The following is a 72089-nucleotide window of genomic DNA, read 5'->3' as shown; positions in this document are numbered from 1 at the left end:
GCTCAATCTGCTCAAAGGTCTGGACTAGAAGCTAACATTTCAGCTTCTCGGCTCAAAGTATTGGTGTTTTATGCCTGAATTGATAGCAAAAATCGTCAAATTTCACATGAAAAGTTGACCTGTGACCCCTGTGAAGGTCAGATGGGTCTGTAATTGCTAACACTAGATGACCCTAGGCCCTGCCCTGATAAACCTCTGAACGTAACCCAACGAATGTGGAAGTTATTAAAGAATAGCTGTGTCTCCTGAAAATGGAGCCTTAATCAGTTTGTCCAATGTAAAACCAGAAATAAAGGAGCTGGCTAAAGTGGTGCAGTTGTGCATAAACATTACTACAGTGGACGGGTTCATTCTACACTATATTATAAACTAAGGTTCCTGGGTGGGAGGAGGGAGAAGGGGGGAGAAATGTTGTTTTCTGGAATTTAAAAAAAAAAAGGCCTATATGACTTGAGTTACTTGAATTATTTGGACTTTGTTGAAAAAGAGCTGTCTAACTGTTCTGATTCCTCACTGTTTATTCACATGTTGTTGAATTAAATCAACATGGCTTAATTTCCACACTGTTAAGGTGTTGTAGTTCCGTCCAGACGCCGTAGATGGCAGTGTCGCAGGCTATGGTCGCGACCGGTGGAGCTGCATGTCCGCCTGTCGGCTGGAGAAATAGGTCTGCGGGCCGTTGTTATGGCAACATGACACCCAAAGCGGCTCGACAGTCACAAGCACAAGCTGTGATATCGTTACAGGACAAATAAAACACAATCTGCTTTCATTCAACATATATTTAGAGAGTAAAACATACATTTCTCGCTAGAAATGTCCTCAAACAATGCCAGATATATCCCGAAATGTTGTTTTTATGGCCAGAAAGCTGAATGAACATATTGTACACATTTTAACAGATTCAATTTGCCAAACAAAATATAATTTGAATTCGTTCAACATAGATTTTGAAAGTAAAACACACATTTCTCGTTAGAAATGTCATAAAAATATGTTGAAATGTTATTTTTGCGGCCAAATTGCTGTATAAATATACGAATTCAGCTGCAAATGGTACGAGGATCAGTTATCCAATGGGAGGGGAGCTCACGGCGTCTTTCAGCACCGCGGCCGGATCGGAATAGGAGTGAATGGATGGCTGGAGCACTTGCTCTGAGCGTCACATATCGCCGCGGAGGGGATTGCATTAAAATCAATTGAAATCCCTGTGCGTTCAGGTCCCACGCTGAGGGGTACCTTGAGTGTCTGGAAACAACGCGAACGGTCCCGCCCCCCTTCGTCAAAATCCGAGGATGAGGGATTCGCATTCAAGTCTATGAGTGGCCTTTTGCGTTCTGGAGCAACGTCGAGGGAGAAACGGTCCCGCCCCCCTGCGTCAAAATCCGAGGATGAGGGATTTGCATTCAAGTCTATGAGTGGCCCTATTCGTCGAGAAACGACCTCGAGGGTACCCCCTCCACGTCAGTATATTGACGTAAGGGGCCTTGACCAAGCGTCAACCGTTTGACGCAAAGGGGTGAGACTGTGTTGTTGAAACAGTTTTCAAACTCTTCAAATCTTCTTACATCTTTGAACTTCAGCATACTTTCTCCCACAGACTTCATTTGACTTTTAAACTGTAGACAAACGTTTAATTTATTCCTGTATGACTCATCTTATTGATATCTTCAACAGTGTCATATTTTTGGCCGTTTTAAAATCATTAAAAATTGACAAAATCCAACTTTATAATGGGTGTGTATTGCAGCAAACGAGCAGAGCTTAGAGAGTGAACTCAAATCTCACTGCTCTGCTCTGTGTTGTGCAGTTGTCCAGCTGTAGGGGCCAGCTCGTTATCAACGTCTATAAATAGAACAGGTACAGGTGGAGCCTGGCGCTCGTTAGGATGTTTATAAACACAGCCCCACACACACACACACACACATGAAAAATCAGACTGACAGAGGATGTCGCATTGGAAATGAATTGAACTGTGATGTGTGTGTATCAAGTCAGTCACGCACACACACAGGCATGCACGCTCACAGACAGACAGACAAACACACAAACGCAACCATGTGCCACACAGTAAAATCATGTAAGCAGTTACTAAAGTCAACATGGCAACCTCTGAGGGCAGGCTGCAACAGGTGTATTCAATCAGATCATTAGGGAGGGAGGTGGTTTATCAACTATTTTACTCTGAGTCCAATGCACATATACACACAGACAGTCAGACTCACACACGCGCACACACTCACACAGGTTTTCAGCTCACATTCATCAGCCTCTCAATGATTTCAGACTTTTGAGGGCAATTTGTACCTAAACATCTCCAACAATTTTTTTCTTTTTTTCTCATCAATTTCAGTTTGCTCTCCTAATGGAGATGTCAGGATTTTAAGCTTCTTCATGACCTGACGTTTAGCCTTTCCACCTCTAGAAATAGTACAGTTACAGATGGAGTCTGGCGCTCGTTAAGATATCTATGAACACAGCCCCACACACGCTAAATTAGACTGACATAGGACACAGCTTATAACATGGGTCAAGTGTCTGTATCTGTCTGTCTGTACAATCCCCCTCTTTTTTTTCTTTCTTTCTCACTCATGCTGAAAAGGACAAAACCCAACAAAGCTCCAGGACCTGATCAGATCTCTGGTCAGTGGCTGAAGTCCTGCTGCAGCCAACTGGTAAGTATGCACACTGATCCTCTTCAGTTTGCATACAAAGAGCACAGAGGCGTGGACGATGCCGTTCTGACCCTGTTGCACACCACCCACACACACCTGGAGAAGCCCAAGTCACTCGTCAGACTGGTCTTTGTAGACTTTTCGAGTGCATTCAACACCGTACCGCCTCACCTGATGGGACAGAAACTGCTACAGATGAACATCAACCCACACCTAATCATCTGGATCCTCTCATTCCTGTCAGACCGATGCCAGAGTCAATGGTCACCTCAGTACATCCAGGTCACTCTCTCTCAGGTTATGTAATATCTGCAGTCCTGTACACACTCTACACCAACGAATGTAGGAGCAACAACTCCGGCATAACTTACATCAAATATGACGACACTGTGATCATAGACACCACCAACTCACCAGGACAACTACAGACTGAGATGGACACTTTGCCAGGGTGGTGTAGGCAGAACTGCCTTGACCTCAACACATCCAATCAACTTCCGTAAAGTCCCCTCCACCATCCCCCCTCTGTCAGTCAACAACCAGCCGATTGAAAGGATCAACTCATGCCATCTTTTCCAAGTGTCAGCAGCGTCTATTTTTTCTCAGGGAACTTCATAGACGTCAGGTTCATCAGTCAGTTCTTGTTGCTTTTCAGTCATAACCTTCAACATAACAGTCTGGTTTGGTTCATTGTCCAACATAAACAAAATCATAACCATGAGTAGTAAAATAATCGGACTTGTACAGGAACCACTTCACAGCATTTACAGCAGAAGGACTAAACAAAAGGGTTTCCAAATAGCTTCAGACACTGCACACACAGTATAGTCACTACAGTCCCCTACCCTCAGGCCTGAGATACAGATCCCTTACTTTTACTTACAACTAAGAGAGCCATGACAACTTTCATACCCTCATCGCTCAGATTACTGAACAGCTGACCTGGTCTGGCTTGGTGTGTGTCGGCTCAGGGAGAAAGTTTTCGAGGTTGCATGCCTTCCTGCTTAGTGACTACTGTTTTGATTATGTAGACTTTTTTTTTCTTTCACAGAAAGTCAAGTCACTCACTCAGAGATTGATTTACTAATGTAAAAAATTATCGCAAGGATTTATGCTAATTAATATTTACAACAGTTACGATTTTCCGGAGGCTGCATCTGTCTTGACATTGTATCTATTCCTGCCCAAGAAGATGGACAAGCCAACTAGTGCTCAGGAATTCTTTGCCACAAAGAAGTACAAAGACAACTCCCCAGAGCAACATACCAAAGAGGAGGGGATAGCACAGTGGATAGGGCGCACAGGACTCCCAGCGCAAATTGTAGAATATGAGGAGTTCATCCCCATGATGGCAAAAATGGACAAAAAGTTGAGTGTCAAAAAGACAAAATGTACAAAGAAGAGAAAGAAAAGATCAAACAAAAGCTGACCACAGCACGCAGGATTACTACAGGGTTAGATATTTGGACTAAAAAGGGGTTAATAGCATCCTTCCTGGGAGTCAGCGCCTGTTACTTCAACCCTGAGGACAACAAGACTGAACACAAACTGCTGAACTTGAAGGAGATGGTTCACCTTCACACCGCAGAGTCCATTAGTACACTTGTGGAGGAGTCAATGGAAGAATGGGGGATTCCCAAAGTGAAGGTCCTCACAACGATTACGGACAATGGCAGCAATATGGTTGCTTTTTTCCAAACACATCCTGTGCGAATGCATCGCAAGAAACACAGACGTGGGGGGTCATTTACAAATCACCAGCGGCCCCCAGGTAATACTAATCCTGTGCGAATAGGGCTTTAAACGTCACTCTAAATCAGACATCGGAAGTGAAAAAAAACAAAAAAAAACGCTGGACCGCGCTGGAACCACTGGAGCCGCTGAATTTCGGTTCAGATTTGTAATATGTTTGGCAGTCATCATGAAAAGAAAACAGGGAAACCTACTCGCGAATTTCGGGTTTACAGGTGACCCTGAGGAGCAGCCACACACGAGTTCTTCAGCAGATGCTAAGACAGACACCACCGCTGCACCTACGGGGACTGATGTCGGCGAAAGCCCGCCAACAGCCGGGCCCGGGGTGACCACCCAGGACAAGCCTACAGAGGCTAGCTCAGAGGCCACTGATGACCGTGACTCCACCTGCCTCTCTCTGCCGGCTGACTGGACCAGCCAGCAGTGGAGAGAGTGGAAATCCCGCAACACCTGGCTGTTTCTGAAGGATGGAAATTAGGGATGCACAATTTGCAGAGACACAAAAACTCTCCTCCTCTCTGAAAAGGTAATTGGCACGCACTTATCAGAAGAGTGGATTAATGGAGATGTAAACTGCCACACACAAAAAGGGTTGCGTAAAAAAATCTCTAAACATCGAGACAGCATTGCACACAGAAGGGCCGTTGAAGTCGCGGAAACCAAGCAAAAGGAGATTCTGCCAAATAGAGTGCAGAGCTGGCTTATAAAAAGCTCCCTCCTTTAATGAAGCTACAGGAGCTCAATGGCACAAAAGTAGGCACTGTGCATAAATCAGATAAATCATGTGCTGAAATTATAGGCCATATTGCACAGCATATGCGGATGAAGTTAGTCTCAAACATAAAAGAAATGAATTCAAAAATCAGCATAACTATTGATGAGAGCATGGTGCATGGACGGCCGCGCATACCTTATTATATATGTGCGGTGTGATGTTAAGTGGGAAAGGAGATGTGGACAATGTCTTTTTAGATATTATAGAATTGACACAAGGCACAGATGCTGAATCCATCTACAACAGCTTGAGACAGAGTTTGCGCCAAGCAGGATTAGATGATGAGTTTTTTGGGAAAAACCTCATCAGCATCGCCACCGATGGTGCAGCAGTTCTCACCGGCAAAACCACTGGACTGATTGCGAGGCTTAAACGTGACTTCCCAAACATACACTCCATTCATTGCCCGGCCCACCGCCTTGAATTGGCTGTCCATGACTCTCTCAAAGAGGTTGCTGGATGTAACCACTTTGAGTTTCCTCCTAAGCCTTTGGCTTCTTACCTATCCGTTTCGTATGTACATATGTATGTATGTCATTCATACGAAATAAAACAATCAATCAAAGTTTTTCATCTCCAAGCTGTACGTTCTGTATCACCAGTCTGCAAAGAATGCGCGATTGCTCAAGGAAGCGGCTGCAGATCTCATTATGCAACTTTGAGAATTGGGCAGATATTCACGATCAGGTGGGTGGCGAGTAGTTTTAATATTGTAAACTGTGCAGTCTGGAATAACTACCCTGCATTAGCTCGCCACTTCAAGACAGCGAGCGAGGATACATCCCGCAACGACACAGAGAGGAAGAAGTTTCTGGGGCTATACAAACATCTCACACACTCCGGGTTTATAATGGATCTGGCTTGCATGAAAGACATACTCTGTGAAACTTCAGCGGAGAGACATATCACTAGTGGATGCCACTCGCCAGATTCAGCAGACTACTGATGTACTGATAAGCATGAAAGAGAGTGGTGGTAAATCCACATTGAAGGCTGAATAGTGCACATCCCTGGGCCTGTTTAAGGATGTTCAACTTGTTGAGGGCAGGGGGAAAATCAACCAGCGTCAGTTTTATCAGTCTGTGATTGACAGCCTTAAAATGCGAATGCCGGAATCGGACCTTGTCCACATGTTAAAACCCCTGCATAAGCACTTCTGGCCACAGGACCGCAATGCATTGATCCTGTATGGAGAACATGAAGTAAGAACACTAGCTAAAAAACTCGGCGAGTCTGCTAGAGAGGCAGTGGATGAGTTCCGTGACTGGAAGTTACAAGATAAAACACCTTTGGAAAAGCTTTGTACTGCAAGCAGGACATATCTCCCCACCTCATCAGAGTGTGAGAGGGGTTTTTCTGCCGTAAATAACACTGACAGCAAGACCCGCAATAGACTGTGTGAGAACAGCCTCTCATCGCTCCTTTTTGTGGATCTTAATGGACCCCCTCTAGATAATACGGACTTGATTATTTGTTGCAGGACTGGCATGTTTTGATTTAGATTTGATGCGTGTGTGGAAGTTGGGGGTGATATTTGCTTACAACAGTGTCTCTGGTGTGAGCAGCAGCAGAGCGGTCACGCCGTGACTGCGCTCCCTTTGATGTGTAACCGCGGCCGGACCTGCTCCGACTGCCTGGTGTCTCCGTTGTGAAAGTTTAGCATTATTTACAATAGGGTACTGTATCAGAGTTGTGCTTACATGGCAATACAGGCTTGTGTTTTGAGTAAGTCCTTGCTCCGAGGCACGCGAGTCGCAAATTTAACGACTTGCGACTTGACTCGACTTGGAAGGCAAAGACTTGAGACTCAACTCGGACTTGGGGACAATGACTCCAGACTTGACTCGACTTGAGACAAGATGACTCAGACGACTTGTAGGCCTGTTCTTTCATTGTATGTTTTTTTTCCCACGTGGATATCATTCAAGTATGACCAGAGCAGTCCGTTTGTGTGCACGACGCGCGCTCTAGCAGGTTCAGACGGGCTCTGTTTTTTTTTTTTTCCGAAGCGGGAGCACGCACTTTTGCACTTGATTGCATGGGTTTACCGATCCATTGTTTCCCCTACAGTGTATTTTAAATGTTTACTTTAAAAGAAAGGAGCTATAATATGTCTAATGCGTTGTTATCGTTTCATTACATTCATTATGATGCATTTATCCTCTCTCCTCTGTGACGGGTGGTGCTCCCCCTCGCTCCTCTCTCACTCACATGCCCTCAGTGAGGCGACTCTCCCGGTTCAGCCCATAATACTGTAGCCTAATACATCCATGGTACAGCCCTGTCCACTGCGCTTCCTGAGGTGCTTCCCCAGCTGACGTTACGAGTGGACACTCTTGGTGGTCCGAGTGGACTTGTTGGTGTATCAGGCGGTGTCAAACGTGTGGCCCGCAGGCCAAAAGCAGCCCGCCAGAGGGTCCAATCCGGCCCATAGGATGAATTTGCCAAGTGGGAAAATTACATAGAAGACAGAAGAGGCTTAGTGATGTTGAAAATGCACATATTTTTTCAAGAAATGTCAGGTTGTTCATAATGTTCTGTAAAAGTAAAGTTAAGTAAGGGATAATGTATAGTTCGGAGGTTGTTATGGAGAAATAAACCCCGACAGGTTGTATGGAACCTTCCATACAACCTGAAGGGGTTCATTTCTCCATTAACAACCGACCAACTATACATTATCCCGCTTAGAACACGGCCTACAACTAAATCATTCAATAATGTAACACAAAATAATGATTAAAAGATATTTTATTCATGTAAAATTAGACCGTTGCTAGGGACGTCCGCCGCTCTGATCAGCGCAGCACAGAAAAGAGAAACTATGCAGGATATTTACCTTATGTTTCATTTTTACCGTCATCAAATAGCTTCAGACTAATTGTGATGTTAGATAAACGACTTGTAACCTGTTACAGGGAGAGTGGAGGCTCCTTATTTCCACATCGTGGCTGAAAAGCAAACTTGCATCAAAGCCTCCCGTGTCACAGCTCCTCTCCTCTCCTGTCCTCTCCTCTGCGACACAAACACACCCCGCACCCTGTAATCTCTTGTTTATGACAGATTCGACTACACAAAATACATCGTAACGTGCATGGTAATCCATCGATCCACTGATTGATTATCAAAAAGGCTTCAAATGCACGAACGGGAGGAGGCTCAGCAAAACAGCGGCCGTGACCGGACATGCAGAGTCGGCCGTTGCTCAGTCAGTCCCTAGCAACGGTCCGCTCATCTGTGGTCTATCGAGAAATAAACACCGCAGAATATTGGTGATTGACCAATCAGAATCGAGTATTCAAGAGAGCCGTGTTCTAATTAACTGTAAACATCTTAATAATGTAGCTACTTGTAGCCTACTTCTTTGCACTAAAACAAAGGGAAGAATTTAGAGTTCTCGTTATTCATAGGCTGTTATGCTGTTATTTTACTGGTCCGGCCCACTTGAGATTAAAAAAAAGCCATGCACACTAGTCTGCATGCTCTTTTTTGACATTGACATTAGGAAGATAAGGTTTTTCTCTTCAAGATATAAACCGGGGTGCTTTGTGGGTTGGCTGGGGGACACTGGTGCGGGACTTATGATTCGACCTATGATTCGACTCTACTTGACTTGACATAACCTTGTGACTCGACTTGACTTGACTTGCCCACAAAAGAAAAGACTTGGGACTTGCTTGAGACTTGAACCAAATGACTTGAGACTCGCTTGGGACTCGGATCTGAGAGACTTGGACAATTGTCTGCCAACCGTCCATCGAGGCCCAAGACAGCCAAGACAACAAACATTAGGCAGGAGATTTTAAAGTACAAAGAGGGGCTGTCTGAGCCCCACCAGGCTGCTGCTACTAGTGCTGAGGTTAAGGAATCCAGCATTGAGTATTGGTTAACTCAGTGTTGTTCCACTGTCTTTGCAACACTGAAACCAGTGGCCCTGGACCTCCTGGCAATGCCAGCCTCTCAGGCATTTACAGAGAGGGTCTTCAGTGTACCTGGTTACCTCTCTTGTGGCCGCAGGAACAGGGCTAGGACAATCACACGCACGCACACACGCGCAAACACACACACACACACACACACACACGTATGTAATTGCAGCTCCTGCATATCAGTGCTCAGTGAAAGATGATCATGTGTCTGTCTGATTAGCTCTGTCTTGACCTTAAGGTCATGGGTTTGATTCCCATGTTGACAGAGATGGTATGCCCGGCAGTAGTCCCCCGTGGTCCTATCAAAATTTCCAAGAGGAAATGTTCTAGTTTTAGTTACTGTAATGTTTCTGTATTTCATTAAATCTAATGTATCTGCATGATGCGCTTTTGACTCTGCACAGTTTAACTCTGGGATTTATTCCCGGGGTTACAGCCCAATTCAAAACCAACTGTTAGATTCATTGTCATAGTACTGAGAGAGATCTCGATTCAGTGTTATGTTATGTTCTTTTTATTTGATATGGACATCACAAATAAATTGAGACTGTCCTAGAGGACAGACCAGATGCTTTGCAGTGCAGATTAATAGATTGTTCTCGATGTCACTATGGGAAAATAATTAAGTGATATCAATTTTTCCCATCAAGTTCATCTTATGAATCCACAGCTGCTTTTTCACTGTCCTTGTGGTTGAATCTTCCTTCTGATGCTATACTTCAGTGGGCTCAGTGACACAAATAGCTACTGAAAGCTCCGTTACAAGTTCAGAAAGCCCATCACACACTCTCAAGTGAGATGATTAAAAGTTCTCTCCAAAATTTGCCACCTGTCCAATGGTATACTGTGTCCACCCAGGGATAGTTGTAACTGGGCATCACACCACTTGCTTTGCTGAATAATTAAGTACCTGATGTGAGATGACATTTTTTAGATAAGAACAAATGGGGTCCTGCCCCCTTTTCGTTTGTCCATGGCCTTCTCACTAAACAGTTTAAAGAGTTAAGGGTTATTTCCAATGAGTGCAGTGCACTTTCAATGGGAGTGGTGAAAAGGTTAATGAATTCAACACTGTATGTCACGGCTTGCCTTACAGTGAGCACAGTGAAAAGTGCGCTCACAGGGCTTTGACAGCATACTGATGAAGCCAAAACAGTAAAGGAGAGTGTCACTGCCCCCTAAAGGTGGACATCAGCAAATGCAATGGGGAGTTGGTAGCAGCTGGTGCAGTTAAAATATGTCTTGTAATAGATGATTACTCTTTTATTTCCTTTGATGCAAAATAGATTAGAGAATCATCTTTGAAAATTTTCAGTAGGAAATTATTTATGAATTGCATCCCATCTATTTTTAATTGTAGGTGTACTTGGTTTTCCTTTTCTCATTGTATTATTACCAAGCAATCATATTCATATTTACATTAGTCTATATTATTTTTTAAATAATAGAATACACTTTGCTTCACTTTAAAATGTCTGATAGTTTTTATAATTGATGTTTTGAATTATTTTTTATCAACAAGTAAATGCAGCCTTATTCACAATTGCAGTGCAGTATAGCATCCAATAGAGTGAGTGAGGATTTGTGTATTGCTCTGTCTCGAAGCTGTATCTCACTCTGCATCTCAACAATTTGACAGAAGGTGTCAGCACCAGGGGACCTGAACCAGTGACCAGAAACAATCCCCAAGCAGAATGTGTGTTATCCCTCCTCACATTACTCCATCCATCTCTCCTCCCTCCTTACGTGTAAATCAAAGCCACATGCAGCACAGTTTGCAGCTCTAGAAAAGACCAGTGGTACATCAGGTGGAAGAAAATCCAATCTATTTGACTGAGATATCATTTGCATAGTATTCACAGTGACTATTACAACTATTATTGAAACAATCATTCCAAATCTGCTCTCACAGAAAAACAGCAGAAAGGAAACCATATTATTGCTGTGATTGGCTGCAGATAAATTCAGCCATGTGTGACACTGTAAGAAAAAAATCCTTTGAAGATGTAGTTTCGCTCTGCATCCTATGAGGCCGTGTCATTTATTTCATGATGAGGTGCACGGTTCAGCATTCAGAGTGATGGGCCAGTAGCTCTGTGTTTACTCAGTAGTTATGAAGTCTGGAATCAATGCAGAGGCCAGCTCTGTGTTTTTGTACTCCCTGTGCAGTTACCCCTTTTCTGCACTTAAAATGACAAGTGGCACGTATGCTGCCCTGTGACTCTGAGCAGGTAAGTGTCCAATCAACACTGATAGACATAGAGTGAGCAAGGGAGCAATGAGGGTGAATGCACGATGCTTTATTTATGGAGCTGGAAGCAGCCATGACTGACAACCTGGGATAACAGAGAGGTCCATCTCCCGCAACCCCCCCACCACTAAAAAGCCTCAGGCTGTCTCACACCCAGGATGCTGTCACAAACACACACCTACACAAATATCAATGCCATCGGTTGAAAACATCCTATCTCTAAAATGTCACCTTGTCAATATTGCTCTGCACTTGACAACCTTTCTGACTCCATATGGAGAAGGGTAGAATTTTGCCAACATGTGGACCATAAAAAATGGTAACAACAAAAGCTATAAATATTTGGATAGAAGGTTTTGATATAACAACTTTGACATGTAGCTCTGAGTGCAGAGTTGTACCACCAGCGTCACTGCCCCTAAAACCCTAAAAAAAAAGTCATTGAATATGAAAAAGACAGACACTAAATGGATTTGCATATTACTTGAGTCACGTCTTGACACACTTTAATCCAGTAAATTCTACTGCTCGGAACACTCCATGAATTTCTTAGTTTCATTTTTTTTTCTTTTGTGCTATGCACGCTCATTGCCTGCCTCACTTTACCAGTGCGTGAAAGCCTTTGCTCTAATAAATATAGCATGACACAAACACATCAATCTCAATCTCAAACACCTTTTTTCCACCACTAGCCCTGAGACTGAGAAATGTGGAAGGTTAGATCAAGTTGCTCAGAGGTTCAACAAAAAGGATAAAAACCACTGTTCTTAAGGTCAGAGCCAAACTTGATCACCAGTTCACTCATTCCTGCAACATGCTTAGGTATTTGAGATAACTTTGACTCAAATGCACAATCCCTGGCTTTGCCTGAAGAAAAGTTTTTTATTAGTTTATGAATCGACACTGTGCAATGACATTCATCATTTGCAGGAAACGAGGAGATTTCACCAGATTTAGGTCACTCACACTAATTTCTATCTGCAGTCCCAACATGTAATCCACAGAAGACACAGACCACAAACTAAAATACAAGGTAAAACCTGATACATAAAATGACACAAATAGATCATGCACAGCACAGAGACAATACAGAAACACAGTCTCCATATTTAAAAAGACCAAGTTAAGTGCAACACATTTGAGAAAGATATACACTATCCTGTATGGTCAGCAAAAAGAGAAGCTAAATCATCTATGATACAAAATAAAATGCCCAAGTTCCTATTACAAAAGATATTGCAATAATTCCATACATTTATTTCATTTAAAGGTACTGAGACACATTTCTTAAGAAACTGAGTTTAAAACTTTAGGCAGCGTTGGTTATCCAGTAGCCATTGTTTTAAGTTGTGAGAGAAATTTAATAAGTTTATTCTGCTTTTTAGGGTTTCAGGCAGTCTGTTCCATTATTTGATGGCTGTCCATGAAAAGGCTGTCACATTGGAATAATGCAGTTACCCAAGGAAACAGATCTTGAGGCTCTGATTGTCAATTCAGAACAAAGCTGACAAAATTTTTCAAAGGGCTGCATTATATATTATCTTATGAGCCAGTCCAATTTGATTAGGTTGTCAAAACTCATACATATATATTTAAAGAGTATATTGCAGGTATTGCATGGTTTGCAGCTTATAATTCAATTTGATTACTGTCAAGACACAAATCAATTATGGTAAATGGACTTGCACTTATAAAGCGCTTTTCTAGTCTCTCGGACCACTGAAAGCAGTACATTCACCCTTTCACACACACATTTATACAGCTCTGTTCACAGACAGGCTTTTAGAGGCTAATCATTCACACACATTCATACATCACACATTCATACATCCGTTGGTACATCGGACACTGTTTACATTAAACACGTGTCCTAATAGTGACACTTGACCAACTGTGTGCGTGTGTGCATCAGGTTTTGCACTTTCTTGCTTCAACATTCATCAACTTCAGAGCTGTACTGGCACATACAACACTCTGGCACCACCTAATGGCAGCAACATGTGGCTTCTTGGCTTTAGTGCACAACAATTTGTCATTTGTTTCCCCTTAATATCATAAACACAAATAGGACAAATCTACTGAATGAGGATATTATCACAAATCCCACATGATTTAGAGCCATGTAGTTAATAATTTTGCACATGTTTAGTGCATTTGTATCTCTGAGAGAAAAAGTATGTGTGTGCATGTGTGTTTGAGCTGCTACATGGGACAACCACAGCCTCAGTCAGGACCCAGAGAAGGGGTGGGCTTATCGGGGATCTATTATTTCCCACACTCTCGTGCTCTGACCGAGACCAGGCCATCACTGATTTCCCTGGAGTGAAGCTGTAGTAGCTCTGATACTCTCCAGCAGACTATCTCTCCAACAAAGTTAATGGTCAAATTTACAGGGGCAGAGGGAGCTGCAGCCACGGATGTTTTCTCAATAGCCTGGATCATTTTTGGTTTTTCCTTCTTTTAATTGTGTGCTATAATACTACTTTTGACCATTTGAGGAAGCAGCAGCAATAGAATTAGGGGTGGAACGGTTCACAAAATCCACATTTCGGTTCGGTTCACGGTTACGTGGTCACGATTTTCGGTTCGGTTCGGTATATGTTGATCGTTGGGAAAATCAAATACCGGTATGTCTTGTACATTCAAGTTAAAACTCAAAGAATGAGGCAGTCTGACATTTGACACATCATTGTGACATTCTAAGTTTAAAAGTAGGTGAGATTCTGGCGAGTGAGAGAGGAGATGTTGTTAGTTCCAACATGCTTTTCATTTATTGAGCAAAGAAAGTTATCTTTAACAAATGCTAAGAACAATTAGTTATTCACTGAAATATATAACCTACCGTATTTTCCGGACTATAAGGCCCAATCCCATTTCACCCCTTGGCCCTACCACTTACCCCTACCCCTCCGTTTTGCGCGTTCACGTGTAGGGGTAGGGGTGTCCCAATCCCCGTCAGGACAGAGGGGTAGGGGGAAGTGGTAGGGCTACATAGCCCTCCAAACGGAGATTTTTCAGAGGCACACTCCAAACGGAGGGGTATGAAAAGTTTCCCAGAATGCATCTTGCGGCAGCCGGCAGCGGTGGCTGTAAAACGAAAAGCTGTTTTATTTCTCACTGTAGCGCGGTTATTACCAAGTTTTAATATTTTTTCTTGCGAGAAAGTAACTGTTTAGGTCCCAAATGTGCGGTTAGTTTACCCAAATGACGGCGGGTTAGAAGTTTGCTACGACGATTTTTCGGAGAAGTGAAGCTCCAGGAGGAGCGGCTCCTCACAGAGGCAGCAGCCGGTCTGCAGCGCTGCTCTGCCGGCCAAATTACGTCCTCGTCCCGGTCCCGCCGGGAGAGAAGGCGGTCGTTAATTAACTTATCCGCGGGTTTTTAGAGGTTTACCACCGGCATGTTAAATTCTTTTCAGCATTTAAATGTTGGTCTCATTGATGAAATCTGACAATTGTGTCAGTAACATTAGTTTATTTGGATGAAAAGTGAAGCTTCATGTGTGTATCAGACAGAGGAGCAGGCAGCGCTGCCTCTGGGCTCTCTGTACATAAATCACCACATTTACATCAGCAAATAAATGTTTTACAATGAACTGATCAGCCTGCATTACGTTTTATCTTATTTTATTAAGTTATATGGTACACGGCTATTTGCAAAAGCTCGCCGCATCAGCTTACGTAAAAGCCAGTGAGACTACGTGATGACGTATGTGATTGTTGAAGGGGTGTCCCAATTCGGAGGGGTTGACTTTCTACCCCTACCCCTTGTAGCTCCGTTTCAAGGGGCGAGGGGCAAGGGGTAGGGGAAGGGGTAGGGGTAAAAAAGAGAAATGGGATTGGGCCTAAGTCGTGTTTTTTTTAGTAGTTTGGCTGGCCATGCAACCTATATTCAGAAGCGACTTTCACCAGATTTAGGTCACTCACGCTAATTTCTATCTGCAGTCCCAACATGTAATCCATGGAAGAAGACACAGACCACAAACTAAAATACAAGGTAAAACCTGATACATAAAATGACACAAATAGATCATGCACAGCACAGAGACAATACAAAAACACAGTAGGCCTATCCATATTTAAAAAGACCAAGTTAAGTGCAACACATTTGAGAAAGGTATACACTATCCTGTATGGTCAGCAATGATATTTGCTTGTTTTGCAGTTAATTATGCACATGATCCGTTTGACCCCAAAAAGGAAAGAAGGATCAATGCGCATTGCGCACTGCACAGCCTCCGGTTCCTTTCTGATTACGTCCGTCTGTCCGTTCGGAGTGGTGGGGGGGGTGGGGCCCAATAGCCTTTTCGGAATAGCGGGGTCTTTAGAAAAAATAGAAAACCCCGCTATTACGATGAATGGAAGTCTATTTTCAGAAAGGCGGGGCTTCGGAAAGGCGGGGTGTAACCGTTATACGCTATGCAGTAACTTTCCGTGTCCAGCATAGGGTCCAGCCACTGACAACACACGTCCGTGGCCGACTGGCAGCACAATCATCTGGTTTCAGCGGCCACCGACAGGCAGTGACCACCAGACTGACCACTTGATTCCCCCATATCCTATCTGTGATGTCTGCTTGTAGGCTACAGGTAGTCAGCTGGCGTGGAGGCGATTACCGAGTGAAGTAGAGTCCCGCAGCTCAAGGATGAATGTGTGTGTATTACTCCATATAATGCAGCCAAAGTTCCTATGTATCTTGCCTATCCGTTTATAAAAGTTATTATCGAGTGTTCACAGGGAAATGAACTGAGAGAATCACGTAAACAAGCGTGAGATTAGATGCGACGTCACACGCGATCAGGACGCCGTTCGTTGCCAGAAGAGACTGTCTGTAATTTAGTGAAGGAGACATCACAGCAGGGACAACATGGCTGAGTTTATGGAGTTTGAGAACGACGACGACTGGTTTCATTTCGATGGGCGCTACTATCAGTTTGAGACTGAGTTTACTGAAGACAAGCTTAAGGAAATGGAGGAGTAATGTCAAAGAGGAGCAGCTGCGGTGGAGGCTATGTTCTGGAAATGGAGGCCAAAAGTGACAGAGGGAGAGAGCTGGTGGAGTATATGTGCTGGACCTGGGGGAATCAAGTGGTCAGTCTGGTGGTCACTGCCTGTCGGTGGCCGCTGAAACCAGATGATTGTGCTGCCAGTCGGCCACGGACGTGTGTTGTCAGTGCCTGGACTCTGTGCTGGACACAGAAAGTTGCTGCATAGCGTAACTAGAGCAGAGTGGGTGAGTTGTTTTCGTCTCTTTTCAATAGAAACCAGGCTAAGCTAACAGATGTTTGATGCATCGTATTATGTGCTGGGACCCTGTTTGTACTGTTGATGACGTTTGGTGCTGTTCTGAGCATTATTTGTGGCTGTAAGTGGCTTTTTGATCGGTTGCGTGTGGATCCGTATACTGCGCTGTTTGTTATGGTGCGGTCATTGCTAAAGTTGCTACAACTAACTTGGTGTTACGGTGAGTTGGACCATGGCTTAAATTTACGCCGGAATATCCCTTTAATTAAATGTTTGAAAAATACATGCAACTTATAGACCGGTGCGATTTATATATGTTTTTTTTTTACGTATTTTTTTTTGACAGATGCCACTAATACTCCAGTACGACATATAGTCCGGAAATACGGTACATATATCAATTAGTTCTTACAAAAAATATATATCTAATGAAATAGAAAAAGTAAAAATGTCTCTTAAAGCACTGACCCTTGAATTAGTGCATACAACCCAAGTGGCAACCCTCCGTGACGTGCACCCATTGGTTTGTGAAGGGCCGTTTGTGAAGCCCGGAGATTGGCTTTCAGGGCGCCGCCATTTTTGATTTTTGGAGCCAGAAGAAACCATATTACGAGAGGGCGGAGCTAAGGAGGGTCGAGGGGCGGGTCGGACCCGTGTCTCCGAGGCTGCTAATTTACCCAGCAACACTGGCTAACTGCCGAGCGGCTACGCTGCTAACACCGTTAGCATCTACAACTCGAGGTAAACTTTACATTTAACAGTTTAAAGCAGAAGTAAGCGATCCGGTCGTTTTGGCTAATGCTGCGTTCCAGGCAGGCTTTTGAAACCGTAAATTACAGCTTCAAGTCACAACTTACGACTTTGTAGCGTTCCAGGCAACCCACTCGTGTTTTTCCGACCTGTTTTACCTGTGAAAGTGCACTATAACGGCCACTCGTAACTTCCGACCCGTGAACTCGTACCAGATCGAACTGGTACGACTTCACAGGTCGGAAAAACACGAGTTACGGGCTGCCTTGAACGCACCATAACAGTCCTCGTCCCTACGTCATCACATTCACGGCGTCCCTTGGCTGCACACACAGCCCTGCATGCCGTTCTCTCTCCTCATTGGATAAAAACTGTAGGATACGATAAATGTTTTCTCCTCGGCTCAGAACAGAGCAGAGTGACTGACAGACCCGTGTTTCGGTCCAAACACTCTATGTAAGTGATTGCTGTCGGAAGATAGAACTATTTAAGACTTATATTAACACAAATATATCACTTACTTCTGCTTTAAGTAATCTCAGAAGCTTATTAAATACATGTCCATGTTTGAACTACATAGATCCCATGAGGAGTAATGTGTCACGTTATTGTAGCCGATGTTAGCATTAATAAGCTAATGTAAAGCTGTGAAACGTATTGTGATATTGTGTTTTAAATTGTTTTACAGAACCCGGAGACTAGTTTCTGTCTCAAACTGTGAAGCTGCAACATAAACTGTCATGGACTGAGACTGGTGGGTGACGGCTCCTGGACTTGATGTTACCTCACCTGCATCACCGATGATCGGCTGCTGGAGCTCCGACCTGTCGACCACGTTACAGCATTCACCCAGCTATTAGCTATTATTTTACATTCCTATTATATATATGCACATATTTTTTGCAGGTTACCAACATGATGATGTACTGGAAATTCAGCTAATACAATACAAGCTTGTCTTTTGACAGTATGGCTCACCTTTACATCATCCACAGCTTATAAAACGTTTTCAGTGATGTAAAATGCTAAAATTACTAGTGCAGTTTAAACATGAAATTAATTTATTTACTAAGATTTGCTTTACTGATTTTTAATGGGCCAGATCTTTACAGTAACATTAACACCACGACACACTGCTGTAATCAATGATAAATTCAGGAAGAACTTTCCAGGACTATTTCTATGTATGCTTTCACTACACACAAGAAAAATACAAATGTTTAATCTTGTTCCTTGAAATAATAAAGCATCCAGAGATGAATATCAGAGCTTGTGCTTTCCTGATGTTTCTTTTCAACAAATCTATGAAACTGAAAACAATAATTCACCAAAGTGTCACATTACATTGACCATGAGGTTATGGTAAATATGTAAAAGAAATACTACAATTTAATCACACTAACTTTCTTTATTATTACATTTTCAATGATAACAATCATCGACTGAATAAAGCAGTGGTTCCCAAAGTGTGGTGTACGTGAGCGCATTGCAGGGGTACGTAGAAACATTAATTAATTTATTACCAAGATGATAAGTAGCTAGATATTCCGAGTCACTGCCCAGGTACGTGCGCCACAACTCCCCCAGAAGACAACAACCTGTAGCACAGCTTTGTATAGTTGTCAAAAGTATCGATGCAAAACGGCGCATTTGGATACATTACTAGTTTCTAAAGTATCTATATTAACAGCACGCCCCCACAGCGCCCGACGCGCGCACTCGACAGGCAGAGGAGAGCAGAGCAGGCAGCGTCCAGAGCGTTTGGACCTGAGTGAGTAACAGAGTTACACAGAACTAGACGCACGTAGGGTGAATTTAGCCCTAAGAATTTAAAACGGCGATATTAACGGCAACGGTTCCAGGGTGCCATTCCGAAGGGCCGCCACTCCGAACGTTTACTTTAATTTGTCGGAATGCCGACCCTTAATTATTTATGGGAAAAGGGTGCCGTTATGAACCTGAAAGAAAGGGTGCCATTCCGAACCTGAAAAAATCTTGAATGGTTTACGGCACGGAGTAAACAAGCCTGATTGTGGTGGTAGCGTGGTGGTAGTGTAGTGCTCAGAGCATCTGCTTTTGACGCGGTGGATCAGGGTTCGACTCCCGGGGGAGATACATATTAACTGCGATTTTATTGGCCTCTACCTAACCTTTTTACTAAACTTAACCAACTCCTTTCTACATTGCCTAAACCTAACCAAAGCACAGAGCAAGGACATTTATTTTCAGCGGGAGTGCCGCGGCTGCATCAGACCATGGATGTAATGCATCAGACTCGCACCTGGGTGAAACTTTGGAGGCGGAGGGGGAGGGGCCAGTCGGGCGCTGTCCCCGCGGCGCGTCGTGTCAAGCCGGGCAGGAAGTCAAACCACGAGAGAATCCGGTCAATTTTCTAAGTACAACACATTCGGAACGGCGGCCCCTCGGGAAGTTCGAAATGACGGACCTTCGGGAATTTTCGGACTGGCAGACCGTCGGAATGGCGGTCCTTCGGAATGGCGGTCGCCCCCCAACGGCAACACTCCTCTCTCGTCTCCTCTCTTTTTCTCCGCTGTCTGCGTGCACGTGTGTGTGTTGTGAGGGAGGGGGGAGGGGGGAGCCCCGCCTGTGGTGGAATCCAAGATGTTTTACATGTGCTTTTATTTTGAAGGACACGTTGAGACGTAAACAGGAAGTTAAGAGCAGAGCAGCAGCTTAACAGATAAGCTAGTGAGGAGTTCCATGTTGTGAGTCCTGCTGAATAAATGTAGGTAACTTAAAAGTCTCGTCTGTTGGCATTCATTGCGGAAGAACACGACATGGTGTCAGAACTGCGGCAGCGGTAAGAAGCAGAGGAAAAGCAGCGGGAGAGTATTTTTTTTTTCCAAGTCTCGGAGTGGAAAAATGACGTCCGACGGTGGCGCCGCTGATGTGGCCGTCGCACAGGCTCCCCAGCTTGCAGCTAACCCTGCTAACCCACCTCCAAGTGCAACGTTCACGATTCAACCTCCAGAAGCATTCGACTTCTCAAAACCCCAGGACTGGGAGAGGTGGATCAGAAGGTTCGAAAGATTCAGACTGGCTAGCAACCTGCATCTTAGCACTCAAGCTAACCAGGTAAACACGTTGATCTACTGTATGGGGGATGAAGCGGACGATATACTGCGGGGCCAAGCTTTATCCGACGCACAGAGACAACAATACGGAGCAGTAAAAGACTCATTTGAAACATATTTTGTGCCCAGGAAAAATGTAATATATGAAAGGGCAAGATTTAACCAACGGGTACAACAGACTAATGAGACAGTGGACTCCTTCATCACTGCTTTGTATACCTTAGCTGAAAACTGTAACTATGGTGCACTTCACGACGAGTTGATAAGAGACCGCCTGGTAGTGGGACTCAGAGACACAAGTCTAGCAGAGAGGATGCAGCTGGACAGAGATTTGACCTTGGAAAAAGCGCTCAACATGGCACGTCAGTCGGAAGTGATCAAAAGACAGCAAACAGATCTCAGGGGAGAAGCTAAAGGTGAAATTGATGCTGTGATGGCAAGGCATAAGAAACAAAAGCAGCCTACACCAAAGACATCGTATCAATATAAAAACCTGGCAACAAAGTCCAAAGCACCAACGGATCGCCAGCAGTGCTACAGGTGTGGAAAAACCCCTGCACATGGAAAATGGCAGTGTCCAGCCAAGGAGGTGACATGCCACACATGTGGGAAAAAGGGACACTACAGTAAAGTGTGTAAGTCAGCCAAAGCAGTACATGTAGTGGAATCTAGTACAGTTTGTAGAGATACACCTTTGTTTTTAGGCTCAGTAGATGCAGGAACAGACCCCTGGTACACAGATCTGACTATCAGAAGCCACAAAGTGAGGTTTAAGATAGACACAGGAGCGGATGTCTCAGCCATTCCTGCCCAGACATACTACACCATCGCTGATACAGACTCCCATCTAACTGAAACAGACAGACCACTATTTGGCCCAGGTGGTACACCACTCAGTGTCATAGGCAAATACACAGAGTCACTATGTAAGGGGGAACAGGTGATTCAGGAGGATGTGTATGTGATAAAAGACTTAAATACAGCCTTGCTAAGCAGACCAGCTAGCGTGAAGCTTAACCTTGTCTCCAGACTAGATAGCTTGGATAAGAAAGTGATGGCAGAAACCTATCCAAAACTTTGTCAAGGCTTAGGGATGTTGCAGCAGCCATACACAATCAAACTTAAGCCAGATGCCATCCCCTTTTCTCTAACTACACCAAGACGCGTCCCTATTCCTTTACTTAGTAAAGTGAAGGAGGAACTGGAGAAAATGGAGAGTCTGGGAGTCATTTCAAGAGTGGAAGAACCAACAGAATGGTGCTCGGGGATGGTTCCAGTGCCATCAAAAAATGGCTCAGTGCGCATCTGTGTAGACCTCACCCGCCTCAATGAAGCAGTCTGCAGAGAGAAATATATCCTACCTTCTGTAGAGCAGACGCTTGGATCTCTCGCAGGAGCTCGACTCTTCAGCAAATTGGATGCCAATAGAGGGTTTTGGCAAATCCCTTTGTCCCCAGAGTCAGCACTGTACACTACGTTCATAACTCCCTTTGGACGTTTTTATTTTAACAGATTGCCCTTCGGCATAGCTTCGGCCCCAGAACATTTTCAGCGGAGGATGTCCATGATCATCGATGGGCTGCAGGGAGTAGTCTGCCACATGGACGATGTTCTTATATGGGGTAAAAATCAAGAGGAGCATGACACCAGGCTTCATGCAGTGCTGAACAAGCTCCAGGAAACCGGCGTCACACTAAACATGGAGAAGTGTGAGCTGAGCAGAGACAAAGTCAAGTTCCTTGGCCACATCCTGTCTGCTGAGGGTGTGCAGCCGGACCCGGACAAGACACAAGCTGTAAGAGACATGAAAGAGCCTTCTAACACAGGTGAAGTCCGCAGCTTCCTGGGCATGGTTAACCAGCTTGGGAAATTCATCCCAGGGCTGGCAGAGAAGGACAAACCACTGAGAGACCTTCTCTCCAAGAAAAATCAGTGGATCTGGAGCTGTGTACAACAAAATGCATTTGATCAGCTGAAAAATGATCTCACCTCACCTCCAGTGCTGACACTCTACGACCCCAACAAAGAGCTGAAACTGTCGGCAGATGCATCTTCGTATGGACTCGGTGCTGTCCTACTGCAAAAAGAGGGAGAACAGTGGAGGCCGGTTGCATACGCATCACGTTCAATGACAGAAACGGAACAGAGGTATGCTCAGGTGGAAAAAGAGGCACTAGGATTAACATGGGGATGTGAAAGGTTCAGAGACTTTCTTATTGGGAGACATTTTTCCTTAGAGACTGACCATAAGCCTCTTGTTAGCCTGTTAGGTCATCAGACACTAACAGAGCTTCCTCCCAGGATCCAGCGATTTAGACTTAGGCTCATGAGGTACAGTTACTCTATCTCACACACACCTGGCAAGGATCTTCACACAGCAGACACTCTCTCACGTGCACCGGTCACCACTAACCCAAGTTTAAAGTTGACAGACAAAGATCTAATGGAAGACACAAACATCTATGTTGATGAGGTAATCCACAACATGCCAGCTAGCTCATCATACATGGCACAGCTGAGAGATCAGTTGAAAGAAGACAGTGTTTGCTCTGTAGTTATGTCATTTTGTCAAAAAGGTTGGCCTGACTACAGTAAACTCACAGGTCCAGTAAAAACCTACTGGTCAGAAAGAGCTGTACTTACTGTACATGATGGACTGTTACTTAAAGGCTCCAGACTTGTCATTCCCACAGCAATGCGCAGCTCTGTCCTAAAGGCTCTTCACGAAGGACATCAAGGGATGACAAGATGCAGAGAGCGGGCGAAAGAAACAGTGTGGTGGCCTGGCCTGAGCAGCCAACTGAATGAACTTGTGACCAACTGCACCACTTGCATCAGAGAACGCACCAATCCTGTGGAGCCGCTGTTGCCGAGTGAGCTCCCAGAGAGGCCGTGGCAAAAGGTGGGAGCAGACTTATTCACCCTAAACAATTGCAATTACCTGCTTGTAGTGGATTATTACTCAAGATTTGTGGAGATTGCTAAACTAACGCCAACGCGTTCAGAGGATGTGATTGTGCATCTGAAGTCTATTTTTTCCAGACATGGCATCCCAGAACTGTTTTTCAGTGACAATGGCCCACAGTTTTCCAGCCAACAGTTCACTAACTTTTCATCAGCCTATGGATTCAAACATGTTACAAGCAGCCCAAGATTTGCTCAAAGCAACGGTGAAGCAGAACGACATGTACAGACAGTGAAAAGACTACTAAAGAAAGCTCAAGATCCATATCTAGCTCTATTAGCATATAGAGCTACTCCATTGTCTAACGGCTACAGTCCTGCTCAACTGCTTATGGGCCGCAGGCTTCGTACACCAGTGCCCCAGCACCCCTCTCTACTCAGCCCAGAGCTTCCTGATAGAGCCACAGTTGCAGAGAAAGAAGGAGAGAGGAAGATAAAAGACACAAGAGTATTCAACAAGAGACACCGCGTGAGGAATCTTCGTCAGCTCACACCTGGACAGCCTGTGTGGATTACTGATACCAAGACTCAAGGCACGGTGGTTTCAACCCACTCCACACCCCGCTCTTATGTAGTGGACAGTCCCTCAGGCACCATTAGGCGCAACAGGCATCATCTTGTTCCCATGCCAGAGACTGTTCCTCAGAGTCAGACACCCTGCACACCAACTCAGCCAGTTGAGTCTGTCTCAAACACGCCAAGTCACCTTGGGTCCCCAAATCAGACTCAAAAGACATTAACACCTGTCCCTACCAGAACTAGGTTTGGCAGAGTGGTGGTAAAACCTTTGAGACTGGACTTGTGAGAAAAGAGATGTTGGACAAGTGGGTGAAATGGGGAAATGTTTTGTTCTGAAGAATGCTTGGTGTTCATTTCTTAAAGGCATTAGAGTTTGTGAAAGTTTATTATAGGAAAATACAGATATAATTTTGTCTCAGTCCCAATGTTTTAAAAAGGGGAGATGTGGTGGAATCCAAGATGTTTTACATGTGCTTTTATTTTGAAGGACACGTTGAGACGTAAACAGGAAGTTAAGAGCAGAGCAGCAGCTTAACAGATAAGCTAGTGAGGAGTTCCATGTTGTGAGTCCTGCTGAATAAATGTAGGTAACTTAAAAGTCTCGTCTGTTGGCATTCATTGCGGAAGAACACGACACCGCCCGTCAGAGGAGAGGAGATGCATTTTAATGAATGTAATGAAACAATAGCAACACGCTGGAATTGCACAACTCTTAGTTAGCTTTTCATTTAATTAAAAAAACCAAAACATCTGTTATAAGTCCTTTTGATTATAATAAAAATAAAATAATGGAACAATAATAAGCTGGGAGGCACTGCTGCTGTATTGAATATGATGTCATACTCAATATTTTCCTGGGTATTGGCATTGAGTTTGAAATTTTAGTATTGTGACAATCCTACAACTCTGTGAAGACACATTTGACCACAACAGCCAGAAACAACTAAAATGCAGGAGAATAGTGTAAAATGTCTTTGTACAAATTGAAGAGAGAAATTGAAATTATTTTTGTTTCTTAATCAGTTGTGTTACGTTATGACCACTTTTGGAGAATCATCAACACGTATAAGGGAGGGGGTACTTGTGGTATGGCAAAACGGCTCAGGGGGTACGCAAGACAAAAAAGTTTGGGAACCACTGGAATAAAGCATTTGTATTAACTGGACTATGAAAATAGCTGCTTCAAAATCTTCACTGTCAATTTTAAGTTCACCCTAAAAAGTGTGAGGTCAAATGTGGACATGGAATAATAAACTAACAGTTGGTCTGTTCTCTCATCAGAGGTTTTCTGGTTTCATCATCATCAAAGCTCCACAACTTCACATGATGTCCTCCTTCTGTTGGCACCGGTCACTCAGTTCTCACAGTGGCTCCTTAGAATCACAGTAAAACACAAGAACTTGAATTAAAACATGGCAGTCTGCTTCAATTAAAGACTTTTGTGTGTGAATTTACAGCAGTAAATGACAAACCCCCACCTCTATATGTTGTATTTATCAGTACAGTATGACACCAGCAAGATAGCAAGTTGATGGATAAACCTGGGGGCTTTGCAGCTTGTAGACCAATCCTACCGATCACTGTTCTGCCAACATGACGCCGTAGTCGTTAAATATTAAACCGTATCTATCCCGGTCCGGTAAAAGTCGGAGACGAGCTAACGGTTAGCATGGCTAACACGGAGCTAACGGCCAGCTAACGTTAGCCATGTGACTCGATTATTCACATTAACTATGAATAGGCTCTATGCTGAGGGTCACATGACCAAACCGGAAAACGGGTAACTCCACTTCCGCTTAGATTCTGACAAGCACAACGCGCGGTAAAAACAAATCAAACAGACCACAGCCAGCTACTTCTACGCGTTCTTTTGCTACAGGTAGTTATAACGTTATAGTCTCTTTTATGTTGTATGTAATGTATAATGTTTTTTTATCGCTTTTATGTTTTATGTTTGAAAAATGTCGAGTAAAGACAGGGAAAAGAAGGTGAAGTGCTAGCAACCACAGCTTTTGCTGTGTTCCTGAATGCCCTATGTGGACCAAAGAAAGAAGTGGATTCACAATATTAAAAGAAAAAACTTAATAATAAAAAAGAGCACCACCGTCTGCAGCCGGCACTTCCTTCAGACCGACGTCATACAAGGAGGTTACAAGTTGTATATTAAATGTTTTTTTTATGTTAACAATGGACATTGTTGAATAAACTTCATATTTCATTCCTTTGTGTAATCTTTTTTTCAAACTGGTAATTGCAAAGTATACAGAAATATAGAGAAGGCATTTTTTAGAGCTTTTAACCTTTTTACCATGTCCACAAGATGTTTTTTACATTATAGGCTACATTACATATGAAGAAAATAAGCGGTGGAAGTCTTAATGTTTATTTCCATGTTGGAATAGCAGTGAACCGATGACAGGCTCATAAAAACAGATTAACTCAGCCAGTAATCAATCGTGAGAATTTGCAGGGAACAAGTAGTCTATAACCTGGCAGTACAGACAGCGAGAGTTAGCATTAGCACAACTATTAACATTAAGCTTGTCCATTTTCGTGGTAGGAGCTTTAGATATGATTCGATGGACGTCGGACACGCTCAGATTGGGTAATTCCTGCAGGCATCGTGAATAAAAAAGTTGTTGTGCCATCCTGGGAAGAGCAACAACAAAATCGTGGAAAAATGAAGTGGGTTTGATTCGTTTTTACTGCGCGTTGTGCTTGTCAGAATCTCAGCGGAAGTGGAGTTACCCGTTTTCCGGTTTGGTCATGTGACCCTCGGCATAGAGCCTATTAACTCATTGAGTGCCAGCCCTTTTATAAAATGGTCAGTGCCATGTGCCAGCGTTCTGGGGCATTTTGAGTAATATGTCAAGACCCAGAGAATATTTTGTACTATGACTCTGAAAACACCAAACAGCTCAAAGGAAAGAGGAGACTCTCTATTTGACTAGGGAAAAAAACATTTGTTTGTACCTTGTTCCATTCTTGATATATCTTAAGTTGAATAGAGCCTGGTTGCACCAAAAAGACCACTTTTTTTCTAGAAAGCTGAGAAAAATGCATTTTTGTGAAAGAGAGTCTCTCAAGAAAAATAGTGATTTATCCGTTTGAATTTTGGCTTCAAAAACATGTAAGACATCTGAAAGTTTCATTTCACATGTTTTTTCATTGACCCCCCCCCCCCCCCCCAAAAAAAAAAACAAACAAAAAACAAACAAAACAACAACAACAACAACTAAAATACAACAAGTACGAGCGGTTGCTGCCCCCTCAGCCTCTCCTACGCCCCCCTCCCCTCCCTCTCCTCCCCCCTCCTACTTCTCCTCCTGCTGCATCCCCTCGTTTCTGAAGGAGGGAGGGAGACGTCATGGCGTCTTCAGCCTCTGTGCTGGACGCGGCCGCGGCAGCGACTCACCGCGCTGACCTCTCGGTTCGTCGTCACGTCGGTCACTGACTCCGCGATCCGCCTCCGCTTTCGCTTCGGCATTTTGGTGCTGATCATCTAGATGAGTTTACCTTTCCTGCCTCCTCCGATCACTTCATGCTGGAGCTATGCTAACAGTATCCGTGGCTAAGCTTTCCTCCAGCTCCACGTTACACTTGTTCCAGGCTCTGCCCGTCGTTTTCTCTAGAAATAGAAACTTTTTCCGACTTTCTTATCTCCGTACCGATCGCGCTCGTCTTCTCCTTCTTCTTCACTTCTTGCTCTGATCTACAGTCTTCTTCGTTCTACACATCCCAGAAGCCCCAAAATTACTCACAGTGTGCGCGAGAGCGTCCCCATTTACCAGCCGCAGAAAACTGCATTTGACGTCTATGAACGTCAATGGCACTCAAGCGTTGGATTTTGATTGACGTCCATAGACGTCAATGGCACTCAATGAGTTAACTTGTCTTGGGCGGTGACAGTCTCATGTTCTCCGGTCAGAACACACAGGAGAACACACGGGAAAGTAATCAGTGGTCTTCTGGAATATACAACAAATTAAATATAATTTTTATGCGTTCAGAAAAAGAAAAAAATACTCACCGAACCGTGATATCAGCTCCCTCCGGGTCTGTTAGCACCGTCGGACGAGGTGAAACGAAAACTGGCTGAAATTAATTAACTGCCAGCACTGCACCTGTGCTGTCTATCATCCACACATATCGACAAAATATCAGAAATTAAATTAAAACTGACTGAACACAATACGCAAACGACGGGCGGTCCCCTCCGGTGTTAATCCTCGGTGTCTGATCCACTGTGTCTGACCTGTGACGTCTGTGTCATCAGGCTGTCAATCATATTCCGTGCTGGAAGGTGATTGGTCAGTTATACCAATCAGGAAAGACTAATATCTAAATAATTATAGAGTTTTTTTCAGAAGGACCACCAGGTCATATTTAAAGGTACAGTATGTAAGAAATCTAAAGCAACTGGCTGTAAAATCGTCCTAATATGTAACAGAGACTCAGGAATAATGTTCATATAACCTACTGAACTCACCAACAACAATCCTACAGCCAAGATATTCGCATTAAAAAAAAAATTTTGCGGACCGCAAATCATGTTTATGTTTTGAATTTCTATGGTTGGCTTGTGTCGCCACCCAGCGCTCTCTCCCTGTCACAGCGTCTGTGGCATTTCAGCCTCCGGGTTGCCAGTTAGCTTCCACTGAGCTGCAAATACGGCTGGGAGATAAAACGAGATCATGAAAAAAAAGATTGTGTTCATAGCTCCTCCTCCTCAGCAGCAGCAGCAGCAGGTGTTGCTGTGCTCCTGTGGTTTGACTTCAATCCAGCCAAAATCTGGTGAATCCTGCACAAATTACTAACTTTTTCACATGTGGAAAATTTATGAACTGTTACACCAGATCTTTTCAAGAAATTGTTGACTTTTTGCAGTATTTTTTGGAACTTAGTGGCTTTGGTCTGCATTTGGCCTAGTAGGCCTTTCCACCATGCCACCAAAAGCCAACAACTCTCCTGAGGAACATGTCAGCATGTCTCAAATGCGTGAGCTGTTGGACCAGCAAAAGGACTTTTATAGAACTTTGCTCGAACAGCAGGAAAAAAGTTTCAAAACATGTGTGCAGATCATCGTCGACTCATCAAACAAGAGGATCGATGAGCTCTCAAAGGAAGTCTATGATCTCAAGGTGAGTCTGGAAATCACTCAGAAGGAGTTTGATGATTTTAAAACTACCAGTAAAACCTGGTCCAAGAACTGCAATGAAACAAGATCAGATCTCGACACTATCTGCAAAAGCCTCCTATCAATTTCTGATAAGGCTGAAAATCTGGAGGGGCACTCAAGACGCCATAATGTTGTTGTTGAAGGAATAAAATAATCTGGAAATGAAAAGAGCTCTGAATCTGAGGAGAAAGTAAGAAAACTATGGAGCTATTATTGTTGCAATATTATTTGCAAATGCGTATCTCAATCTGTGTGTGCGTATTCAGATCTGTGTGTGCGTATTCAGATCTGTGTGTGTGTAATATGATCTGTGTGTGTGTATTCAGATCTGTGTGTGCGTATTCAGATCTGTGTGTGTGTATTCAGACCTGTGTGTGTGTAAAAAAAATCTGTGTCTGTATTCAGATTTGCAAGTGAAAACAAATCTGCAAGTGCATGCAAAGATCTGTGAATGTGAACACAGATCTGTAAGTGTACATAGATCTGTAAATGTGTAAACCGATCTGTAAATGCGTACTTAGATCTGTAAATGTCTGTCATCACTTACAACTCAGGCAGGAGCTCTCAATTGGCTGTGTTTTTACACGTGACTTTTGCAACACTTCTGCCGCGGCAGATCTGTGATCTGAAAATGTGTAGAAATGAGATTTGTCTGTGACCTCAGTGTTCCTTTGCCCTGAGCTCAGGCTCACAGGCTCATGCTGCCTGGCTGCTGTAGCAGTACCGACCCGGTCCGTGTACGAAGTATAATTCAATTACGTCGTTCACTTTGTACAATGAGAAATGTCGTTTTTACCGGTATTTCCTGTTTGATTGACGTGAGACGTACAACGCAATTCAGCGCACCGAAGTGCCCGCTTGTTCCTTTCTCCAACTTGTACAATGAAAATTGAAAAAGGAAGTCGAGAGCCGGAACCAGCCTTCAAAGTAAAAGCTCCGCGTTTTGATGGCTACAGCAACGGACAATTTAAAAGAAAGAAGAAGAAAAACTCCGAAACAAATTAAATACTTAATTCACAACAAATCGCCTCCTAAACGATTACCATTTACCCCAGTAAAAACGACATTTCTCATTGTACAAAGTGAACGACGTAATTGAATTATACTTAGTACACGGACCGCGGTACTGCTACAGCAGCCAGGCAGCATGAGCCTGTGAGCCTGAGCTCAGGGCAAAGGAACACTGAGGTCACAGACAAATCTCATTTCTACACATTTTCAGATCACAGATCTGCCGCGGCAGAAGTGTTGCAAAAGTCACGTGTAAAAACACAGCCAATTGAGAGCTCCTGCCTGAGTTGTAAGTGATGACAGACATTTACAGATCTAAGTACGCATTTACAGATCGGTTTACACATTTACAGATCTATGTACACTTACAGATCTGTGTTCACATTCACAGATCTTTGCATGCACTTGCAGATTTGTCTTCACTTGCAAATCTGAATACAGACACAGATTTTTTTTTACACACACACAGGTCTGAATACACACACAGAGATCTGAATACGCACACACAGATCTGAATACACACACACAGATCATATTACACACACACAGATCTGAATACGCACACACAGATTGAGATACGCATTTGCAAATAATATTGCAACAATAATAGCTCCATAGAAAACTCTTTAGTGAAAACCTTCTACTGGATCATCGGAATATAGAGCTGGACCTGGTTCACAGAGCTGGAAAACCAATGTCCTCATCTGGGAAACCCCGGCCCGTCGTGGTCAAATTTCTACGTCTGAAGGACAAGCTCGCTGTTCTTGACAGAGCTAAGAACTTAAAGGGCACAGGTATCTTCATTAACGAAGACTTCCCCGAAGCTGTCCGGCTAAGAAGAAAACAACTACTGCCAGAAATGAAGGCAGCCCGGCAAAGAGGTGACATTGCTTACTTAAGATATGACAAACTAATTCTCCATCCACCAAGCCTGAATCTACAAAGACAGGTAAACTCATAGATAGCCCAAAAGTCTTGTAGTGTATATCCAGTGCACTTATGTTGCTGAATTTAAGTCCACATCTACAGAATATTATATTACAAATACAATGGCTTTGAAAAAAACAAGCTTTGAAGACATTGTCTTTAATCCTTTTGATTTTTGTAATTTTGATTCATACAATGCAAATCTTGACCCTGATTTGAATTTTTTTTCAACTTTTAATGCTTCAAATTTCTGTAAATTTTATGATGAATCCCAATTTAATAATTTTTGTGATACTTTACCTTCAAATGTATTCTCTGCTTTTCATTTAAATATAAGAAGTCTCCCCAGCAACTATGATAAATTTATTCACTATTTATCTTCATTGAATCACAAATTTTCTGTTCTTGCTTTATCAGAAACATGGCTCACTGAGATTACCAGAGAGATCTTTCTAAATACAACGCAGTTCATTATGTAAGAGGGAGTAGACCTGGAGGGGGTGTATCACTTTTTATCCATGACGACTATGAATTCAAACTAAGACATGATCTTACTGTTAAATCTACTGTCGAACTCATTGGGGTCTTGGGCCACAAGAAGATTATTGTTGGGGTTATATATCGCCCTCCTGACTCCCCTTTAAGAGATTTTATTGAAAACCTCGCTATTTGTCTGGAGTGTATCAACAAGGAAAATAAGTTGTGTTTTATTTTAGGAGATTTTAATGTAAACCTCTTCAAATGTGATTCGAATGATGTCATGGGTGATTTTTTAAATACATTTTACTCTAGTTATTTTTTCCCCCTCATCCACAGGCCTACGAGAGTTGGAGATCATTCAATATCTTTACTTGACAATATTTTCACAAATTCCCTAGGGAAAGGAATGAATTCTGGGATTCTGTTATCAGATTTATATGACCATTTTCCTATTTTTCAGTGTTCCTTAATTCAGGCTGATGGGATTAATTACACTAAGAAACCACAACCAAAGTACAAAAGGATCATGAGTAAGTCAAACATCTCTAAATTTGAATCTATGCTTGTCAACATGTCCTGGGATGATATTCTTGTGACAAATAACGCTGATTCAGCATACAAGAAGTTCATGAATATAGTTAACACTAGTTTTAATCACTGTTTCCCCTTAAGCAGTTCTTCTAAGAAAAACAGCCAAGACTTTAACGAGCCTTGGTTTACAGATGATCTACTTAAGCTACTAAAGAAAAAGAACAAACTCTATAAAAAGTATGCCTTTAATCCAACACCTCTTACCCGTGGTGCATATAAAAGTTGTAGAAATAAATATATTCACTCCATCAGATCTGCAAAAAAGAACTATTTCAGTGATGAATTTAAGAGGTTTTCAAATGATACCAAAAATACCTGGAAAGTGATTAATCAGATATTGCAAAGAGGGAAAAAAAATTCGAAGTTACCCTCAGTATTTCATGATAGTGAAAATGCTGTAAATAATCCGCTTGAGATTGCTCAAAAATTTAATGACTTCTTTGTAAATATTGTCCAGGATTTAGCTGATAAAATTCCTGACTGTCCGGGCAGTCCATTAGACTATATACCAGGGACCTTTTCCATTATGACTTCTTTTAAACCACCCAGTAGCCAAGAGATAAGTGACTTAATCGATGACCTCAGAACATCCTCAGCTGGTCACGACAGTATTCCTGCTTTTCTTGTCAAACTGGTGAAACAGTCTATATTAAAGCCCCTCACTCACATCTTTTCCCTGTCCTTGGCTACAGGAGTTGTACCGGAGGATTTAAAAATTGCAAAAGTTGTTCCAGTGTTTAAAGCAGATGATCCAGGTTCTTTTAACAATTATAGGCCCATATCAATTCTGCCTTGTTTTTCAAAGATATTAGAAAAACTTGTATAACAGAATTCTTTCTCATTTGACTTATAATTCAGTCCTCTAAAAAAAATCAGTATGGTTTCAGGGAAAAGCATTCCACTTATATGGCTCTGCTTCACCTTACTGATAAAATTATTTCTGCACTCGATGATCATCAATTCACTTGTAGTATCTTTTTAGACTTTTCCAAAGCATTTGACACAGTTAATCATCAGGTTTTGCTTCAAAAATTGGTTAAATATGGTTTTCAGAACACAACATACAATTGGTTGAAGGATTATCTTTTCAATAGGTATCAATTTGTTTGCATTAATAATTGCTATTCTGACAAAGCTAAACTTACCTGTGGGGTCCCACAGGGGTCTATTCTGGGACCATTGCTATTTCTTTATGTTAATGATTTATCAAATGTTTCACATACCCTCTTACCAATTATGTTTGCTGATGACACAACCCTTGTTTTCTCTGACAGTAATTTTAATTCATTGATTAGAGAAGCAAATGTTGGTCTAACTGCTTATATGAAATGGTTTAAGTTAAATAAATTGTCTCTGAACATTAAGAAATGTAGATTTATAATTTTCAGTGGCAAAAAATCTTACCCAAGAGATTTATCCAAAATTCAAATTAACTCTGTTGATATGCTCCAGGTATCTTCATTTAGATTCCTGGGAGTTCTTGTTGATGAGAACTTAAATTGGAAAGATCAAATTGATTGTGTCAATACAAAAATTCACAAATCTCTTGGCATTACTAGACGGATTAGACATTTGGTTAAAACAAATTGTCTTCTCATTCTCTATTATAGTCTAATTTACCCATATCTTTCATATTGTAATATAGTCTGGGCCAGTACCTTTCCTACAACATTACACAAAATTTTGGTCTGTCAGAAACGTTTTGTCAGGATAGCAACTTGTTCAGATCCATACAGTCCCTCCACTCCTTTGTTTCATAAACTTTATATTCTTAACATTTATAATATAAATATTTATCAGACATGTCTTTTTATTTATAAGGTCTTAAAGGAGGAAAGCATTCCTGCTCACCTCATTTCACTACAAATTCTCAGGTTCATACTCATGCAACTCGTCGAGCGTTAGATCTGCATCCTCCAAAATGTGTTACAACCAGGGCTCAATATACAATACGGTACAGGGGTGTCAAACTATGGAATACATATTCCCACTTAGCAAAAAAATGCTCATCTGTACAAGGTTATAAAGGATGTCTGAAACACCATTTAAATTTTGTTTTGTAAATGAAACTGGCAAAAGTAATGGATGTACTGATATGACACTTATTTTATCCTTTTGTGCAATTGCCAAGTTGAAGTTATTTCTTGTTTGTTTTATTTGTATTGTCCTTTAGTCGTTTTTTGTTTGTTGGTTGGTTTCTTAATTGTTATTCCTTATTGTTATTGATATATTTTGATTATTATTCTTTTTGTGTAATATTTTCTTTTATTTCTATCATCTAAATATTTTTCTGATTGCTCATTTGTATATTTTGTTTTCTTAAGTATGATATAATATTTTATTGTTAGGTGGAGGCATGTGATAAGCTCTTTGAGTTTTCGCCTCTTCCTGCACTTCAAATTGTTATAATTGTTACTTTTACTTGTGTAATTTTTTAACTGTGCAAACAAATAAAACTAAAAAACTATTATCGGTTATTGGTCATATTTGCTTGATATCACACGGTAGAAATAAGCGGCTTGTCGCTCTGTCGTTTAATAGGCTACACAGCTTGCTGTTGTGAGCATGTAGCCTAGTTAGTTTGAGCTGCTGCTAACGCTAAAGCTAAAGGGAAGAATTACAAAGTGAAAGTTAGAAAAGAGGGAGGAAATGTGGCGAAATGGAGCCGATGGTAAATGAAGTGATTGTGAACGTGTGGAGCCGTTCATGAGAGGAGTCTGTCCCGGTCAGGTCGCCTGTCTCCAGTCGTCATGTTTTATGATCCGACGTCAGAAAGTGGAGGAGAACTGGAGCGGCTCGCGTCGTTTATTCTGCGGTAAGACGTCTCATATGTTGGCTCATCTACGGCGTGATTAACACGCACTACGGCTCCGGTAGATGCGGGGTTACAGTGTGTGTGTCTGTGTGTGCGTGTCTGTGCGTGTGTGTGTGTGTGTGTGTGTGTGTGTCAGCGCTGCAGACACAGCGTCGGAGCGGTGAATGTAACAATAACTTGCAGATCACCTGAGTGACGTGAACTCCGCTCGTAGTTACTGTGAGTCAGAGCAATAAAACAGTGAGGTTGTTGATGAATATTTAGCTTTTTACTCTGCTTTGAGACTGACTGAGTGAGCAGAGCGGAGGTTAGCGCGTCGCTGTCTGGCAACCTGGAGTCTGGTGGGTAGGGGAGGGGGGACAACGCTCTGCTGTGTTTTGAATTTGACTAGACAACAATTTTGGCCACATTCTTACATATCTTACCTTTAAGGATGATGAACTTTAGCTGTTTAGACCGTTATCAGTTGAGAAAAAAAAATATTGAGCGAGTATTTCATGATTGAAAATGAATGGGAGTGGATTGGAACCAGGGCTTTCTGCAGCCACCCCCTACAGGATGCCGCTGGGATTGCACGTAAAGTCACTTCCGCGTTGGCTTCACTTTTCAGACCGGAAGTCTACGTCCATTTTTTTTTTACAGTCTATGATACAACCACACTATTTACCAACAACATAAAGTGAAGCATAGGCTCCATAGGCTGCATATATATATATATATATATAAATAAATCAGTGTTGGATCATAGTATTTACTGGCTGCATGAGATGCACCTCTTGTTTATATATTTTTAACTACTGCTCAAAAAAATAAAGGGAACACTTAAACACCACACCACAATGTACCTCCAAGTATATCACACTCGTGTGAAATCAACCTGTCCAGTTAGGAAGCAACAATAATTGTGAATCAATTTCACCTGTTGTTGTGCAAATGAAACAGACAACAGGTGGAAATGAGAGGCAATTAGCAAGACTACCCCTATAAAGGAGTGGTTCTGCAGGTGTGACCACAAACCATTACTCTGTTCCCGTCGTTTCCGGCTGATGTTTTGGTCACTTTTGAATTTTGTTAGTGTTCTCTAGTGTTCCCTAGAGGTACAGTAGCATGAGGCGGTGTCTACAACCAACAGAAGTCGCTCAGGTTGTGCAGCTCATCCAAGATGGCACATCAATGCGAGCTGTGGCAAGAAGGTTTGCTGTGTCTCTCAGCACAGAGTCCAGAGCATGGAGGAGATACCAGGAGACAGGCCAGTACACCAGGGGACGTGGGGGGGCTGTAGAAGGACAACAAGCCAGCAGCAGGACCGCTATCTCCTCCTCTGTGCAAGAAGGAACAGGAGGAGCACTGCCAGAGCTCTGCAAAATGACCTCCAGCGGGCCACTAATGTGCATGTTTCTGCTCAGACTGTCAGAAACAGACTCCATGAGGGTGGTATGAGGGCCCGACGTCCACAAGTGAGGCCTGTTCTTACAGCCCGACACCGTGCAGGGCGACTGGCATTTGCCAGAGAACACCAATATTGGCAAATACGCCAATGGCGCCCTGTGCTCTTCACAGATGAGAACAGGTTCACACTGAGCACATGTGACAGACGTGACAGAGTCTGGAGACGGTTATGCTGCCTGCAACATCCTCGAGCATGACCGGTTTGGTGGTGGGTCAGTAATGGTGTGGGGAGGCATTTCTTTGGATGGCCGCACAGCCCTCCATGTGCTAGCCAGAGGTTCCCTGACTGCCATTAGGTACCGGGATGAGATCCTCAGACCCATTGTGAGACCATATGCTGGTGCAGTGGGCCCTGGGTTCCTTCTAATGCATGACAATGCCAGGCCTCATGTGGCTGAAGTGTGTCACCAGTTCCTCCATGATGAAGGTATTGATGCTATGGACTGGCCTGCCTGTTCCCCAGACCTGAATCCAATTGAGCACATCTGGGACATCTTGTTTCATTCCATCCACCAACGCCACGTTGCACCACAGACTGTCCAGGAGTTGGCTGATGCTTTAATCCAAGTCTGGGAGGAGATCCCTCAGGAGAACATCCGCCGCCTCATCAGAAGCATGTGTGGCGAGATGTGGTGCAGAGGGGGAAGTTGTCCAACAACGCCACCTGGGGAATTGCACCCCAGGAAATAAACTTGACCCGGTACTAAGACTACTATGAGGTCACACAGGTTCGTTACACAAAGTTTTAAAGAGGACATGAGACGGACTTCCAAAAAGATATAAATTATTTTTATTTAACAATGGTTTATTAGATTTAAAATGAACATGTTCTTTGGGGACCCGAGTGTCTGCTTCACCACGGTAAGTTAAGGGGGAAATAAACAAAAAAGGGGAACAGGGCCAAACTCAGGGAGGCGGACAGACTAAAGAAACTTAAAACACACAAAAATACTACAAACCAAACCACCACGTGCCACAGCAAACTTAAGGGATGTGAGATGGGGACCACCACCAGGGAGTCTGCCACGCACTACCCAGCTCCTGTCCAGGGAGAAAAGAAACAAAATTAGGTGAGCGACACTCAAGGGTTGGGTTAGACAATTAGTTAAAATGGCCTATCCTAAAACACTCACACACAACATTCACACCCACATGCACACCAACATAAAGAATACAAATTATTTGTTTTAAAGTGAGTACAAATACTTAAATTATAACTTGAATAATAACTCAGCTATGGGTGGCAATCAGGTGTTGCGTTTAGAGCCTACCCATAGCTAAATAAACAAAATCAAAAATATAACCAAAATAAAACTAAACAAAATAACCATATGTGACTTAAAGAAAATGGATAAACAGAAAGAAAATGCTCTAAACAGCTGGCCCAACAAGGAACCAGAAAAACAAATAAATTATTAACCAAAAATAAACAAAGAAATAACCAAATAAACCAACAAACAAAGAAACAAAAACAATTGCGGTGGGGCTTCAGTCTGTTGCTGCGTGGAGAGCTGCAACCAAAAACAAAACAATGGCGTGGACGACAGAGTGAAAACGGAGCGGCTGCACCAGGGCTGGAGGCCGCAGATGTTACACTTAGATGGCCGTGATGGTCAGCAATAGGCGGTGCAATACATCCTCGGAGCGCAGGAGGAGAGACGAAACCGCTGCAGATACCGCAGCTACAGCAGGACAGAGCAGAGGGCAACAGCTGTTAGCCTAAGGCTACTATAGACAACAAAGATTAATAAAAGAGCATGCTTACCGATAAAGAGAGCTTTAACACTCACGATCAAGTCCCAGTCTGCAAAACGGCAGAGAGGGGACACCACACTTCCTCCAGCTGCAACCCAACTGACACGGCCAACACTGAGAACAAAATCACAGCGGTTGTTACCCCATAATGTGCCATAACGTTACACAACGTTGCACGACGCACCCACACTTACCTTGCGAACAACCACACAATCACGCCAACACCAAGCGAACAGAGCACACCAAACAGCCGGAGCACGCCGACACAGGGCCTTTCCAGATCAGTGCCAGGGAGAGAATGCGCCCCGCAGGAGCGCAATGATTAACAGGTGCTGACAATGTGCAATCAAGCACCGGTCGATTGAGTGGGAGGGGGTGGAGCAGAGCAACACCCGACCTGCCACACATGCCCAGGCGTTGTAGGGAGGTCATACAGGCACATGGAGGCCACACACACTACTGAGCCTCATTTTGACTTGTCTGGAGGAATTTTCGTTGACGTTGGAGCAGCCTGCAATGTGATTTTCCACTTTAATTTTGAGTATGGTTCTCAATCCAGACCTCCATGGGATGATAATTTTGATTTACATTGATCATTTTTATGTTATTTTGTTCTCAACGCACTCTACAATATATTAAATAATGATTTTCAACTGCAATATTTCATTGAGATCGGAGATGTGTTGTTTAAGTGTTCCCTTTATTTTTTTGAGCAGTGTATTGAAAACACATTGGCCAATCATAGCATAGCTAGAAGTACCAATCGTACTTCCAGTCTGAAGTCATTTGATAAATGCTGATAAAGATCAGCATTTATCAAATGACTGTCTAGTTAGACTGCAGTGGGAAAAAAAGAAGATTCTCTGCCACCCCATTGAAGTCCATGGACGCTGAACTTCAACAGATTTAATGCATGTAATGAGACGTTACAGGAATACGGGAAATAGATACAGGAAAATGACATCAGTTGACCTGTAGACCTGTGAAAGTAGCTGATTCTCAACAAACTCATCTTAGAGCTGAACATGTTCCAATGCATTTTTGGTCAATGAAATGTAAACAGAACAGTTAATTTGACCATTTATTTTTTGACATTTTGGAGGAAGCAGAGCTTCCCTTGTACACTTGTAATCGACTCTGTCACATAAAATTAAACAAACTAGTTTTATGTCAGCCGTCCTATTTCAATTGAGAAGAGTGCTAGGATGTTCATTTTTTTAAGGACATGCATGGGCACTTCATTTGTTTATTTTTTATGATTTACTCATTTAAACTTTTCATGTTGTGAATCACCATCTTGGTCAGTTTTCTTTCTGTGAAACAAGCACAGAACACATTCCAGAGTTTGTCTCCAGAGTGAGAGTGGAAATTCCAGAGAATGCTGTAGGCTTGGCTTGATGGGAAGAAGCATAAAGTTGGGGAAAACCCACTCTGCGCCGCCTATAAGAGAGAAAAAGCCTCAGCAGCTGTTCACTCGCCTGGCCTGACTTCAGCAGGAACTTCTCATATCCTCCAAGGGATCTTTGTTTAAATAGAATAATGGCCATGTCGCAAAAAAGCTGCACTCACTTGATGGTTTTTGTGGCAGTTGTTGGCATACAGCTCTATCAAGGTATGTAAAAATGGAGTTTTAATGTTTACAGTAGCTTGCTAATCACAGGATTACACTATGAATTACACAGTAATGATGACAAGCAATACAGAAACTAAGAATCTGTGATTATTTTCATTGTATACCGTTTAATAGGTTTTGTTAAACTACTTGTGGAAACTTTTTTCTACAGCCCATGACTTTCTTGGACGTTGCTCATGTCCCAACACAATCAAGTTCATCAAAGGCAACATGTCAGATTTCCAAGTCCTTGAAAAGCGGCCTGGCTGTGATAAAGCTGAATTAATGTAAGTTTAAAATAAAATGTAGGATATCTGTAGTGTAAGAGCATTTAAAATCTTCTGATTCTGACTTTGACTTATTGTTTTTCACAGTGTAACCATGAATGGGAAAGACAACTCCACTGTAAAAATCTGTATGAACACTGAGGGAAAGATGGGCAAGGCTTTTTTGAGATGCTGGGAAAGGTAATTTACATCATGAAACATTTTAAGTATTGTGTTTTTCTGACATCATTTGATGCACAATGTCCCAAAGACACAAGATAGATGGAGCACAAGTTTACAGCTGGCTTAGGAAGTTTCAACAACCAACTCTTGCACAAACCTCCAGATGTTTTGTGTTAGTCGTCTGGCCTAATTCCAGTTTTCCCCTTCATTCCTTTCAGGGTAAACAAAGATGAGAGCCGTAAAATGGAGTGTATCGACAGAAAGAGAAAGGCAGCTTGAGAATACAAGAGCCTACATGGGGAGGAAAGTTGCCCAAACTTGAGTCCCAGAGGTCACACAAACACACAAGCCCAAGAATGCTGAGAGCAGAGCTTTCAGTGAACTTCTGCACTGGAGAGGGTTGAGAAATCTGAAATGGCAAGACCAGTGGGAGGGAAGAGGATTAACATCTGGGAGGTAGGAAGGGAGGATGGAGTCAAGAAGAGAAGACATTATAAACAAGTCTGTGTCAGAAGCCCAGTGTTAAAATGCATACACCTTTGTTTTTTGTCATACCACTATTATTTATGTTGTCTTATTTATTATGAAAATCCATCCATCCATTAGCTTTTATCAAGTTAGAGCACTAACCCCCGCTGCCTTATTTATTGTCAAAGTTTATGCCTCAATCTTTTTTTTGTATAAAAATACAAATAAATGAATTTTGACACAAACTACTCCTTTCTGGTTGTTTTCTGGCAATTAGCCTACATTAGATTTGAATTCCCTTGAAAAGAGGTAACTTGTTGGAATCCTGTGAACAATCTTTCCCTGCTGCCATTTTATAATCCTTCAGCGGTTTATCACCATTTCTGTGGCTGAGGCAGTTACACAATGTCAAAATAAAAACAAACAATCATTATGCTGCAGTGAAGATACAAATGGCACTTGAGGACACAGCAGTGACTTTGTTGCAGGGAGCAACAAATGTATTATCAGAAAAAAACACTCTCTTCTAGGGGAACAGTAATCATTATAGCACTGTAGAAATTCACAGTAACCATTATAATAATGTAGAAATTCACAGTAACCTATTGTGTACTATACAAAATGACAGCAACCAGCCATGTAGAAATTCACAGTAACCATTATAGTACTGTAGAAATTCACAGTAACATACAGTATTGTGTACCGTAGGAAATGACAGCAACCATTATAGTAGCCTACTGTAGAAATTCACAGTAACATATTGAAATTCACAGTAACATAATTTGTGTACTGTAGGAAATGGCAGCAACCAGCATACACTGAGCCAATTGGCAAGTGGCGGTTTAACAGTGGCTTCACAAATTGAGTAGCCATTCACTATCATGCAGGCAGATTTGATAGACAATGGTCTTTGGTTCCAGAAATTGCGGGTTCAATCCTCAACTGGTGCAAAATGAACATTATAAGGTCAACTGGCTTGTCTTCCTATTCTCCTATTTATTGCTCAGAATTTGCCTAAATTTGCCCAAAATAGCCTGGACCCCACCCATCGCTGTGCAGCAGTTAGAATTCCACTTTGATTCCACTGGATGCTTTTTAGCACTCTGCCTTACATTTCATATCCAATGATTAATATACTACTCATCACTGCACTCTTTATCAAAATGTCAGCTGGCTAACATGTCCTTCTCTCACAATACACCACCAATTTGCAGAGAATCTCTCCCATCAGTACAGCAGTCCAGAATCCTTGTCTCAAACCTGGTTTCACCGGATTGTAATTATTTTAATTTATGACTGTTTGACTTTTCTCATTTGTTTCCTAATATTTTCTTATGTAAACTCTCATTCTTCTTTGCTGTATTTGTTGTTCTGTATACAACATCTATGTCACGTCTGCCCATCCTGGGTAAGGGATCCCTCCTCTGTTGCTCACCCTAAGGTTTCTCCATGGTTTTACCCTGTTTTAAATGGTTTTCTTGGGATTTTTTACTCAGTGGATGTGAGGGTCTAAGCGTAGAGGATGTTATGATGCAATGATGTGAGAATGGGCTGTACAAATGAAATTGCCTTGTCTTGCCTTGCCTTGTTCTCTTGACACCATTGTAAATGAGGATTTTTCCTCAATGGTCTTCGAGACTAAATAATGGTTATAATAATGAATTTTCTGAAATATCCCATAGGAGAATACTGTATGAGCTATCTTCACATCTCTGAAACTCACTCGTCCCCTGTGATGATCACCGGTGCACCGGTGAACACTGTATTGGATTTTGTGACAAAAAACAAAGCAAAATCACGTAATTACGTTAATATGGGACCAACATGGGATAATAAAATCTTGTTCATTTACTGAGAAGAGTGTCTCTGGTAAAGCTGCGGTGCAATTTCCGAACTGACATGCAATGCATAGATCATTTTATTAAATATTGATTGAATTTGACATTATTTTAACATTAACATTTTTTAAATTATGTATTAAATTGAACAACAGAGAGTATGAATTCAGCTAATTTAATTGAGCAGTTTATCACCATTTTTCTTATTGTGACATATTTTATATAAGTTTCTTCAAAAAATGAGGTCAGAACAGGTTAAATACAATAAGGGGCATGCTATAAAACTATTTGCATCATGAAATGAGTGGTGGCATATTTTATTGACAGAAAGCAAGCTTTTTTAAATTAGCTGCCTCTGTGAAATGTGCCACCTACTGTATGCTGGCCACCATCTTGGAAATGTTGTCATGGATAGACAGACTCACAGAGAGTCATGTGACTGCACCAGGATGTTGAGTAGATGTCACTTAGGGAATTCATGATTTAAAAGTTAAACATAAACATGTGTAAGGGGCTTTCCAGGACACTCGAAGGCTGTGTGACACCTGTGTCATCGTGGGTCCTTATGATTCTATAACTATTATACAGTAGCCAAACAGTTCTTGTCTAGCTAAAATGAGTTTGGATAGAAAACACAGACAAATTGATTCTGACTATTACATTTTAATCAACACAATGTAACATTGTAACTTTTGTGTGGAAGTTGTATTTGTAAAATAAATCGTATTTCCTTGAGCTTTGTTACTCATTGCATCCTTTGATTTGGTACACCTGGACCATCTGCTGCATCCCCAAACAGGTATCTCTGTGTTCCTCATTCTGACACTCTGCATCTGTGGGCCAGTATTCAACCCAAGTTCTCTCACCAAGCACATACTGAAACCTGAGGAAAGCAAAGTGAAACATGCATGCTAGATATGAATATACATGCCAGACATGAACAAGAACAAGCACCAGTTCCTCCCTCCCACCAAAAATGATGACTCTGTCAATAGAAATGACACACTTACTAAAGTACACAATAGATAGCTTATAAGAAAAGCAAACTTCATTCAGCAAAAGAAAGCAGTGAAACAGTAAACATGTTTTCATAGAGACAGTGGGTCTCTTTCATGAAAAGTGGGCAGAATGACTGAGTAAACTGTTTGCAGAAGGAAATTAATGTAAATCTTAGCATTCACCAGTATTTTAATTGGTCAGATCTTTTTGTAGCTACTAACCGAATCTAGACCTGCTCCTTACTGCGTGTAGTTTCTCGTAAATTTACGAATGCACATAAATATTGTTTGTGATTATTGGAAATTACAATTTTAATCTGTATTGCGCTCTGTTTTGTACACATTACACAGATGAAACACGTGATCTAAACATGACAAAATATTTAAAATATAACACATTTAGCTAAATTAGCTGTCAAAGCGGGTTTAAGATCCAGATAGGATAGGTTTATCCAAAATGTGAATTAGCTATTTAAATTGACTCAATAGCAGTGTTGGGTAGTAATGCATTATTAGTAACGCCGTTACGTAACACTGTTACTTTATTCAGTAACTAATAATGTAACTTCTTCTTTTTTTTAATTCAGTAACTCCTTTTCCGTTAACCAAACGGCACACAGTTCCCATAACATTTTAGCGATCAATAAAGTTTCATTGAATTGAAAGAAAGACAAAGCACACTGTGACACTGTGAAAAACAAAGCACTTGGCGCCCTCTAGCATCTGACACGTAATCTAACACGCTCCATGAAGAGGACTGGACCATAGACATATAAATATTTTTATGTCTATATGTCTATGGACTGGACAGGTCAGGGCAGGGCATGATGGTGAGCTAAGGTAACGCTAGGTAACGCTAGGTAACGCAAGCTAACGCAGCATCAGAGACCGAGAGTCACAGCGAGCACACACAAGCACCCACTCCACCCGAGTGATCCAGTAAAATATCTATTTTACTGCGTCAAATCTTTTCAAAAACTTCAGACCTAACTGTAGACATGACATTTTATATTATTTTTTCTATATTTTGTATGTTAGTACAGAGACTTAATTATAAAGGGATAGTTCAACATTTTGGCAAATTGGCCCATTGCCATAATCAAATACACAATCCAACAACTCCAAAACGCTCTGGTGGACAAGTTGTGACCTGCACATTCACCACGCTATGAGATAATAATCGTTACGAGACAGAGTTGTTTTGCATGACTTGCACTTGGTGCAATGTGCAATTTGGATAGAGAGAAATTTAAGGGATTTGACAGATATGTTGGCTGAGAGTGATGAATTGTTGATTAGTTGTTTCATACTACCAAAACTATTTCTGTTGCATTAATGCAACATTTTGGAGCCTAATCTGATCAGGCTAACAAAAAGCAACCATGCCACCCCCGCCCATTTACAAGTGCACTCTGTGCTTGGGTTTTTGGCCACAGGGACTTTCCAGCTGAGGTTTGCTGACATGTCCGGCATATCCCAGCCATCCATTAGCACCTGTTATACTCACTAGCATGACCAAATTACAGTAATGCCAGAGTACCTCGATTGTGTGCAACAGCAAGTGGAAGTAAAGCAGGGTTTTTGCGCTACTGCAATACAGTATATTAACCATAAAAACTTTCATTATTATCATAAATGTACCTACCTCCTTATCGTAGTCATTAGCTGTTCATGGACGGGGATGTATGCTATGCTAATTGCTGATTATCGGGAGCACATTGTCAATTACGATTGATTGGTATTCATGATAATACACATGTGCTTATGATTAAATATGAGTTGCCCGCAGAGTTTATGATTCGGAGTAGGCTTTTTAGTACCATGGGTTTTTATGTGCAAATCTACTCACAGATTTACTAACTTTTCATGAATATGACCCATTGTCAGGGAGCTGCACACAATCCACACTTATCTACTTAAAAAAGCACTTACGTTTTCATTTCCGTGTCTCTGTAAATATCTTTGGATGTGCCCATGATAAGGTAGGTGTTGCCTACTCTCAGGTCTAATGCTTCCTTGCAATGTGGATAACCCAGGAATATGCGTGATTTAAGTCGAGGTCCAACATCAAGGTTACCTAAAATACAGCAGTAGAGAGAGAAGGTGCTTAAGGATGAAATGCACAGCTCAAAGGAAAAGTAGCATATGACAAATAAAAATAAAATAAATGTGCTTCCTAAAATATGTAACATTTTCTCTAAAGGTCCAATTTTGACCATTCCTGGGTGCCAAGAAACCCCACTCAGAAGATGATAGATGGATAGATAGATAGATAGATAGATAGATAGATAGATAGATAGATAGATAGATAGATAGATAGATAGATAGATAGATAGATAGATAGATAGATAGAATCACCTGGAGATTTTGGATAGTTCAAACCGTATCATTTAAGAGGTGATACACACACCCACCTTCTTTAATGGATTCCAGTACCAGCATTGTGTAAAAGTCAGTGGAAACACCATTTGTGTAGTTTTCCACGCTCACTTTGTAAACTGAGGACATAGAAGTTAAGGATAGTTACTCCACATTCCCTCAATCTCTTTACAAAAATATTTACATCCACAAAAGACAAATTTTAAGATAAAGACATAAATAACACTAAGTCTTACCATAATCAATTTTGCTGGTCGGGGTGCTCTCACAAGATTTTGCTATTCGCTGACCGTTGTCGACGTTTGCTTTCTTCTGCATACTGCAATTCTCTGGAAATATAAGCACAAAGAAATGAGCAAATTCATTGAGAACATGCGTACCTATGTGGACGGGTTGATTGGTGAGTGCAGCTGTATGAAGTATGCTGGTGTTTTTCTTTTCTTTTTTTTTTGCTCTGCTTTGATCCAACAGGCACCTGTTGGTGCATGTTAATACATTTTATTTATAGACGCTTTCAGGACACTCAAAATTCCTAGCCTCTGACAAAGATCTGATGATAATGTTATGATCTGGTGATTTGCCAAATTCCTTGACCTTCTCCTCTACAGTAATCATGTTTAACACTCTCTCAGTCAAGGCACTCACATTTATTGTTGTGCAATACTAACTGAAGTTAATAGACAATGTGGAATGACAAGGGATCAATGTTATGTAATATGCAATCTATGTGACCATCAGCCTATCCATGGGGGGCAAATTGTCCATTTCTATTTTATCTATTGTATCTGTTTATTGATTGTTTATTTATCTGCTTATTGGTTGTCCATTGTTCTATTGTCTTAAGTGTTTTTTTTTAGCTCTCGCAAACCCTTTTCCAATGTGGTCTCCTTCCACAAATGGCAAATAAAATGACTCTCTGACTCTGACTCATGAGGGCAATAATCCAATAATCATCCAATTTGTAGGTAGGCAGTTTATGTCTTCAAACAGTTATCATCTTGTTTACCTTCAGCACATGTGCATTCTTCATTTCTACAGAGTCTCATTAGATGTCCAGCTCTCCTCTCAGGATGGTAGAATTTTACACAATGTTTCTCTGCAACAAAAAGTAATGTACATGCATTTGCAGCAAAGAAAATAATCTTGAAAACATTGAGGCAGCATAATATTTACGACATACGTTCATAATATTCATAGATAGACACGGCCGCTGGTTGTAAGACTCCGACTTTCAAGGTCTGGTGAATTCTAAAGGCGACCTCTTCTGTTTGTGTGTGAGAAACCTGAGGAGATGTAAAGCAAAGAGGGGCACAGATAAATAGAGGAATGGCAAGTCAAAGAGAAAAACTGATGACTGAGAGAAACCCTGATGTCTTACACTTTTCAGGTAGATTATCAGTGACCCTCTGTCTGACAGGGCTTTGTCCATCTCATATCTTGAAATGGTGCGGGAAGGTCCTTTTGCCAACTACCCACAAACATACAATCACAAATTGTCAGACAACTTTCAAAATCATAAATCATCTTGTTTGACTTTGACCACTGCACTCAATGTGGGTATGGTTGTATCTGTAAAAGCTCTTACTCTGTTCAGATCATTTGTGTTGACAGTGTAGCCAGTTAGCAAGCCAATATCCAAGATTGCCATACCAGCATCTCTCTCCTCGTCCTTGTAACTATGCAGAACATGGGCAATGTACAATTTCATGGAGCAATTTAAACAAAATGAGTAACAGTTACTAAGATATGAAGCAATGGGGGGGGGGGGGGGGGGGCTGTAGCTGGTTAGAAAATGACATATTTTTGTAACATTTGTAAGTATTCTTTATCGTACTCACAAATATTCTATTTTCAGTCGGTAAACTTTCTCCTCTTCGTTCTCTTTCTCTGGAGAAGCAAAACATCAGATGATTAAATATTTCTTCAATTAAAGAAAAAATACTTGTCACAATGATGAAGAGCAGAAAACACAACATTTCTAAATAATGTAAAAGCTAGACAAGCAAAATGGATAAATACTGACAGATATACATCTAAACAAACATGACAGCTCACACACAATAAACAGTGGGAGAGAGGGGGGATCAAATTACCTGGGATGAGCTGCACTGACAGATTGAACTTCTGGCAGTCACTCTCCTTCTCCTTAGGTATAGCATAATACAGTGACACCAACTATTTCACAGAAGAAAAAAGTGCACTTTAATATTACATGCACTGAGAAGATATGGGATGGATTCATCGTAATAGACAAAGTTAAAAGAGAAAATCTTTGGTCTCAAAAGGGGCACATCAATACAAAACAGACAACGAAGCAAAGAACAAAAACACATTATATGTACCGTAACTGTTGCTTCTCCTGTGCCTGTGGCAGTCACTGTTACATTCTGGTTTATATCACTGATCTGTAGACATTTAAAAAATATGTACACACAAACACACACACACAAATATGAAGAGAACAATTTGATTGACTTTGATTTACTGCTGATATTAATGAGTCACTGTGTGTGTGGTTGTGTGTGTGATCTCACTTTAGAAGTTCTTGTGGCATAATGGTTTTCACTGTTGAAGTTGTAGGAGTCAGGTTTTGACCTGCCCTGCACCAAGATGTCCACATTCAGATTATACTCTGGTTCTTTGGCACTGGCCCAGTACTCGGCTACAGCCTGGTACACTATTATAGTTGCCTGGGGAGAAAGAGAGCATGAAACTAATAAGGTCATAATCCCAGATCATAGAACAAAAAAAGAAAGATAAATAGCACAGATGCATTAAAGACAGCTAGATATTACCTGAGTTGATCCATAGCCTCTGCCCACCCTCTGCTGTTTGTTGAGCCATCTCACCACAGGTCTGGCGTGTTCAAAGTCCTTTAGTAACAGAGAAGGGGTGAACTGACAGTGGTTAACTTGTGCATGCATTGGAAGTGGACTGCAATAATGAGTCAAATCAAATTATTCATCTATAAAGCTCATTTAAAAACAGCACAAAGAAAAAAAACATAAGAAAATTAGAAAGTAAAAGGGGGGAACTACTGTGACAAACTGGCTGACTGAGCACAGGAATAAGCACATACTGTATAGTGACTTTTATGGAAGTGTATTGCATTCACTTGAATAAAAAAAAAAAGTCTGTTTTCTCTGAGTAATTAATTTTTTTGGTCTGTTTTTCGAGGTAATTATTTCTGTTTTTCTGGGTAATTTATTTTTTGGTTTGTTTTTTTGAATAATTTTTTCTGTTTTTCAAGATAATTTTTTTCTGACTTAGCTTCAAGATTTCAAAATCCTGTGAGAAGCTCCCACCTGTAAGTAACGTAAGGACTGATTTCAAAATAAAGGTGCTACATCGGACTGTTCTGAGTGACACTCTCTGATGAGGTGTTCTGTAATAACAGGTAGTTTCATTTCAATATAAATCTGAATTTACTTGGAACACAGTGAAAATAAGACTGTATTTTTTGTGGAGCATATCCACGGATGTAGCAATGTAAAAGAAAGCGCCTTTACTCATTGTGTTATGAGTAGTACTTTTATTTTGAAGGTGCTCCCTGATGTGTCGTGTGTAGCTTGCCCCGGGAAAGTTTGTTGATGCTTGTGTTCAAGCCGTCAGTCTGGAAAATTAGTGGAGTTTGAATAAAAAAATTTTTTTTTAAATCTCGTTAGGTCAGAAAAAATTACCCCGAAAAACAGGAGGAAAAATATTACCACGATAAACAGAAAAAATTTGTCAGAAAAACAGAAAAAATTATTCAAAAGAACAAACCAAAAAATAAATTAAACAGAAAAACAGAAATAATTACCTCGAAAAACAAAACAAAAAAATTAATTACTCAGAAAAACCGGACTTTTTTTTTTGTATTCAAGTGAATGCAATATGCTTCCGTAGAAATTTACCTTCAACTACTTTCTTAAAAAGTGGCACCCTATAAGCAAGCTTGTTAGTGAGTGCTGCTTAACATATGGGCCAGGTTTCGGTCACTATTTGAAACTTGTTCTGAACAGAAACAAAGGAAAATGTAAGAGCTTTCTTGTAAGTGTCAATGCAAAATGTAGACTGGCTGTATCTCAGAGCACAGAGGTAAACAGACCAGACAGAAATTGACTGACACCAGACATTATGCAAATATGACACAATGTCAGATGTTTACAGTGGTTTCACAACTGTTCAACTACTCCAGTTACTGCAGCCTATCAACCATACACACTCCAGCCATATACTGGGTTTGACCTTGTCTTAGTTATTTGTATTACTGTAATACAGACTGCTATTAATGCACATACAGTACAATAACATTTTTTGAATGATTTACACTGCCATTGGTTTTCTCTGAAGCTACGTTTTCTTTCCACAATACAATAAATGATAATTGAGAGAAAGAAAATGCTAATAATTATGAGGTGCTCTGGTGGGTGGCCAACAGACATTTAAAGGGTTTATGATGTTTGGTGAATGAGGTAAACAGTTGGAAAAATATGGACATTTAGTATAACACATTTCACTGATTTTTGTTTCGTCCTCATAAACCCTTTTCCCACCAAGTGAGGTGGCAAAGACAATGACCTCATTGTGAGTTTTTGTAGTGGGTAACATGCTGGTAACATGCTGGTAGAAGGGACATGCTTACCTTGGCTCTGACCAGTGCAAGAAGAGCATAACCTGTGGCCTCCATTGTGTAAACATGTCCTTTAGGTACACGCCAGTGAGTCAAATCTATTGAAAACACACACAAATACATTTCTATAACAAGGCAGAACCTGTGAAAAATATCAGTGACTCATATTACTAAAAATAATACTAAAAACAATACAGTGTTAAAAGAGTATGACATACAGGCTTGCACACATCACTGATAACGGATTGTTCAAGGCTGACACAGATTTTACAGTTTTATCACAATGAAGAAATCAGATGTTTTGTTTTTAACATAACTTACAAATAAACTGCCAAGAAACTTTGGTTACTAACATATTGATACTACTGACTGGGACATTTTGCGGTTGAAATACTTAAAAATATCTTTATATCTTTGGCTACAATTTTATCATATCAATCATAAAGTGGATGTGTTATGCGTTGAGCGGCCCTATCCTGTGTGCCCCCCATCCTGTCCATTAAAGGCAAAAAAGCCCCCCAAAATTAAAAAAAATACTATTGTGCAACGGTACCTGAGTCAACAAAATTGTAGAGGATCTCTTTGTTTAATTTCTCTTCATTGGCCAGGGCATATGATGCTATGGCAACAGCATATGGATTGGTGAGTTTGGGCAAACGCTTCTCCAGGAAGGCTACTGCTTTGTCTATACCTCCTTGCAGACTCTGGAGAGGGGAAGATGAAAATGACGGAAGAATCAGTGAAACAGATAGAGAGAAGGGATTCCAATGCAAACATAAACACACCAACAATCACAAGTTCACACTGGCTAAATTAATTCCAAGCAACACTGTAGAACTTGAGAAAAGTGGTCACTTTTTTTTTACAATATAGTTTTTATTTCACAATACCACTAACACACCTAAAGGACAATTCCAGGCAAATTCAACCTGGGGCTATTGTTTCCTAATATTTTAGGTCTAAAAGAATGAATCTGAATCTGATGATCTGTTACGCAGTAGTTCTGTCTGTCCCCACATCGCCACAGCAGCGTATAATGGGACCGGATCGATCATAGGCTGTTTACATCCCACAAAACCACCATTCTTTTTCACATACAACATCAGATGACTATTCAAACATACTGTACACCGAGGGGTTTGTTTACTTCAAGAAAGTGGACATGTTTGTAAACATACAGTAGCTCTAATACAAAGTATTGTGCAAGAGTCACGTTGACACGCTCACTGGGTCTCATTCATGAAACGTTAGTAAATCTGTGTGTAGATTTGCACATAAAAGTCCATATGTGTAAGATCATGATCTCCACCCATGAATAACACCATATAAGGAGACCGTGAGCACCATCAAAGTCATTTTGGGTGAAGAGGAGTCCAGATTTTTTTTTAAATTCTCTTCTGTTAGTAGTGATGTGACTGGGACAGGTAAATCAAAGGCATGGGGGAAGTAACAGATAGTGGATTAAGTAGGCTATCCTTTGCCAGAATAGTTTGATATGAAACATGGAAAAAAAACAAAAAAACAACAACACAGAACTACAGAACTACAGTACTGTACTACGTACTGTCAGTACGTTTACATGCAGAGCTTAATCGAGCTATGCTCAAAATTCGATTGTGGCATCTAGTCGGACTTCTGTCCTTGTCTCAATTTACATGCAACTGAGAAAATCGAATAGCTGACGGGGTCCGCCCCCTCATGCAGCGTCACCCGTTGTTTCAGCAGGTTAATACGCCACCTGTCCTGTTGACCTTTCTGACACCTCCTAAAAAACTCAATATAAACAACTTAGTAGCTAAGATTAATAATAAAATCTCAACTACAGTTCCCGACCAGACGCGCCAGTCTGGGCCGGATTCACACTGAGAATAGGATACAGGCTTCCTTTTTCCCCCTCTCTCTCTTTTTTTTCTTTTTAATAAAACACTCTTGCTGGTGGCGCTGTGTGAAATGCATTGAATCAGCGCTGACGTTGTTTTTTTTTCTTTACTTTGCCGGGTTCAGGCGGCTTCTCTGCTCCACTTGGTGCCGTCTCTACTGTTGTGGAGCATGTGCACATGCATTGTCCAGCTTCAGTCCAACTAAGGTGTATACATGACGGAGAAAATCTAATTCCAATCGCATTATCTGGGTGTCTTAATCGGAGTTTAGTCGGACTAAGGCGTTTACATGCACTCAGTTGTCCAGTTATAGTCGGATTAAGGCAATAATTCGTTTTTTTCAAGTGTCATGTAAACGTACTGTGTGAGGGCTTTCACAAGACCGATGATGTCACTGGAAATCTTTGTGCTCCATGTGCCAACGACAGTCGTTAGAGTGACAGTCGTTTGTGGGAAGTTGGTTTCGACTTCTTTAGTGCCCTATTGTGTAATAACACACACAAGCACGCAATTTAGCGCCCGCTATCTGGGATCTTAGTAGATCCGGCCCCTAGTGTGCAGTGGTTTTTCCATTCCAAGTTTATATACACCACAAAATGCCTCAAAACCTTTGCCCAACCTCTGAGGCGAAAGGAAAAATTGAGATACTTACATTAACAGTGTCAGAACACAGTGTGCGTGTCTCTTGCAAGGCAATCAGGCAGAAGGCCGTCATGGAGGCATCTGAGTCAATGCCACCACGTGTATCACCCTGTTCACACACACAAACAAAAAATAAAATAAATAATGTGTACGAGGTTGTGATTTTAATCTCCATTATTTTATTTTTAATAATTTAGCTTAAGACTGATGTTGATCAGGGTACCATCATCTCTCCGTGAATCACAGTTCCATCCTCCTTGAACATGCCATCAGGTTGTTGTCCATTGAGAACCACATACTTGACTGCACCACAGATCACATTCTTGTCCACTGCCACCAGGGTGTAGGCCATAGCAAACACCTTGGCAACATAAGCTGTCAACCTATGGCAGAAGGGGTATATGTTTAGTTTCATTTGCTCATTAAATACACCCATCCTTACATAGTTCCAGTTCATAGATGTTTGTAAGCCTCACCAGCTGCTAGCTTGACGGTGGGGAAATGCAGCAAAAGATCCATCAGTTTTACGGTAGACAAGCTCCCTTTGATAGCCTGGTAACATGAACAAAACAGCCTTTTTCTGACTGACATTCATCTCATTCATCATGGTAATTTAAGAAATGCTGATAAATCTTTTCTTTTGACATATGCAAATTCTTCTGATGACACAAATTTTTGCTAATATTTGTCTTTTTGGCACTTGCAGTGACAATCCAACAAGCGGGTCTGAGCTGTTAGACCTCTTGCATCACCTCACCTATTGTAAAATCTTACCTCTCTGAACTGCTGCAGCTACAATATGAATTCTCGTTTTTGCTGCTGCAGCACTGATCCCACAAGAAATTCCATCCGTCTACACTGAGTTTGCCTTTGATGATGACCATCAATACTAACAGGTATCCATTAGTCAGTGATTAGAAGTCAGGAAAGTGAGTGTGAGTGAGTGTACACAAAATCTACTGCCCTTCACCTATTGTAGTGTTCTGTCAACTTATTGAATACAATAATGATAATAACATTATATGTGATCAGTTATACAGTTTATATTTAGTTAGGTATAGTAGTTCAGATAGTTTTAGGATAGTTTTAGGATTAGCATCTGAGCGTGGTCTAAAATTCCTGGCCTAATGGTTGCCTGTGTGTGTATGTGTGTGCTGCATTCAGTTCAGTTATTCACAGTCCCTGCTGTAGCTTGGATCCGTGGGGCAGGGGTAGCATGTTGTCCACCACACTGCCAGATTTGAGTTTTGCACTTCAGCCAGGTAAGAGATTTTACAATCACACACATACGGGCATCGGCAAAATTTTATGAATATGTGAACAAATGCATCTTTGTGAACCTACCATAACTGATGTGCTTGAGGGCTTCCTCCCGTCTTTTAAAACCCACAGTTTCCCATTGGTTAGTTTTGTCCAAATACAAGGTCGCAATGACAGGCATGGTCATGTGGATCATGTTCTGCTCTCCACAGCCTGATGGCTGGTAGATCATACTACCCATCGATTGCCCACTAATGGCATCCTCCACCACTGCACCTATCTGTTCCCTCCCTGCATGCACAAAAAACAAAAAAAACATTTCATTCAAATCATGTCAGAAAGTATTTATCTACATCAATAGAGCAATATTAAATCTACACCAATGCAGAATTCATTGTCCAGGCACTATCACATAGCATGTCCAAACATAATATCATATCACACCTCACCTGTCACAGATATCTGTGTGCTCGTAGGTGTGTTTGGCACCAAATCTTTCCTTTGAATTCCACTGTTGATAATTTCTACTTGTCTACCATCTAAAGGGAGAAACAAGTGTGGGGAATAAGTCAAGGGATAAAAACAGAATAGGACTAAATTAAAGTAGGTTACAGTGTAGCTGAATAATTGGTACACTCACCTGTACCATTCTTGATGGGGTCCAGAGTTAGAATTGTTGGAGATTTAATCAGTACACCTTCAGGCTGGAAGAACAGGACAACGATTAGAAATCACAGCTTTTAAGTTTATACACTCCTCAGAAAATACTTTATATGTGTACACACACACATTCAGATCAGAAAACTTGTTTTGCCATTTAATCTGGAGTTCAGTTGAGAGATGTTAAATATGGCTTGATTTGGTGTTCAGGCAAATGGTAACTGACAAACTTTCATTCTGTCCAAACAAAAACTGGCTAAAAGAAGGCACAGATACAGTATATTCATGTCATACAGTTACAGACCTATGTTATGCTTATACTGACCACTTTTGTTTGCAGATTGAACATTTTACTGCAACAGGAGTCAGTGGGGTGGGTATCAAAATAATAACCCACAATATATATTAGATATACTATATACTTTATATTAGATATTTCTCTTACCACGACCCGCAGTTGCTTACGGACTCCATCATGGAGCGATGAGTCTTTAACAACTGCTTTGACCTCAATGTTGACTATTCCTTCCTTCATGGGAATAATGATGAAGGGTACAGATCGGGACGAATCCTGGTAAACTTTGACCTCCTGGCGATACTTTGAACGTTTTGAAGCTGAGCTGCACACATGCTCCTCCTCAAGTAGTTCCACACGCACCTTGAAGACAATGGGATATGTTGATCAAAGATGATGACGCAAGTGGACCACAGGCTAGTGACGACTATTACCACTTATAATTTCAGGTAGTATTTGTCATTGTCCATTAAAATATTAAAGGGATAGTTCACCCAAAATTGAAATTTCACTCATTATCTACTCACCCTCATGTGGACTAAGGGCTGGGAGAAGTTTCAGAGTCCTCCGTGGCTTCTCTGAGTTACAGGGGGTCTCGGCGTAGCAGTGCATGTCCATATAACGGTTGCAAATGGATACCAACTGTCTTCGTAACAAAAAGACACACCAAAAAACATCCAAATACCTCCATGCTGCTCGTATGTAATGTCCGTCTTGTATTGAAGCCCCGAAATGCGAAATTGTCCCCCAAAAAATTAAATAAGTCTATATTTCAAGCTTGTTTGTAGCGGAAGCTTCTCAAAGCTCCTCTTCCCGGTTCGTCAAATTTGGACGGACTGGGAAGAGGACAAACCCTGGTTCGTCCAAATTTGACGGACCAGGAATAGGAGCTTCCACTACAAACAAGCTTGAAAAATAGACTCATCTAAATTTTTTCGGGACAATTTTGCATTTTGGGGCTTCAATACAAGACAGACATTACATACCAGCAGCATGGAGGTATTTGGATGTTTGTTGGTGTGTCTTTTTGTTATGAAGACAGTTGGTATCCATTTGCAACCGTTATATGGACATGCACTGCTACGCCGAGACCCCCTGTAACTCAGAGAAGCCACGGATAACTCTGAAACTTCTCCCAGACCTTAGTCGACATGAGGGTGAGTAGATAATGAGTGAAATGAAATTTCAATTTTGGGTGAACTAGCCCTTTAACCTTACCTTTAAAAAAATGCGTATTTTAATCACGACTAATAAGGACCATAGCCGTCAGTTTTATCTTAGCTTTAATTGTCTGCCAGAGAATAAATTTAAAGGAGAAGATGCACTGTAAATGTTGTGTGACATTGCTCCAGCTGCACTGACTATGTATGCGATTACATACAGTACTGTAAACTGGTGAAACAGTCAGTCAAATGTTTGCTGTTGTTTTTGCCTTTTTTCTACCCATTGACTCTGGTGTGAAACAGCAGAGTAGAGTGCTACAAACTTACAGTGGCTCGTTTAGAGCTGTAGTTATGGAGGATTGCCTTAATTTCCAGCTGCTCTCCACGGACAGCAGAATAGGGTAGTCTGAGGTCGATGAAGAATTCCTTGCGGACAATTACTTCTAATGGTTCACCAACACAGATTCCTTTAAAATAAAAGGGAGAAAAAGTGATTAAACTGAAGTAACAGATGAGAGATAATGGATGAGAGAGGGTCAGATGCATCACTGAATTCTCACCATAGGTACTTGACAGACTGATGCCAGTAAACTGCCAGGTTGTGATTGAGTCTGGCAAAGGAACATTTTTCACCTTTGATATAGTGCCACTGAAATGAAGAAATTTGTTTAGGCTTCAATAGGCAAAGAGAAGTTTACAGCTTTAGCCATGTCATACATGAAGTTATCAGTGTATGTTGTGTGTGTTCATTTCCTCACCACTTGGGTGTGTTTAGAGGGCAAGCACCAAGTTTGACGTCTGACCACAGCCAACTTTCAGGAAATTGGGTGCGAGAAACAAAGTCATTGCTGTCCATGTAACTGTCGTCATCAGCTTCACCTAGTTGCAAGTTACAAAGGTTACTATTTTGATTGTTACCAGCGTGACCGTGATTAGCCAACAAGGGCTTCTGCCCATCCCATATCCCTGTCTCTTACTGCGAGCCAGTTGGAGTTCTTCTTCTCTTCTTTCACTTTTCTGTGCCAAAATACTATTGCAGCAGTTCAGGAAGGCATCAACACAGGCTTGACCATCTGTGATGTACTGGCTGCGTCTCTCACAAGAGTACGAAAGAGGTGTTTCCCTTATGCCATCCAAACAACACTCTTGTTGTTTTGTATCTTTATACTGACTCACTGAAAAGAAAGAGGGTTGTGAAAGAGAGACAGAAGTGAAACAACACACAGAGTGGAAGAGGGGTGATTTTTTCCCCCTTTAAGATACATTTTAAATCGATTAAAATTTGTGATTAATTGCGATTAATAGCAGACCAGGCTGGACATTGTGATACATTGCATTTGAAAGCCCTAAAATAAATTACTGAAAAAGGCAACATCTTATTTGCATTAATATGACTGTATGTGATTGAGTAGTTTAGCTCTGTGGTACTTACATAAGCTGGTTACGACTGACATTACACTATCAGATCGTTTCCTCCTCTTGGGGGCCTCCTCCGGACAATTCAATTCTGAAAACACAACACAGACTGGATCTTTAACATACTCCAACAAGGTTCGACCTAGATTTTAGCCACATCTGTGAATCAACAAAAAACAAGGTCATGTGGAAATATGTCATCATGGCGCGCACGCGCTACGGTTTCCAGATATGTGGTCAGATGGGGCGGCGTTTAGCTCACTTGGTAGAGCTGCCGCCCCATGTTGAGGCTACAGTCCTCACTGCAGGCGGCCCCGGTTCGAATCCCGCATCGGGCAGCCCTTTCCTGCATGTCATTCCCCCCTCTCTGTATCCCCATTTCCTGTCTCTCTCTACTGTGCTGTCAATTAAAAGCATTAAAATCATATATATATATATATATATATACACACAGTATATATATATATACACAGTATATATATATATATATATATATATATACAGTATATATATGTGGTCAGATCTCAATGTGGACACTGGAGATGCATATTAATGCCAGGTGTAAATGCTATCCGTTCAAATTGTGTCCAGATACAATATGGACACATAGACGCATGTTAATGCCAGGCGTAAATGGGGTAAAGGAAAGGTCTGAAAGTTGTGTTCTAGTTGCCATCTTATTTCCTCTTAAGCCATAACCACACCTAGCATTAAAGGGGACCTATTGTGCTCATTTCAGGGGCTTTTACTGGACCCCAGTGGAGCACTATTGAAAGTTTCGATCAATAGAAAACTCCATAAGCTGTCTGTGTACTCTTGCATTCTGGTTACTGAGGCCAGAGCCAGGCGACTGCCATATAGGGAACTTCCCCTCAACCTGTGGCGTGTCAAACTGAGAATTTCGAAAAATCTCTCCAAACTCGAGCGTTTGCAGCAGTTCAGAGCTGCCTGAAACTGCCCCTGGGGATTACTTCAACACATATTTACCTCATGATAAGGCATTTCCTCATCCTCAAGAACAACTATCCAACATATTAAACATATTTTTAAGTCTGAAAAGCTGGAAAAGCATAATAGGTCCCTTTTAATATATGTCTCTAATACACCCACGATGCAGCTAGAACACTAAATACAAATTCTGTTAAGGACAATAAAGGCCTTTTAAGTTTTAAGTTTAAGCCACTCAAACTCTATTTAGAATTGGTCTGGGGCAATTATATTCAATTTTTATGCAAATGATCTATCTCCCTCCCCATCACCGCATGAACAAAAATAAATATCAAACACTGAACTTCTCTCCCTTTTCATTACAATGTGTCTAGCAAACCCTGTGCTTCACACAGTCACAGTTCTGACAAATGTATGCCCCCGGATAAACAGGGGTGCAATCTTCGAGAGCCAAGTGTTTGCAGCCAGCACATTGGAGCCATACTTCCCTGGACTTGCCATGGGTATATATGGCTCAATGGAGACCAGGCAGAACCCTTTTGAACCATGTAGGGACAACTAACTCCATACCCTGTGGCAACTGACCCTGTGATGGGTTTGGCTGTCACCCTAACCCTACTGTAACAACTCACGTATCCCTCCACCCAGGGTTAGCGCCTGCCGATCAGTAGTTGGGTAGGTCCAAATTAAAACTGCGTTTTTCCTGCACTTTGAAGGGCTGGAAAAAATTATATTATAGTGAACAATGGAACTGTGTATTTTTTTTCAGGTAAAACCTCTTTTAGGCCGTGAAAATAGGTCGTTTCTTTGGGTCTGTTCACAACACTGTATGTTGTAAATCTCTGGGCAGGGCTATGGGCTGGCGTTGATAACGGGAGGAGTGTAGAGAGTCTTCTACTGCAATTAAAGTACTTAAGGGCTATTTGTAGATCATACAACCCCACTTTAAAAAAATGCTCATATCCCTTTGAATGGGATGTCGAAAGATTTTCCCACACATTACACACTAATACACACACTAATATTTATTTTCCCCGTTTCATAGAAGGAAAATACCCCTTTCTGTTGCAGTGCACTGGTGGTGTACAGGTTAAATTTATCCCCTTTTGAGATCTCTGCTGCCATGGTAAGCCCTAGCCCTGTTGATTCCTTTGTCCTTTGACAGTGTGGCGGCTCCATCTGGGTCTATTTCCCTTGCTCAGTTTGTTCTTCTTCTTTGTTGTTTTTAAAATATTTTAAGGTAATTGTGAAATCAAATCAATCATATTTTATGTGAAACATGTCCTCCGGCCCTGGTGTGATTTTGTACCTGTGTTGCTCGCTATGGCTATTTTCTGGAGGAGAAATTCCCATTGTTGACAACTTTACACGTCACTCATTTATGTTCACATCCATACACACCGCTCCAGCACATAATGGATAATTATTTTATTGTAGAGCGGGAGCTGCAGTAATTCACCCACCCTCTCTTTGTCTTCCTTATTCTATCTTGCTCTCACTAAAATATGTAAAATGTTGGGTCTATTCTTCACAAAATTAATGAATTTATTGCATTTTAAGTGGGGAAGTGAGATCCCGATATTAGGTGGGTCAAGATGTATGTGGAGACACTTGGAACTGGCCACTTCACAGGGCCATGTGACAGATTTGTATTTTTCTGTGCCCAGAGTTAGCCTAATAATGTCTCAATGTAAATAAACCTTTGATTGTGGTGTTAATAGCACTGAAAAATGGCATTTACAGTAAAATTGAATGGCAACAATAAACAAACAACTACAAATAGAAACAGTGTTGAGTCTTTTTGTGTGGCAAGATACCGCAACAGCAGAAAATTAATCTGGTCAGGGAAGTGAAAAAAGTGAGACTGTAGAGTAGGCAAGTCACCTTTTCTGTCGGGAGTCCCAGTGTCAGTGCTAGTCTCAAACATCAGCCCAGCATCATAGAACACACCCATACTATCCTTCCCTCCACCTGGTGTGCAGCCTGTGTCATATTTCTCTACAAGGTCCCACACCTGAGGGGGCAGGGTCAAAGGTATTAGGATACAGTATATATAGTATGGGCTCACACTGTATACACACCTCATTCAACATTTAAAGGGACAACGAGGAGTTTTGGAAAAGCGAAGCGTTTTCACGCTACATTTATGAGCCTCCGCGCACCGTGAAATTCTTTGACCGGCGCAAGACAGACTCATGTTTTCATTCATCAAGAATTAAAGTCAGAGGTTGGAAGACGATCACATACCGTCGTAGTCCCGACCATTAACGGCGATTCGGCGGCGTTATTCTCATGACTCGCCACGAAACTGAAAGTAAAGAAACGCTGGTCGGCTTGCCCAGCATTTCCACCACCACTAATAATAACAAAATAACCATAGAGACAAAACGATATATTTATCGAAAATGGACCCATTAACAAGTGTGGGTAATTCATCCACATTAATATGAGACTTTTTTATTGTCGCTGAATTTTTCCTTCTGCCGATGGAGAAACTCCTCGTTGTCCCTTTAAAATGTGAAGGGAAAGTAAAGTTGAGCACATTACCTTTTTCTGTGTCAGACGAAACTTGTTATTCAGGACATATACGCCTTTGTCAACTGCCACCAGTCCCACTGTGGCCTCTGGATCTCCAGTGACCGTCAGACCAAACGAACTGCGAGGCTCATAGGAGTTAACAGCTCTTGATGGTTGTAACTTCAGCTAAATGTAAGAAAAAAATGCTGATTTGTATTGAAGCATTTAAACCATATGGAACTATCTTTGTGTTCACTTCATTGTAAAACAGTGTTAAATCAGTGCAGTTTGTCTCACCGAGCCCATGCAGCCGTCCTTGACGTCCACCCAAACAGAGTCTGATACCACATCATTGTTACTTGTATGGTAGTAGGCTACGATACGGAACGATGGCAGCATTTCTTTGGTGATGGGAACTATCAGGGAAATTACAAAGTTGCCTTGTGTTTTGTAACGGCCATAACTCACAAGCCGACTCCTGCTTAAGATCTGGGGACAGAGTTACACATCAGCACTTACTCTCTACATAATTACTGTAATAAAAAGCAAGAAAAATTGCTTCACAGAGGTCAACATGTGCAAAACATATCTCACCAGGTATGTGATGTCATTTCCTGCCCCTACTGCCTCTCTGTTTCGGATGAGACTGATTTTTAAATTGTTTCCTAATTCCAGATCTGCTGTGTCCACACCTGTAAAAAAAAAAAAAAAATTATGTAATGTGAGCAAGACACTGGCAAGTTCTTGTTCATGGTTTATATTTCATCATCTGGCATTATTTCAGGTTTTGCTTCACCTATGTGGATGAAGTTGTTGCCAGTAGTTTTATATGGGAGAGCATTCATAGTGGCTGATGCTTGTCTTTCACGTGGAATCCCAGGATCAGCTGTATTTGCCTGTAATTAGAGACAAACACACACATCAACACACAGTTACAGTTAATCAGATGTTTGTGTTCACTTTTTATGTTCCCAGACTGTTGTTTTCTCAACTCCTTTGCATGAATTTTGTGCAAGTACTTTTTCCAGCAATTGTTCACTGACAATATTTCAATATTTCAATTAGCCAGAGCTTCTTACTGTATACATACAAGTTGATTGCATCTTTTCGAATCAGATTTGGGTCACTTCCATATGTAGTTTGATACAGATCGGGAGGAAATGTTCAAACTTGATCATAAATCTTCTATTTGAGGAGATCTAACTCAGTGTAAAGTGGTACTTGCTATCCTATCCGATCTATGGCAGCATTTTACCAGCCTGTGATGGTTGTCATCAGTCAAACCCCACACTCTGGTTCTGGCATTGTCCCTCCAAATTTTATTATTGGACAGTTATTGACTTTTTCCAATTATTTCCAAAAAAGGACAACTACCACTAATAAAGAAAAAATAATCTTTAATGCCCACAGTCTGGAAATCTGTCTTTGGCTTCACAAATTGGTGGAAAAGTAAAATCAAATGCTCAGAACTGTTCCAGACATCTCTGCATTGCCTTTTCTCCCTGCACAAAATTAATATTGACAAGAGGCATATTATTTATGTATTTATTTTCTCAACAGAACAAATCTGACTTCAATGAATCTGTTCCTCTGATACATTTGGGAAAATATGGGGTCTAACCTCCCAGTCTGTTAAGAGGAAACATTTCCCATTCATTTCTGGTTTTTGGAGATACATCTATATTGTGTTTGTTGTGATGTGATGTACTACTGACACAGTTTTGTTGTTGTTTTTGTGTGTGTGTGTGTGTGTGTGTGTGTGTGTGTGTGTGTGTGTGTGTGTGTGTGTGTGTGTGTGTGTGTGTGTGTGTGTGTGTGTGTGTGTGTGTGTGTGTGTGTGTGTGTGTGTGTGTGTGTGCGTGCGTGTGTGCGTGTGCGTGTGTGTGTTATTAAAACTTTTGGGTATCAATATGTAATTGCCATTCTTTCTTCATTACATCTGTATTAAGAAACTATTCATCACTGTGCTTTTTGTTAATGTTTTGTTAGGGTTAAAATAAAATAAAAAGTCAACTTACAGTGACAGTCAGACTTGCACCTCCAGCCACTGTATTAACAGTAACCTTTGCCATGCCGTTAGCTCCAGTGATGCCTGGCACATCTCCTGGCTGCAAACGCACTGCTATACCTTTTGCTGGAGTTTTATCTGGATTCAAAACTTCAACCTTTCATCAGAAAAAAAGCAAACAGACAAATAGCTGAACAATCAGAAAACATCTACCATTCCTGTGAAGCAATGTAATTAATCTTGTCTTAGTATGGGCAATTACAAAATTTTACCAACAAACTGCATTAGCTGTGTCCTACGAATTATGACTAAAACAATACATAGTGGTCCATTGGGTGAATTTCTATTTTTCTTCTGGAAGGTCAATGCTCAAAATACTGTACTAATTGCTTAAATTTACTGAGAGATCATTTCCCTGCACGAGGGATTTGACTTAATTAATGAACTTAGAAAATATGATGTCACACTTTTTAGGCATAGATGCAAAGATGCAAAGAAAATAGATTTAAATGTAAATCTAAGTGCTTTACCGTAACATCGAAGAACATTCCTGGTTTGAAAAATTTGGGGGTTTTCTTGAAGTGAATGGAATAAGGTGAAGTGACAATCTGGATACCTTTAAGCTCAGCCTCCACCATTTCCCCACCTGTGAGTTGATGCAGAAAGACAAACACGTGAACACACACTGATCACAAGAGTTTGTTTTACATTTGTTCACAGTAAACTAACATTAATTTATTGATATGATGTCTGTAAACCAATAGAACTGAATAAACTCTCTGTGCTAATTCTGAATTACACATGGTCAAACAGACACTTACACAGTCTGACTTTCTTACCATTCTCTGTCAGCACACTGACGGCAACATATATGGAACTCCCAACCAGCTCATCTATTTTGAAGTTCTGTATGATGTGCTCTCTCTTCAGTATGACCTCTCCCTCACCATCTGCGATCTGATGTAAGACAAAGCATTTCAATGTATTTAAAAGTAAGATTAAAAAGTACTTTTAATATCTTTAATAAATTTGACAATTAATTGACATCAGAAAAAACAGGAAATCCAAACAATCCTTAAGTCTTTCCATTCATAAATATTTTGTAGTGCTGGTAAACACCAAGCTGTAAAACAGGGGATAGAAGGGCCAATAAACTGAACATTTGGCATCTGCTGCTGTTTTGTTGGCAGTATGAAAGTAATTTCTTTCATGAGCTGTGTTTTGGCATTTTGCCCATACAATATATTTTGTTGTGGGGCAGGCTTAAAACCTCTTGTAATACATTTGCCTGTCCTATTCATCACGAGTGATTAAAAATGTGTGCCTACTTTGACCCAAGGTAGGCCAGTGCTCTGTGCAAAACAAAGCTCAGTACTGTAATTTGACAAATGACTTGTCAAACAGGCCATATTTTCCTTGCAACCAGAAGTAAAACATAATAACATCTGAATTCTTCCATTCAAATAATTCTTGTGATGTGTCATAGTCATCTTCAAATGGTATGAGTAATTAGCAGGTATTAGTAAGTGTAATGTATGGTCAAATCCAAATAATTGCAACTATGGAGCAACTGAGAGAAGTTTTAAAAAAAGCTTTGCAACCATCAGGGGTCTCCTCTGTGTGCTCACCTCCACTTTCTGAACGGAGCCAGGAAAACTCTTCTTCTGTTTATTATGCACAACACCAAATACCACGTAAGCTGCCCCAGCAACTTCTTCACCAAACAAATACCTAAAACAACAGGAGAACAATGACAAAAGAAAATAGCAGGCATACTGTACTTGCTCCAAAACAACCTCCTAAAAACATCTGTCATGTTCTCCTCCTATAAATCTACTCAAATGTGTTTTCTAAAGTCACAACATAAAACCTCTACATACTTAGCTTTGATTTCGACGGTGAGAGTTTCACTGTCCACGTAGAAGAAGGAGCTCAAAGGAATCAGTTTCACTTCAAAACTGGGCAGCACTGAAACATTTAATGCATCTTGTCTGTATCTATCATCAGGTCACAAGTAAACAAGTGTTTTATAGATTTCAAAGTAAATAACAGTTGAGGTGAAACTGACTCACCATATTCTTTGACCTCAAACTCTGCAAAGAAGGTCTGCTGTGGGTTGCTGTGGAACTTGGCCACCACGTTCCAAACTCCAGTACTGTACCCACGCATGCACACACACACACACACACACACACACACACACACACACACACACACACACACACACACACACACACACACACACACACACACACGCACACAGTGTAGAGAACAATTTGACTTCTGCTGCTCTTCATGGGCACAGAGCAGTAACTAAGCTTTCAGTTTACTACTGTAAGTGTCTCAGTGTTTTGTTATTTGTGTCTGTCCATTTGCAACTAATGTTTAGACAGAATAACAAAGAATTAATGAAAATCAATTACAAGTTCAGCACAAGTTAAATGAGAAAATGAATTCCAACTTAGCTTTGCTAAGCACAAAGACTAAACAGGATGTCAGCAATAAGGGTCCTCCATCCATTATGCAAGGTTGCTAAATCCCAGCCTAGCTGATATACAGTAGGGTGAGGGTGGGGGACATGCTGGACAAGTTGCTCGGCTAGTGCAGGGCTGACACTCAATGACAAAAACCTCACAAACACTCACATTCACATCTAATTTAGAGTTGTTAATAATGCTTTTGGATTGTGGGATGAAACCAGAAAAAACCCACACAGCCATTTGGACAGTCTGCCTTCTCAGTAAAAGGGAACACTTTACCCACTCACCTGAAACTGGAGACTGATACAAACTCCTTTAACAGAGGGCTAAAAGCAAAACAACAATGCCCACATGTATAAATATGGACTTTTTCATTGTTACTGTTACAATCATGATTTCTGTTTGCTCAATCTCCTTTCGTTGATCTTGTGCTCTGTGTTTTTTAGATTAGTATGCTACTGTTGTGATGTTGTGTCATGCACTGGGTTTTATATATGTTTTTTAAAAACACCCAAGCAAAGCATCTGGTCTGTCCACTGGAACAGTCTCAATGTATTTGTGATGTCCATATCAAATAAATAAAACATAACATTGGGAGAACATGCAAACTCCACCCAGAAAGACTCAGATCCAGGAATTGAACCCAGAACCCTCTTGTGGAGAGAAGACCACCACACCACTGTGCCATTCTGCTGCATTTTTAGCAAACGGCCACAAGGATTCTTGTGATAAAAATAAATCATACGTACATGTGTGTGCACTCCAAATTGGTGTAGAGTGTAAATATCCATTTATGTACATGAGTTTCATGTGTATGTACATTTGCCAATAGAAAATAGGATGTATAGAGATTAAATTACATTCAAATCTCACCTGACAATTTCAGCAAGTTGGTAATCTCCAGAGTGGATTCCTGAATTCGGAGAGACTGTATCAACAGGAAAAGTGATGCCTTCCGGTGTCTAGAAATAAACAACAGAGACTAGCCTCTTTACAAACAATCAAATCAAAAATCAGCTGCCTGTCATACATGAGACTAATCAGCTCTTTGATTGCCACTAAACAACAATTTACAATTACAAAAAAAAGAGTATTTGTTTCAACTATTCAATTCATCCACAAGAAGACATTTATATTCACAGTGGCCCTCATTTATCAAGAGTGTGTAAGATCCAGCATAAATCCTGGTGTAAAATTCAGTGTATGCCAGGTGTGAAATAAAGGTTTGTAGGCTACATTGCCAATTTCCGTGTGGCATTGATAAATCTGCGGGGTACCATAATTTAAATGGTACTGTATGCCCCAATATGTTCATGCTCAAGAGGCCTTGTCCAACCCCCTTAACAACATGGATGCAGAAGATGGCCAAAAAGAAGAACTTTACCGACCCTACCGCATTCAGCAGAGAGAGGGCAGCATCACAAAATATCCAGACATTTATAGAGTGAGTTTTGTGATTGATGAATGTGTAATCATTGGTGGCAGGTTGCTACAGGTGCACATTCAGTCAGTCAGTTATTAACTAACTGACAGTTATTAACTGACTGTGTTTTCTCATCTTCACCACTTACTTATTTACTAAATCAGTTTTTTTTCTTTTCTTTCTTTCTTTCTTTCTTTCTTTCTTTCTTTCTTTCTTTCTTTCTTTCTTTCTTTCTTTCTTTCTTTCTCTCTCTCCTCCCCCTTTGGCCCCTCCCCTATTGTCTGATTACCACAACTAAATCAAGAAACATGACCCGGACCTGCATTGTTGCAACCTCCCATTCCATCTACACCCCCCCCCCCCCCCCCCCTTTTTTTTTACTCCTCCTTTGTCCTCCAAATCTAGCACTTTAATCATCAACTCTAGCACTTTAAATTTCTGACTCCAGCACTTTATTACCCAACTCTAGCACTTTAACCCGCACCACCTACCACCTGTAAACAGCGATTGTATTTTGTTGTACAGTTTTTGTCTTACCTATGTATTATGATTGTATTACTTTCTTTGTTTTTTCTTTCTAAAAAAAAAAGGGGGTACCTGCCCCATGTTTTTAAATACTGTACTTATACTTGTGTTTTATTTAACCTGCTTGTTTCTTGTTTGTTTCAGTATAGGGGTACTGTCAATGGAAATTTGCCTTTTAGCTAGAATTGAGTACATTTACATTTTATCTTTAAAATGTGTATCAATGTACATTGTCCCTCTTTATCAAATAAAAGGAATTGAATTGATGGGTATAATCAATTGCTTTTACGTTTTCACAGTTTGCTGAGCATCAGTGTTTGGAAAGTCAATGTAGCTACTGCTGGGAAAGCGACTTTATAGCCACCAGCATTGATGGCATGATTTGGCTGAGGCAATTAGCCCATTTTTAAAAACAGTTTGGGCCCTAATTTCGTACCTGGCACTGGCACTGGCGCTGGCGCAGGCGCACGGTGGCGCAGCGTGGCGAACCCTGTGCAGTGCTGATTGGCAATTTGGTAGACTGAGGTGAACTGAGATGGGTGTGGCAGCATAGTATGGGGAGATGTCGACAGGTTCAGCTTGGCGCAGTGACAATTTTGTGCCAAAGGGCTGCGCTGAAGGTGATCTTGAAACCTCACCAACTCCAATCTATAGAGGAGATCGAACCACTACTCCCACTCTGTGCAACGCACTACCGTTGACTGTGTGGACTTTCCACTTGTAAATCACTGCTTAAAGCCCCGGTATGTAACTTATTTGGCTTTTTATTAGCAAAAATCAAATATTGCTTTCATGAATACGTATTTCACTGAAGTCGAATCACAAATGAAAGCTTTCTCGTACCTTAGAATGAGTTGTTACAAGTCGTTACAAATATACAAGGGGGGGGCGCACTGAACCGAGGCGGCCATGTTGCATCGCCATTTTTTACGTTGAGTGGCAGTGTGACCGTAGGTAACCACGGAAACTCAGCGGAGCTGTGGGCTCGGCCTGTTAAAACTGTCACCACTGTGTAGTGTGAGGAAGGACGGAGGCACTGGTGTTGCATTCAGGTGCAGTCAGGCAGACGGCCGTCGGCAAACCAACTGGATGTCATTTTACTCCACCAGAGAAAGACGGTAAAACGTGGGTCAGGTAAACAATACGACATCACCATGACAACATATTCCTCCATTATGCTGTTACATGCAGCGTCTGTTGTCTGTCTGAGGTCTGCCAGATTTCACGTGAATGCAACATCAAGAATATGGAATTCCTACATACTGGGGCTTCAAGACTCACTTGTTTGGTTTAGTTATTGTGCTGCCTAAGAACTTATTGCTTTATTTTATTCAGGTATTGTGCAGCAGTTCAGTTTTTGTCTTTGGATGTTGTAATTTTGACTAAGGAAAACAGGATTACTGTTACAGATGTTTTACCTGTTGATTTAGAAAGCTAAAAGCTGATGCACTCTCAATGCTTTTTTTTTTACTGCCTTTAAGGCTGTCTGAACATGCACATGTGTGTGAAATATCCCTAGTACACTTATACATGGGACCTAGTTGCCTTTTTTTGGTAAAGCATATTGAGCTAGGTGGGGCGCCAAACAAAGAGTAGCCTAGGGGCCCCTTAATTTGCCCCTGACAGCAATAAATCTGCAACCGACTTGTCACATGAAGTCTGCATTGTTGCATTGGTATGATCTAATAGTTATTCAACAGAGTCATACTCTGCCCTGCATGTTATACACTGGTTCAGATTTGCGTACACCAGGTCAGACCTGGTTTGAGTTTTTTTTATTGTCATTCCGATTGATAAATGTTGATCCTTGCATCAGATTTGACCTACACCCATTTTGTTTGTGAAAGTAATAAATGATAAATGAGGGGCAGTGAGTGGTGGGATAGCTCCACATTAAACCTAACATACTGCTGTAAAAATAAGGCTCACTAAATGTGTTATGTCATTAGAGGGATGTAGGAGACTGAAAATAGGAAAACGATCTGTTGTTGAGTGGAGACACATTATGAAAATATTACATTTGATTATGTGCTTAACTTAAAGTTCAATACCTTAATCTCAATGTCAATGGAGGAATCCCTCTCCACAGGCTTCATGCCGGGTGTCACTGCAAACATCCTGTAATGCACTAATAGGAGGAGAGAAAGGTTTATGTTCCTGTGGTCTACAGTATTTATTTACATAATGAAAAGTACTTTAGTCCAACTAATATTAAATAAAATCAGCACAGTTTCTTCAGTTTCTCAGCACTGATGTAGTCCTGGACTCACCTCTGCTGTTGGGGGTGTACAGAGGCTTGTCAGTCTGGATGTAGATGTAACCAGACTGGAAGGACACTAAGACAACTTTCTCCAGCATCTTGTCAGGAAACTGAGCTTGCAGGTAGACATACTGCTTCACGGTTGGGTCCCTGCTGAATGAGTCTGCAGGAATCTGAGGACAGACAGAACAAGAGAGGAGCAGCGTGTGAGCGGCAGGGTGTATATATGATGAGCATTTCTGCATTCCTTATCTCCTACTCTCTTATTTGTGGTCGTGATAGAATGTGAAGACATAAGTAACAGTGTTGTCAGGTACCAATATTTGTCCAATTCCCTGGAAATTGTCTGCACTGGTAAGGGTAACAGATGTGGAGTTCAGCCTTCTACTTTTGGTTGGGTGGTTCATGACATTGATCCCGACCACCCTGTTTGCGCCTGTGCAGTCTTGACATTCCACAAAGATGTTTTCTATTGTTCCTACACGCAACCGGTTAGGGGCAGACATCACCTTCCTGCACAGCAGTGGGAAAAGACAGAGATTGAGAATACATAGTCACTATACCATCTGCTCTTTGAAATGGATCAAATCTGTAAACCACATATGATAATAATAATAGTAGTACAGTGTCACTGTTTAGAAACTTTTTTTAATCTCATTATAACAACCCCCCACCTCCTTGGCATCAGTGTGAAAGAAGACAACATGGACTTTAAACTTGGTGAGTTTTAAACTTTTGCTTATTTTGATAAAGATCCAGGACTAGATCAATGCAGCATTTCATCATGATTCTGAGCTGAATCCAATGTTAAAGGGATAGTTCACCCAAAATTCAAATTTCCTCCGTGCCTTCTCTGAGTTACGGGGGGGTCCACGCAGCAGTATTTGTCCATATAATGGTTGTCAATGGATACCAACTTTCTTCGTCCAAAAAGACACACCAAAAAACATCCAAATACCTCCAGTGCTTGTCTGTAATGTCTCACATGAGAAATTGTTCTGAAAAAAATAAAAAAATTAAATAAGTCTATATTCTAAGCTTGTTGTCTCGGTTCACTGCTCTTTCTGTGTCAGTGCAAATCTCGCGTGATTTGCACTGACCGGCGGAACAATTTCTCATGTCGGGGCTTCAATACAAGAGGGACATTACAGACGAGCAGTATGGAGGTATTTGGATGTTTTTTGATGTGTCTTTTTGGACGAAGAAAGTTGCTATCCATTCACAACCATTATATGGACAAATACTGCTGCGCGGACCCCCCCGTAACTCAGAGAAGGGAAGGAGGACTCTGAAAATTCTTACAGCTCTTAGTTGGCATGAGGGTGAGTAGATAATGAGTGAAATTTGAATTTTGGGTGAACTATCCCTTTTAACATCAATGTGTGGGAATTAAGCAACAACATTACCCTCATTTACATAACACAAACTGTAAGAGAAACATTTTTTTATCATGAATGGCAATTGTTGTTCATTTTACTGCTCTGCCAAATACAACTGACTTTTGTTTTTGATTGATTGAATTGATCTGCATATTCATACACTGAAATGGATTATAAGAGCAAGAGACAGTATAAATAGGTGAGGTAGATCTACTTACAATTCAGATCCATCAGTCTGAGATATCAGAGGGGCAAAGGCCAGAGTGGCCAGGAGCCACAACAGAGTCCTGCTCATCCTCCTGCTGGATCTACTCTGCTGTCAATGCAGATGATTGCTCTGTAACCTCCCCCCTTTTATCCTTTCACCTCATGACACATGATTTCCCAGCAGTAGTTGGGAAACCGTTCAACGTTATCTCTGTCCTGAAAAAACTAAACATTAGAAAATCAATGAGGGTTCGCATGTTTGTCTGATTTCTAAAAGTTAGACGAGTAAACAGTTCATTGCAAGAAAAACAGAACAACATTTCAGTTTTACTCCTGAAAAAGAGACTTTGCTTGTTGTATGACAGGTGAAATTGAGAATGGCAATTGTTGTTCATTTTACTGCACATAAACAATGTACTTTTAAAATGTCCAGTATACAACTTAATTTCCTATGGCTGAACAAACCTCTTTTTTGTGCTTCAGGAAGTGAATTTTTTGCAACACAGT

At 41.3% G+C, this 72089-nt stretch overlaps 1 protein-coding gene across 1 annotated transcript; it reads right to left on the bottom strand.

The window, feature by feature from the left end:
- Window positions 1-43174: 43174 nt before the first annotated feature.
- LOC310992298 (complement C3-like) lies at window positions 43175-71729 on the bottom strand. Its single transcript, XM_083980312.1, has 43 exons — window positions 71594-71729; window positions 70314-70509; window positions 70007-70169; window positions 69788-69864; window positions 66662-66750; window positions 65381-65463; window positions 65189-65276; window positions 64937-65039; window positions 64148-64265; window positions 63839-63954; window positions 63319-63465; window positions 62097-62196; window positions 61895-61992; window positions 61598-61789; window positions 61331-61486; window positions 60668-60797; window positions 57852-57926; window positions 57397-57594; window positions 57178-57298; window positions 56980-57068; window positions 56747-56886; window positions 55407-55619; window positions 54942-55005; window positions 54751-54840; window positions 54386-54592; window positions 53518-53593; window positions 53265-53424; window positions 53052-53150; window positions 51073-51223; window positions 50532-50617; window positions 48700-48777; window positions 48439-48594; window positions 48247-48309; window positions 47998-48079; window positions 47743-47791; window positions 47490-47580; window positions 47283-47372; window positions 47085-47187; window positions 46911-47000; window positions 46141-46233; window positions 45940-46023; window positions 45458-45602; window positions 43175-43410 (listed from the first exon to the last, which is right to left on the bottom strand). The coding sequence occupies exons 1-43, from the start codon at window positions 71668-71670 to the stop codon at window positions 43269-43271; spliced, it is 4968 nt and encodes a 1655-aa protein (XP_083836438.1). The 5' UTR covers window positions 71671-71729; the 3' UTR covers window positions 43175-43268.
- Window positions 71730-72089: the final 360 nt, after the last annotated feature.

Source organism: Trachurus trachurus (genome assembly GCF_905171665.1).
Source record: "Trachurus trachurus genome assembly, chromosome: 1".
Taxonomy (NCBI): Eukaryota; Metazoa; Chordata; class Actinopteri; order Carangiformes; family Carangidae; genus Trachurus; species Trachurus trachurus.
This window is presented reverse-complemented; position numbering and strand designations above follow the sequence as displayed.

Coding starts and splice junctions, on each gene's coding strand:
- LOC310992298 (XM_083980312.1), bottom strand. CDS start 71,670: ATGAGCAGGACTCTGTTGTGGCTCCTGGCCACTCTGGCCTTTGCCCCT. Junction 57,927..60,667: donor TGGGACTCCCGACAGAAAAG/GTGACTTGCCTA, acceptor TTGTGTTTTCAG/AATTGAATTGTCCGGAGGAG. Junction 43,411..45,457: donor AGAGACACGGAAATGAAAAC/GTAAGTGCTTTT, acceptor TGCTTTCCTCAG/GTTTCAGTATGTGCTTGGTG.